This window comes from Oryx dammah, unplaced genomic scaffold (assembly GCF_014754425.2).
Source record: "Oryx dammah isolate SB20612 unplaced genomic scaffold, SCBI_Odam_1.1 HiC_scaffold_9, whole genome shotgun sequence".
NCBI lineage: Eukaryota > Metazoa > Chordata > Mammalia > Artiodactyla > Bovidae > Oryx > Oryx dammah.
The window spans coordinates 29,152,832-29,224,920 of NW_024070193.1; the positions used below are offsets into that span (position 1 = coordinate 29,152,832).

At 36.8% G+C, this 72,089-nt stretch overlaps 1 long non-coding RNA gene across 1 annotated transcript; it reads left to right on the top strand.

Moving 5' to 3' along the window:
- The first annotated feature begins 9,069 nt into the window (after positions 1 to 9,069).
- LOC120868423 lies at positions 9,070 to 60,627 on the top strand. Its single transcript, XR_005722222.1, has 2 exons — positions 9,070 to 9,119; positions 60,570 to 60,627. It is a non-coding gene; the product is annotated as an uncharacterized LOC120868423 (long non-coding RNA).
- The last annotated feature ends 11,462 nt before the right edge of the window (positions 60,628 to 72,089 follow it).

Below are 72,089 nucleotides of genomic sequence, written 5' to 3' on the forward strand. Positions count from 1 at the left end.
TTTTCTTCATAGGAAATGAAAATGATCTGAAGGTAGCCAGTGCACCTTTTAAAACCTCCTGAGAAGGGAAAATCAAGGAATATGAATGCATCAAAGTCTGTTTGCAGTTCTATATACATATTGTAATATAGAATCTTTGGTGTTTACCTCCTTAGAATCAGAGAGATAAATATGGGTCAGTCTAATGACATGGGGCCCACCTTTTGGTTGAGGTACCTTGACCTCGATCTCTGAGTAGATGAAATAGTTTTGTTCTTTTCTGGATATAAAACCAGTTGGTGAACTCTCAAATTGGAAGTCAAGGTCAAAGAGAAGAGCTTGAATACAAATTATTGTAAATCCCTTTCCACTATCACCAGCAAGGATGAGCACTCGGACCTCTGACTGAGTATGGGGCCAGTAACACATATAAACAAAAACGCAGCATTTTCATCGATGAGAATAAGCTTACTCTAAATTACCTTTCCTCTCTCATTTAAAGGTGGTAGAATTCAGATATTCTAGAGTCTTAGAAAATCCAAGTTTTTCTTGTAAGCCAGTGTTATCTGATTAAAGTTCCTGTGATGGAGAAAGTGACATATATCCCTGCTGTCCCAATAAGGGACTTGGCAGGCACTAGCCAGTGGTGGCTCTTGAACACTTCTGAAATTATTTTTATGTACTTTTTCTTAATTTTAATAGCCACATATGCTTAGTGGTCAATATATGTGATAACATAATCAAGGTATCAAGGTAAAGAGTTATTCAAAATAGTAGGCATCTCCAACCTAGAGTGTATCCATCTTTTCTAAGGAAAGGCTGAACACACATACTTTTACAGGCAGGATGATACAGAAGAAAAAAACAGGGGTTATGGAGTCTGATCATCAGGGTTCCAGTCCTGGCATTCTGCCCTTTGCACAAGTTTTCTTTAAGACTAACTTTCTATAAAATAAAAATAATAATATTTATTTGTTGTGGAGATGAACAGAGAAAATGTTCTTAGGACAACCAGCAAACGTCCTGCCCTGAAAGAGGTGCTCATCAAATATTAATCCTTCCTCTCAATCATTACAAATGTGTAGGCTATTGAGGACCCAGGCCTAAATTGGGCATAACCATTAGCTACAGAGTTTCAATTATTGTAGGTATGACTGGTTTCCTGAGAAACCAGTCAAAATGTGTAAACTCATTCAGAAGTTAGATGACTTCCACTCACTCATTCAATTTATATTTTAGTGCCAGGTTGTAAGACAACTCTTGTGTTCTTTGGGTGTGTAGTTCAGGACAGTCTGTGATTATGTGAATTGTGAGTGGTGAAAATTTTGACTCATGATGTGACCCATGCAGTGACCCGTGTCAAAAACAGAGCTACTTGATTAGCGACAGTAGCTCAGTATATCTCCTTTTTATCCACTCGCCCTTTATTGATTTTATGCCCTATGCTATGTTGTCCTCACTTGATTTACAGAGTGGGAGAATTCACATTCCTTTTTCAGAAAATTCCTCTGGATGATGGTAAAGATTAACCAGTGTCAAATGATGCTGGAAGAGCACTGTTGATAGTCCCTTTTCAGCTGTGCTTTTGAACTAGGCGTATGATGCCATGAGTTTGAACTAGCAGTGTAATGCCCAGGACAAATGCGGTCAACTTTTGAATATCCAAACTCAGGGTCACAAATCTGCAAAAGTTAGAATATGCGGTCACTGTAGGGAATCACACTGGTTGCTTGCCTCCGTGCATGCTTAGTGAGTACAGTGTACTCTTAGGAGCGTACAATACCATTGGCAAGAGAGTTTTGAAGCAGACTGGCAAATGTGAGAGAAAAATCCCAGCCTTCTGCTGGCAGGTCAACAATTTAAGTTCACATCAGACATACAGTGACAGAAGCTCTCCTGATGGCCAGGGTCCCTAGCACATCCTCTTCTCCCAGCTCAAAGTCAGCAGCTCTGCCTGACTCTGACTTCAAGAGGGAAGTTGATGAGTGACCACTGTTCCTCCCAAGCTGCTTTTCTTGGGGCCACTTAAAGTCAGAAAACATGTGCTGCAGAGATTATATTCCATTCATGAAGGGATGTAGTTTTATGGAATGAGAAAACTAAATCCACTTGAACATTAATGCTTGGAAGATTTGGTAAGTAAAGAACAAACCAGCGAAATCAAGATTGTGTGTTGCCCTCCCATATCAACTCTCTAAACGATAGGTGATGCAGGAACTGGACTGTGATTCATCTCATGTTACGTTTTTGGAAGATGGAGAATGAGGAGGTATTCATTAAGCTTAACGTATTGAGTTGGCCAATACATTAGTTCAGGAAAACCTGAACTAACATTTTGTCCAACACAAAATTTTTAAAAAGTAATTTTGAAATTCAGTGTAGCTATCAATTGATTCAAATGCTAAATTCTCAAAATCTTGGTGTGGATCCATGAGAGAAGTTTCATATAGTGGATCTTTTTTTTCTACCTTGTAACAGATAACAACTGTTCATACTGTTCAGTGTGTCTGCCCTTTGATGCCCTCTCGCAACACCTACCGTCTTACTTGGGTTTCTCTTACCTTGGATGTGTGGTCCCATCACTTCATGGCAGAGAGATGGGGAAACTGTGGAAACAGTGTCAGACTTTAATTTTTGGGCTCCAAAATCACTGCAGATTGTGATTGCAGCCATGAAATTAAAAGATACTTACTCCTTGGAAGGAAAGTTATGACCAACCTAGATAGGATATTGAAAAGCAGAGACATTACTTTGCCAACAAAGGTCCGTCTAGTCAAGGCTATGGTTTTTCCTGTGGTCATGTATGGATGTGAGAGTTGAACTATGAAGAAGGCTGAGTGCCAAAAAATTGATGCTTTTGAACTGTGGTGTTGGAGAAGACTCTTGAGAGCCCTTGGACTGCAAGGAGATCTAACCAGTCCGTCCTAAAGGAGATCAGTCCTGGGTGTTCATTGGAAGGACTAATGCTGAAGCTGAAACTCCAGTACTTTGGCCACCTCATGCGAAGAGTTGACTCCTTGGAAAAGACCCTGATGCTGGGAGGGATTGGGGGCAGGAGGAGAAGGGGACAACAGAGGATGAGATGGCTGGATGGCATCAAAAACTTGATGAACATGAGTTTGAGTGAATTCTGGGAGTTGGTGTTGGACAGGGAGGCCTGGTGTGCTGTGATTCATAGGGTAGCAAATAGTTGGACGTAACTGAGTGACTAAACTGAACTGAACTGAACAGATACAACAGGGTAAAGGGAGGTAGCCTAGAAGAAAATGTCCAATAGAGTTTTACAATTAATGATTTAAAAAAAAAAAGAAAAAAGACACAAAAAACCTAGGCACGAGGCAGTTGATTTCTCAGTTGGGATGTATTTCAGGAAAAGATGGCATCGTGCCTTCCCCATCAGGACTTGGTAATCATTCCACTATTCATGAACAGATGCCTTGGTCAGATCCCCAAGTGTAAGTGAATTCATTAAAAGATCTAGGGAATTGGGGTATTAATTCTAAATCATTACATATTATAGATTTTCTGGCAACATGTAGAGGTACATGGCAAGGAGAGGAAATAGTAGAGACTATATCTAAGTCTTGGCCAGAAGTTGGTCTCATGAGAACACCACAAGAGCTCTTTTTAGCATAAGAATTAAACTCTTAAAAGATTTAAGCAGTTATTGTCACAGTGTAGAAGGTTGATGTAAGACAAAGTAGAATCACGAACGCCACAAGACATATATGGAAACCTTTGGAAATAATCTATCAGATAAAGGAGAATGCACAAATTATTTTGTTCTTTGCATACTTTTTTTTAAAAAAGAACTTTTCTGAGATAGTTTTTGTGAAGGCAACTCTGTCCTGTAGAATGTTTTAAATAATGTTGTTTGTAATAGTAAGGAGTGCTAAATATATTGTGGCATATTTTTGAATTGGGGCTTAGTTGTGCTTATTCCAGATGTTCATTTGTTCACTCAGACAGTTTGGCACTGGTTGATGTGTGGGTGGATGTGTATTCTCACCTGCACAATTAACTTGAAGTTATTTTTGGAATCATTTTCATTTTCAGCTATTAGGATGATACCATACTTGGGAAAGATGCTGTTAAGTTAAGAGATGCTGAATAGCTAAGGGCAAAATGTAACCGCTGGGGCACAGGAAGACTTTAAAAACAGCACTGATACTGTTTTATTGAGGATAAAGATTTTGCTTATACAGGTCAAATAGGTATGCTCCTTTTGTTTGTATAAATCGCATCCTAGCCATCCTTCAGGAGCTCTATTCAACCATGCTGGCTACCTCTGAATATCATCAAGATACAGGAGTTACTTGAAATGCCTACATGAAATTTTATTGTAGAAGATGACTAAAATGCCTTATAAAAATGTTTTATCTCTAGAACGATATCCCAACTTAACATGTGCTACATTTAAGCCTATTTCTATTTATTTTGTTATTGCTTATTTGTTACCTTCTACCCCGCTAGAAGCAATGAAATGATGAATGTTTTCTGGTTCAAACAATAAGTGTGGTTCTTAGCAAAGAGCAAATCATTTGAGTAGAGGTGTGGGCCTCTAGGGATATAAGTGAGTTAGACAAATGTTTCTTCGAATTATCATTCTAAAGCAGGGGTGAGCAAATTATGACCAGTGTGGCCAACTGTAGCCCACCACTTCCACTTGTTTTGCAGATAAAGTTTTATTGGAACATATTCAGGACCCATTAATTTACATATTATCTATGCCTGCTTTTGCACTATAATGGCAGAATTGAGTAATTTTGACAGAGATATATGACCTTCAAAGCTTAAAATATTTACTATATGGTCCTTTACAGAAGAAGTTGTCCAACTCATGCTGTAAAAGATAGTTTTTGGTTTGTTTCTTCTGTTTTTTGTTTTTTTTTTTTTTTTTTTTTTTTCTTTTAAACGTAGTAATCACTAGAGATTCACCCAGGCAAGAATACTGGAGTGGGTTGCCAAGCCCTCCTCCAGGGTATCTTCCAAATCCAGGAATCAGCCCAGGTCTCCTGCATTACAGGCAGATTCTTTATCATCTGAGCCACCAGGGAAGTCCAAGAATACTGTAGTGGACAGCCTATCCCTTCTCCAGGGGATCTTTCCAACTCAGGAATCAAAGCGGGCTCTCCTGCATTGCAGGCGGATTCTTTACCAGCTGTTCTACCAGGGAAGCTGTTTTTACATTTTGCATTTACAGAAATTATCCAAATCATGCTGTAAAACATAGTTTTTGGTTTTGTTTCTTTTTGTTTTGTCTTTTTTTTTTTTTTCTTTTAAATGTAATAATCACTAGAGATTCATGAATACAAAAACCAGTCCAACCACTTCTCTGCTGCTGTGTCTAAAATATAGACTGGAAAAATCTACACATTCAGTTTCCAGTTTTCTTTATACTTAAAGGCAATCATATGCTTCAGTTCTAGTGCTTGATATAGAATGAAGGGTGGCTGTGGGATTCTGAGAACAACTGTGGCCAGTAGAACTTTCTGGCTTTGAATTTGAATACAAAACCTTGAGTTGGGGCAGCTATGTTGATCTCTGTGGGAAAGGTCAAGGAAAAAAGCAAAAGAACCAGTCGCTTTTTGTTAATCACAGTCATAAATTAGCCTATCTAATATGAAATAGTAATTTGAAATCGTACAAATCTCAAATTTGTGGTGATGTAGGGAGGGGGAGTAAATGGGAAAGGAGAGTCACCACAAATTAATCTAAAATAAAAATAGATGGTCTGATGAATTCTGAACATCCTGTGGTAAACTAAGACTGAACTCTATAAATGGAATATTGTTCTTTTTATCTTTTTACCCCTCCATCCACCTGTGTACTTCTGAGGTCTGTGCCATAGTCTCCAAAGCTGGCTATCAACAACTCCTTCCCTCCCTGTGTTCTCATACAGTGGTATCTGTTCAGTCAAGACTGCCCTTATGACTTGCTTTGACCAAATAAATACAGTATAAGTAGCATTCTCAGACATCTGAGCTTCAAGAAGACTGGCATTTCTGGAGGACAAGAAAAGAAAGTGTGATTCAAAGAGGAGGGTGTAATCAACTGTGTCAAATGCTGTTGACAGTTCAGATAGGAAGAGGACCGGGAAATGGTGATTGGATGTAGTAAAGTGGGTGTCATTTGTGACCAAGACTAGAGTGATCTCTGTGGTTTGCTTGGAGCAATGTCCTAACTGAATAGTATTTAAGAAAAAATTGGAAGAAAGAAAGAGTACTAGTAACTGAGCAACTGAAGGAGGGACAATGATACATGACAAGAACAATTTTTTGAAGACGGCAGAAGTGGTGTCAACTTATCTTAGTTCCTGTATTATAATTCTTGGGTTTAACCTGTAGTTTAAAGGCAGTATAGATTCATTATAAAAACAGAATATCTCAAAGCAAGGTTAATGCTTGGCACATAATTTCTTGGCAAATTATCTTCCTTATATTTCAGTTTCTGCATTTGTAACATGAATAAAAGTGATCATTTTATAGAGTAATTGCCCTGAGAAAACTTCTTCATTTGTGGTTTTAAATTTGATCATTCTCATTGTTCCAGATTATCCTGTTTGAACTTTGTATAAAACATAAAAACAGATGTCAAGAAACATTATTTTAATAAACACATACTTTTCTCTATTTAATGAAGGAAAGTACCAAATAAAAAATAATTCTTAATTCTTATGATTTCCTCATATTTTAGAGGAGCTATAATTTTAAAAGGGGGAGGAATATATGTGGGAGAGGAAAATATTAAAAATATTAAAAACTAAAGAAGTAATAGTCCAGTCTGACTCTTTGTGACCGCATGGACTGTAGCCCACCAGGCTCCTCTGTCCATGAAATTTCCCAGGCAAGAATATAGCGGTGGGTTGCCATTTCCTTCTCCAGGGGATCTTCCTGACCCAGGGATTGAACTCATGTCTCCTGCATTTTCTGCATTAGCAGGCAAATTCTTTACCACTGAGACATGTGGGAAGCCCATTGTTTGCTATATTCAGCAATACATTTATATTAGGTTAACCCTATCATAACATTACAATCCTTCAAAAATATGTTACCATATTTTATCACAGTCAGGCCATATCTTGGGTAGAGTGACTGGCAATAAAGGAGCCACTGCAAAAAAAGAATCCCCTTACCTCTGCAGTTGAAGCCATATATTTTAAATTACATCTACTTTTTCTATGTTTTCACTGGTGGCTCAGCAGTAAAGGGTCTTCCTGCAGTACGGGAAACACAGGTTCAAGCCCTGAGTTGGGAAGATCCCCTGGAGAAGGAAATGGTAACCCACTCCAGTATTCTTGCCTGGGCAATCCCATGGACAGAGAAGGCGGGCAGGTTACAGTCCCTGGGGTCATGAAGAGTCAGACATGACTGAGTGACTAAACAACAACAATCCTGTTTCTATTTTATTTGAGATCACCTCTTGAAAAACAGTAGTTTAGAAAGTAAATCCCTATTGCTCTTTTGACAAAAATGTAATTAAAGCAGGAATGGATAAATGAGTAGAATATTTTGAAGTTAAAAGATTCAAATTAACTGAATAAATATTTATAATCATTTTGATGCATTCTTTAGAAGTATGCCCTTTCTGGCATAATATTTTGTAATATTTTGTGTTCAATTTCAGGTTCATTTCATGTTGGCACCTGTTTTCTGGGTTCTCAATGGCACAACATGTGTTTTAGGCTAGTGCCAGTAATGTTTTTATATGATGTCTTTCATGGTATTTGTAGGGAAATTCTTCTTGTAATTGCAAGATGGAAGTTGTCTGTAATCCAATGATATGTGCATAATTGTCTGTGTTCATTATAGCCAAAGTTTGATTGTCAGCAGTATTGAGGGTTATGTTTTTGCTTCCTTTTAATTTTAATAATTAATTATATTTCCTTCTAATAAAAAGGGTTTGGAATGGAGTTTTATGTTTTCTTCCCCCCAAGCTCATTTATTTCAATTTCCTGGTGTTAAGCTAAAATATACCCCCTTAAAGAGAATGGGACTTTTAATTATACCAATTAAAATTGCTCTTTGCTTTTGTTACAAAGTCAACCTTATGGACCCATCGTGGCAAGTATCTTTGGCAACGATTTGATAAATTTTGTATGAAATAACAAAATTTTTTCACTTTCAAGTAGATCCATCAGACAATATTTGCAAGATTTATTGGTTCATTCTTATTAGATGCCAGATAGTCTCTTGTTGCATCAGCAGAGCCCTGCTATTAGTCTCCCTGAGTGATCAGTGCATCTGCTCACAAATATCAAGCTTCCTGGGCCAAGCAATGGAAAGAAGTGGGTGCATCTTAGGCTAGCCTGAGACAGATTGGAAGTTGATGTGATTTTGTCTTGGGGAATTTTTTCTTCTTTTGGAAAATATAAATAGAGCACTGAAAAATACTAAAGATCTTATTCACAATTATACTCTGATTTTTGAATATTTAAACTCTGTGACAAATACCATACAAAGTGTTTTTCATCAAGTAGCTCATTCAAAGTCTCACCATCCCGTGGAGGGTAAGTTCTATTTTATCTCCATAAATTTGAGGCTCAGAGAGGTTATGTAACTTAGCCAGGGTCACACAGGAAATTGCAGCAAACACCTAGGATTACTGACTTCAAATCCCTTGCAAGTAAATAATACACACATGACCTCCTGGGAGAAAGGATTCAGTAATGGCAGACACCTGGGCTTTGCAGCCTTATAAGACTCACTCTAGCCTATGCTGCTTTAGTAGACCATGGCTCTGGCCCCAGAGCAGTCCTGCAGAGCCACCCTGAAGTATGTTTGAAGGGAAGCCAAAGGGTTAAAATCATCACGCTGGTATTTGAATTTTGCCTCTACCACCAGCTTCGTGATTCTGACTAAAAAGATTTGATTCCTAGTATCTCCATTGTAGAGTAGAAATAATGGCCAGATTTGTCTCATAGGGCTGATAAGGGATGAAATGAGCAGGAACCAGTGATCATTTTGACTCAAGCCAGGTGATGACGGACAGTACAAGGTGAATTCAATATTTCACTAATTGAGCAGGTAGCAGAAGCTGCAGAGGATCATGGGATAGTCAGCAAATACAGGCTTTGCCGCCAGGCTGACTGCGAATTTTGCAAGTTTGGGACTCTTCACTGAAGATTTTGCTTAGAAAAGGTAATTCCTATCTCCTCCAAAGAAACGTGATTCAAGAAGGAAGGGAGGAGGGGCTGACGGAAATGTTTTTGATAAACCGCTTGAGTATCTGAGAATGCTTTTGATAGGCTCTCCCATATTATGCCCTTTTATAACTTGTACTGTTAATATTTGTGGTAAACTTTTACGTTCAGTCTTCACTGACAAGTTTTCTGGATTCTCAAAGACGGGTCCACCAGTTTTTAATTCACAGAGGCCAGCATGCAGTGTTTTTGGCTTAAGGCAAATCCATAGACCGTATAAACCTCCATTTTCTCACCTTAAATTGAGACATTAGTATTAGACAGTATATGGAAAGTGCAACGCTTAGCAGTCGGTTGATTGCAACTAGTGGTAGCCCTCTTGCTGTTTTTCCTAAAAGCTGTTTATTCATCCAGCACATTGTTCGAGCACCTACCATATGCCGTAAGCAACGCTTAAGGCTGTGGATATGGAGAGCATGGTCCCTTAATTAGTAGCACCTGCTTTCTAGAGGTGGAGAAAAGTAAATATAGAAGCCCATAAATAGAATGATATAATTACAGAAGGTTTATGATAGAAGCTCGAAAAAGTAATCTGTGAAAGAATAATTTAGTGCTCTTCTCTAAAGAAATGAGACAGCTGGAATTTTGAGGAGTGGAAAGGGGTCAGCAAAGAGCAGAGGGACCACCAAGTGCTCAGGTCTGGAGATGGGAGTGAGCTTCACTGTTCTGAGTCCAAGCAAAGCAAAAACGTAAGACCCAGGGGAGTCGCTGAACTCAGGGAAGTGTGCTGGGGCTGCAGTCCAAGGTTTGCTGAGGAGGTGGATTTATTCTACATAGAATTGTTACTTAGTTTTTAGCTGGAAAATGGTTTGACAGCAATGTTGTTTAAAGATGCCTTTGGTACCAATGTGGAGAATGGATTAGAGCGAGGCGTGTCCAAAGGTATTGAGGAGGCACTTGTAAGAGAGTGCAGATGAAGGATGTTGATGACTTGTGCTCAAGCAGTAGTCCTGGTCAGAAACCTTTGAGAATCATTAGGTTGAACCCACAGGACTCCCTGCTGGATTGTGCGTGTGACTGTGAAAGAGCAGCAGACACTGATACTTTGTTTATCCACGGTTTTCTGTATTAATTTTCTTTTTTAAAATTTTTATTAGAGTATACTTCATTTACAATGTTGCATTAGTTTCTGCTATATAATTTTCTTTTTTATATATACTTTTTTTTTCTTTCTTTCTCACTTACCTCTCTGTTTATGTTGAGACTGTCACCTAACTGCTTAGCATTCTTGCAATTGACTAAGCGACTCTCAGAAACATACCTGTTTTCAGGCTCATTCTGGAGAACAAGATACATTTTCCTATGTTGCTTTTGTGTGGGTGTATGCTCCGTCGCATCAGTCATGTCCAAACTCTTTGTGACCCTATCGACTGTAGCCTACCAGGCTCCTCTGTCCATGGGATTCTCCAGGCAGTAATTCTCCAGGGGTGGGTTGCCATGCCTCCCCCAGGAGATCTTCCCAATCTCTTAGGTCTCCTGCATTGGTAGGTGGATCCTTTACCACTAACTCCACCTGGGATGTTGCTCTTACTCCTCCTTAATCCTGCCAAAGGGATCTGTCTATCCCCTCCCCGCTCCTCTTCTCTCCCTAGCCAACAGGGGAGTAGGGTAGGAGCCCATCGCCTGCACTGGTTTCCCTCTCCAGCTCTCTCCCTTTTTGTCATTGCCCACTCTGGTACTGCCCAGTTGCCCAGTTGCCCAGTTGACTAGAGATAAAAAGACTTTTATCTCTAGTCTATGTGGCAAGAAAAGGGCTTCCTGTCTTCAGTCCCCAGTCTGTGGTTTGAATTCTACACTCTGTGACCTATAAAGTTGTGATACTGATATTCAAACCAGGGTTTAGAAATGCCAGCAAAACTCTTTAATTTTATCCCCAAAGTCCCTAGTTTTTGCATGTTAAAAGCACCTAGGCATTCAGATTATTACCTCTGCTATAGTTAAACAGAATCCATTCAGAAATGTATTAAATGCCTTTATTGTAGGCTTTATGTGACCTTCTCTGAGGCAGCTAAATGGTTAGAAGTGTAATGGGTTCAAGGAGCCTGGAGTGGCAGAGACAACCATGTAATAAGCCCAGTGTCATCATCCCACTAAGTAAGATTAAATAAGCTTAAGGGGAAGTATCGAGTGCCTAAGGCCAGGACTCAGGTCTTCACTAAGATGTTGCATTGTGTGGAATTTAAAGGCATAAGTTAGGGAATCAAGTGACCTGAGTCTGACCCTCACTTGGTTCATCCCACCCCTCCTATCAGACACTGGGTGTTACTTCATCTCTCTAAGCCTGTTTTCCCTTTTACACTTCCTAATAATTATAATCTCCAGTTTATAAGCATCTAGTTCACCAGAATACTAAGCTCCTCCAAGCCCATTTCCTCATCTTTAAAATGTGATTTTAACTCTGAGGGTTATACATGATCATACTTGCAAAGCGCTAGGCATTGGTGTTTCATATATAATAAGTCAATAAATTATAGGGATGATTATTGTCTCAATTGATAACAGGAGAAAAGAGTACCATGTATGGTATATGGTATAAACAGTTAGGCCAATATAAAGGGTTCCTTTGTGATGATTTCCAAGTACCATTCAGTGACCAATAACCATAATTGTAGAGTACTCAAGAAATCCGAGCCTTTAATGATCCTTAGCCATGTTGAGTTGTTCTGTGATTGCAGATACCCATGGGCCCTCTGGGCAATAATTCATGTATATAGTCATCCAGAATATATTTAGTGAGCATCTACTATGTACAAGACATGATTCTAGCTTTGTTCTAGGCGTATGGGTCAGTGAGTAAACCAAGCCCAGACTGTTTTAGGCCTTGGATAATAAAACTGTGAAAAGCCTATAAGATAACCAAATCAAGATTTCAAGTGGACAGCTAAATGTGGGATTCTTATTGTTCAGTTGCTGAGTAAGTTCCAATTCTTTGCTACCCCATGGACTGCAGCACCCAGGCTCTTCTGTCCTCCTCTATCTTCTGGAGTTTGCTCAAGTTCATGTCCATTGATTAGGATTCTAGGGTTGGTCATTGCTAAGTTGTGTCTGACTGTGACACCCAGTAGACTATAGCCTGCCAGGTTCCACTGTCCATGCTGTACTTCTCCAGGGCTGTAGAAATATAAATTCAGGACTATTCAGAGTACAGAATATCTTGCAAAGTCAAATTGGGCATCATCTTAAACTTTAATTCTGACTTGTAAATTAAAAAACTTTTTTCTTAAAAGGACCAAGAAAGCAAGGGATCATCTCCTGTTTTTGTCATTAAGTGTTTCTGGGGTGAGAGTTTGCAAAAGGAAGAAAAAAATCATTGAGAACAAGTTAAAGGAAAATCATACTTGCTTGTCATTCTAATTTTTAACTTGGCTTTGAGTGAAAAAAGAAAATATAATAACCTTAGTTAATGCTTAATGAATCCTTTATTTGGACTATGATCCACTACATAAAATCATAAAACAATGAAAAAGTATTTCAAATTGTTATATGTACGTGTGTATGTTGTTTAGTAGAAAACATGATAATCTCCACAAATCTCACCACTATAAAATTGTCACCACTACAACATTGAAAGATTTTCTCATAGTTCCTTTTTAATAAGCAAATACATAATTTTTATTTGAGATTTGAGTATTGTTATATTTTGTTTAGTATTTTTAGCTTACTGTTATATCAGAAGGTTCTCTAATTTTTCAGCATTTATTTTTTTAATAGTCTTCAGATTTTTAATAATCTTTAGAAAAAAATTTTAATGTTGGTTAAATGTTTGATGGGGACGATGTACAGTGAACTATTAGCAATTCCTCAGCTGCTGAAAACTATGTTTATCTCCACTTTACAATTAATTCTATGCATGTATATGTGAATATATATATATATAAATGTATAAGTATATGTACACTAGGTAAGGAAGGTGAAATCATATATATGTATATAACTTCATCTTATTTTTTTAGAAGAAATCCTAAAAGTGAAATAACTGTATCCAAAGGTATAAATATCTTAATATTTTTGTTTGAGAAGGATGTTTGAGATGTTTGAGAAGGATATTAGTTACACATTCAACATTGGAGAAAAGAGAGTTCAATTCCCAGTTCCACATGACAGTATTTGGTTATTACTTTGCTCATATATTAGATAAAATATAACAATCTTGTCTTTACATTCTTTATTATGAATAATGTTGAATGTGATTGTGAATTCTGATTTTTTTTAGCTTTTCTGATATCTTAGAAAGTATTCATAATTCTGTATTCTTATTTCTAATCATTATATAATTTTCCTTACTGAATCAATTATAATTTCCAAAAAAATGTTAAGTAGCAATGGTCATAGTGGTCAATGTCTAGAAGCACAATCTCTGCAAGGAAATCAGTGGTACAGAACAATTACACCAGAGCAGCTTGGGAACCAATTATATAAGTTACAGAGCAGATGTTAAAAGAAGAATATAAAATTACACATGCCTATGGGTGGCTTAAATATGTTTGTCCTTTGAGAAGAGAGATATTTACTCATATTGACTTTAACCTGTGATCATTCTTACTGATCTCAGTAGGCAATGAATGAGGTTTCCTGTATATTTCGGACTAAGTCAAAGTCTTTTCATCCAAAATGAATTCAAAATTATATATTAAGACGTATATGTTGCTGCTGCCATAATTTTCAAAACCTGGTTCCTACCACAGATCAACAGAGAAATTTCTAAAGTCACATATTCTTTTTTAACGATCCAAATAAACATAGCACAATCTTGTTACTAGTTTCCTTCTCAACAGCACATGTCCTTGTGATCCTTACACAAATGATTTAAGTAGATAGATGTTTATGAAGCACTTTTTCACATTAAAAGAATACATTACAAAATAGCACTTATATGACCTAAAATTTTTCTTCATAATTTTTGGCATCCTAAAAAGATCCTGTAAATTTGATAACCATCTCTTCAAATTTGACTTTTCATTTCATGAACAACACAGGGAGTGTGTGGTAAAAAATGTAAATGCTAGGGCTCTGCTGAGACACACATAAATATAGATTTGTTGGAATTACTACAGCTATCTGTCAGCCTTGTGGCTTTTTGAGCCAAAATTTCCTAATTCCAAAATTATGAGCATCTGACAAAATCCGATTTATATTGCTTTGTGAAACTAGGGCCTCCGTATACACAGGGTAATAGACTGAAAAAATGGACTTGGGCAAATGAGAAGTGCATCTTAATTTGTTGTTTAGAGATCATTTGAAAACGTATCTTAGACTCATTCTGTTTTAGAATGAGAAAAAATCTGAAAGACAATGGATGAATCTTGCAGTTTTAGTCTCCGAGATATTTACAATGGAAATACAGACAGAGATGTTTTTACTTGGAGTCAGCAACTGGCCCACTTTGACTCCCCCTCTCTCTCCTCCTCTTGCTGGTTGGCAAGCCCACCCCTTCATATTCCACAACATTCCTGTTGTTTTAGTTCTTAGAGGGAGACTATTTAACAGGACAGCCTAGCAGGCAAAGTCTGGTTAGTTACTGCTAAGTGAATTGTTCAAATTCTCTGAACAAGCTTTCCCGTCTGTAATGGAGTGGGGTAGGGAAGAGGGTGACAAAAGTACCAGATTCATTGGGTTATCATGTGCATGAACTGTATTTAAGTCAAGAGCCTGCTATGATGCCAGTAAATGCGATAGTAGTTAATTAAGTTGAGTATCCCTTAAGGCTAGAGGCCAACTAGAGCTTCATGCAATTAAAAGAAAACCTCAACAAATATATCTGTTGATAATATTTTACTAAAATGTTCACAGTTATAAAAACACTTTTGTGGATATGGTTTTCTCATTAATGTGAGGTACACATTTTTAATACAGGGTAGTAAGTAGAGTATATGATAGTTTTATGTTAAAAAATGTTACAACATTTTTTAATAATATGGTTTTTAATTTAAAATAACTTCAAAATATAGCTGGAAAACCAAACCCTTGATTTCAGGGTAATAGGAAGTTTTCTTTGTAAATGCATTTAATCAAGAAAAAAATCAGATTGATTAAAAACAATTCAACATTGCATACAAATATGGCAAGATTTTGATTTTGATACATGAGTCCCTGTGACTTGGAAACCATTAACCTAGGAGAATTTGAAGGGAGTTAGAGACAGTTGTCCAGAGAAGGCAATGGCAACCCACTCCAGTACTCTTGCCTGGAAAATCCCATGGATGGAGGAGCTTGGTAGGCTACAGTCCATGGGGTCGCTAAGAGTAGGACATGACTAAGCGGCTTCACTTTGACTTTTCACTTTCATGCATTGGAGAAGGAAATGGTAACTCACTCCAGTGTTTTTGCCTGGAGAATCCCAGGGACAGCGGAGCCTGGTGGGCTGCCGTCTATGGGGTCGCACAGAGTTGGACACGAATGAAGCGACTTAGCAGCAGCAGCAGCAGCAGAGATAGTTGTCACTGGGAGTCTCCAAAAAGAATATATAATAATTTTATATTATAGTTAAGGATTAAAGTCAAAATAGGCCCACTGGTGTTTTAAACTGTTTTATTAGTCTTATTCTTTTTAACTTTCTTGTTTCTTTCATTTCTGAAGCTGAATTCTTTTCCACTTCATACTGGCAAGTTATAAAATAGGTGTTTTCTTTCTCCCCACAGGGAAAAGATTGTATCTCCCATTACAAGTTAGTGGAGTCCAAAAGAACATAGATTTTTCTGGATAGTCTTCATATTTTTATATAATCCAAGGTAGGAAAGTAAAAATGAAAAACTATAACTCATTTTCTAGATTAGGCAATAACTTGTGTGAATAATGAAGTTGGCAATGCTAAAGAAATTCTAGGCAATCCCAGACTGCAAGTTTCAATGTAGACTCTTGCCTTACTTTCACATAAATCAGTCTCCAGTATTAATACTTTGGGTTAAAGAATTCTCATTAATATATTCTCTGGATAAATATAATCCCTAGTAATTTGGACAGAATAATTCAGTCATAATCTTTATTGTTTTCTTAAAATAGTATGAAAGTGAAGTACAAATTATTTTTTTAAGAAAAATTCTTTTTGCTAATGCTGAATTTTAGTTTTTCAAGACTTTGTTCTAATTCTTTTTGAAATTTTTTTTCCTATTTTCACTTTCTGCAATTCAAAAACATTGTTGAAAATGTGGTTAAGATTTAGTCTGAGAATCTATTTCTTGCTGAAAGAAATACAGCTTTTAGCTTAGGTTTCCTTTTTGAAAAAGCTCAAAAGCAGATTCATTGGCAAAAATCTCCCTTTTGCCTAAGGCAAAAACAAGTGAAATTATGCCATATGAAAAAGATTATTAAATATTTATTTTGCTTTTTTGAAAAAAATGCACAAGCAAACATTTACAAGGTTCTTCTTTATACTGAAATTTATAAATCTTGGCAAAAGCATTTTTTGTTCTTCTCTTCCTAATAATATTTCTTTAGTATGTCTTTAGTATTCACTAAATTTCAACAGATTTTAACCAGCCCCATTTTTCCAGGTTACGTAAAGTGTGACCCTGTACACTTCACTAAAATATCTCTTATGTCCTTTTCTTTCAATATTATTCATAATTTCAAATCTGTTCTGCAGAAGTGATATGCATATTTACACTGAGTTCCTTCTAGGGGAATATGTGGCTATTGGCAGAATTGTGGTTCCTTTTATAATTTCAGTTTTTACTCATTATGGAGTAATAGAACTAGACTTAAGGAATTTCTTAGTGAAACATTACCTGGAAATACACATTGACTTCATAAATTGAATTGGCCCTGTTGGTATTTTCTCCTATATTTGATATGTTAGAGTAAAGAAATTCATGTTTGAATGCCTACCATATGCCATGTAGTTGAGTTCAGTTCAGTCGCTCAGTCGTGTCTGACTCTTTGCGACCCCATGGACTGCAGCATGCCAGGCTTCCCTGTCCATCACCAGCTCTTGGAGCTTGCTCAAACTCATGTAGTATCATGGGCATTTTCTGTATGTTCTCCTAATTAAAATCTCACAACAACTCAATGTTTTATGAGGCTCATCACACATGGGTTAATTTGACATATTTTCCTGAAAACTTTAAAAAATACTTTAACAAAACTGGTGGAATACAGTCTCTTAGAATTTATTTCAAAATTAGAAACAGTGTGTATGCTGGGCATTTTTTCTGAATCATCCTGATATTGTCCAAGACTACTAATTTACAGTCACAGATGTCCAGTTCATAAATCATTTCCATTTTGTTACTGAAGTTAGTTTAGGGAGGTGCATGAAAAAAAAAAAAAGGATAATTTGGAAAACATTCTGCATAATCTGTGAAATTCAAATGATGGTCTTAAGAGGTCACATGCTTGTCCCTCATCTTGATCAGGATAGACCCTTCTAAGGTTTGGGACATACAGACAAAATTATGTTTGATTATTTTGCCTGAAGCAATCAAAGCAGGAAAAAGCTGGAGACAAGAGGCCTGGTTAATTTTTTTTTTTTTTTCCTAAAGAATTGCTAAAGAGGCCAAATACCCAAAACCAGGAGTAGGGCCAAAAATGAAGATGAAGACAAGCACAAAAATGGATTGAAATGGGTATAGATAGAGAAGTGTCTGAGTCGATTTCTAGCCCTTGAGTGTTACTGATACCCTCTTGTTGGCGCTTATACAAGGGATGGGCGCCAAGGTTTGTCTGAATTCTTGAAAGCTGGCCTAAGATAATGCCTAGATAATTTTAAAATGACTTGAGGATTTACATGCTATACGTCATGTATTAGCAAATTATGACTCCCAGGCCAAATCTGGCTCCTCACCTTTTTTGTGAGTAAAGTATTATTTGAACACAATCCCATGTATTCATTAACTGATGTTTTATGGCTGCTTTCATGCTGCACATTCAAGCACATGTGACAGATATTTTGACCACAAAGTCTAAAATATTCTAGGTAAAGTTCTTTACATAAATGTTTGCTGACTCCTGCTGTAAATAAATCTCATAAAAGAATACCAAATGTTTTCATTTTGCTAATCTGATCATAGATATAAATAGATAGATGCACACATATGTGTTTATGTATATAATATTTAAGTGTCTGTGTGTGTGCATGTAGTATATGTGTGTGCATATATATAGAGAGAGAAACTTATATTTGCTAACACCTAATGTTCTTGACATAGAACAGGTATGTCTTCTATCACATTTCACTTTCAGGATCTACATAACTTTTCTGTATTTGACAATAGCTTATAGTTTTCAAAACACAAGATCTATGTTTGGAAGCAGTCTCAATTTTTTTCATCTACTTTCAAAATAATGATTGTATTGAAACATTCAGATGAGTTGTGCATGAATTTTTGACTGTCTAATATGAGTGGTTAAACTTTTACTGCTATTACATTTACTCTAATTTAGCATACTAAATTGTATATTACATAATCATAGATGTTACATAGTTTATTTTCCTGGTCTCATTACCATCACTATAACAATGTTTTCTCATATTCTTTTGGAGAATTTGTTGATGTTTAAGGTCATGCAGTTGAGAAATGACTCATTAACTGTGACTTTGAGACCAAGGAAAGTTGTGCATCAAATTTAACCCATATAAGACATTCTTGAACCTCATCTTGACCTGAACCTGTGTAGGTATCCCTCCATATGGCATATTTGATCTTGTCAAGATTCCGAGATACCCGATAGACATAGAAGACCAGATGGGAAGGAGCTATGCTGACTTGATATAATTAATCTTCTTGGGATTCAAGCATAAGAATAAAAACCATAATAAGGAGTGTGTATAGTTTGAATTATGTGAGATGCTATCTTATTAAGTAATTATGATTCTATTTTCCTTCTGAATATGGTGGCGGGGTGGTACCAGATTTATGCTTCTGTCATTAACAACCAGAATCTGAACAAAATAGAAGAAATCAGGTAAAATGCTGCACAAGCCTACAATCTGGAGGAGGAGAGAAACAGAAAACAAATCCTGTGCTTACCTTTGATTTCTATATGAAGACATTTCTAGACAACAGTGTAAAGTGGAGCACAACAGTTTACCTTGGTTGAGGGTACAGAGTTCAGAGTTGGTGAACCTGAAGCAGCTGTAGTTTGATGGGCAAAGCACAGACAAAAAGGAAAGACACCCAGAAGTCTATAAAGGATTACCTTGAGTCTTTGGCATAATGCTGAACTTCATGTATAGGGTGAGACTCTATGAGACCATCAAACAGAAAATAGTAGTGAAAAGCTAATGGCTAGGTAGGTCTAAGTGGAACAATTCCCAGAGCTCTCACAAACCTAGGAGACATTGAAGTTCCAACCAACTAAAGTGACACAGCCTTATTAAACAATGGAATGTTTGGTAGATACCAAAGAAGAATCACACCATAGTAGCAGGCAACATACACAGAGTCCTAAATTATTCTAGACTTGCCTTAGCAAAGTTTTAAAATAAGACCCAAAGGATAAAGCTTAACTATTGTCCAGGAAAAAAAAAATTCTTCACAGTTTTTACAGAAATGAAAATACACTCAGCAGTATTTAAAATTATCAGAACCTGATAAAAAAGAATTAATGCACATAGTCTGATAGAGGAAGCAGGGAAATGTGACCCATGACCCGAAGAAAAAAAATTTCCAATAAAAAGAGACAGAAATGACAGAGATGATAGCACTTGGAGATAGTTATTATGAACATGTTAAATAATTTAAAACCTAAAAATGGAGAAATGAAAATCATCAAAGGACAACCAAATATAAATTCTAGTGAGGAAAATACAATAGCAAATATAAAAAGTTCACTGAATAAGTTTAATAGCAGATTGGAAACTGCAGAAAAAAAAGTTTGAAAACATAGCAGTAGAACAGAAGCTATTCATACTTAAGCACAAAGAAAAATAAAATAATGGTGACTCAGTGACTTGTAGGACAATTCAAGTAGTCTAACATGCGTGCAGTTGGAGTTCAGAAGGAAAGGGAGTAGTAATAGGAGTCATAAAAAATGTTTGAAGAAATAATGGCCAAAATTTGCCCATGTTCTCTTCAAAGTTTAAACACAAAGAGCCAAGAAACTCAAGGAACTGCAAGCCGGGATTAACACAAACTATACCCAGGCACATCATAACCAAATTTTATAAATGAATGATAAAGAAAAAAATCTTTGAAGAAGGAAAAAGTCATCTTAAATACAGAGAAGCAAAAATAAGAATCACTGCTAACTTCTCATCAGAAGCAATTCTAACCAGAAGGCAATGAAAAACATCACTGAAGTGATGAAAGAAAAATATACAGTTAACCTAGAATTCTGTATCCAATGAAGATATTCTTTAAAAGTAAAAGTAACTTTTAGACAGATGAAATCTGAGAGAATTTGTTGCCAACAGACTTGTATTTCAAAATATGTTGAAGGAGTCCAGAAATGGTATATATGGAGCAAATTAAAGACTTTACTTTCTTGGTTTTTAAAATTCCTTGAAGATAATTGACCACTTAAAAATAGCAATAATGTATTGAGAGAATATTTAGAATATGTAGAAGTAAAACTTATGATAACAAGAGCACAAAAGATGATAGAAGAGAAATGGAAGATTTTACATGGTACATGGTATACAATATTATTTGAAGATTAGATGGTGACAAGTTAAAGATGCTACTGTAACCCTAGGCCAGCTATTCAGAAACAAAGCCAATAAGGACAGCAGAGAAAGCTGATAGAGAAGATTAATTGGATTCTAAAAGAATTTAATCCAAAAAGGAGGCAGGAAAGGAGTAAAAAGAGAACAAAGAACAGAAGTGACAAGCAGAAAACCATCAGTGAAATGACAGAGTGCAGCATTGTATCATCAAATGGTCATACAGTGGAGGATGGTACTGTGAGTCTATTTTGATGACCCAACATGCTGATTGGTACCTTTATTTTATTTTGTGACAGTTTCCCTAAGATATATTTTGTTGTAAATAAATGAATAGAATCATATAAGGGCACAATAATTGGGTAATGGAGTTTTCATTTTCTTGGAGAGTAATTTTATGAAGTATGATTTCATTTTTAAAATACGAGGAGCCAAATTTTACAAAACTGAAATCACTTAATAAAAGTCTCAAAAAACTAAAATGCTTTTCCTATAAGAAAAGAAGAAAAAAATATTTAGTTGCTGACCACAGAAGATATTCTGGTTGGAACATCGTCCTCAAGTGACTGTGTGACTTAGCCATGTCATTTAACCTTTCTGATATCTGGTATCCTTTTCTATAAAATGAGAGTAGGGTGCGTATTATTAAGGTGCTTTGGGACCAGAAATCAAATTAAGGCACAGTTAATATATCAGTAATTATCTAATATTTAAAAAAAAAATGTTCCCCTGCTTTCATTATCCTTTGTGGCTTCAGGAATTAGAAGAGGAAAGTCTCATAGGATATATTTAACCCTGGTGTCATTCAGAGACTTGGCCTTTGATACTCAGGACTCAGACTTTTGAACTTAAAAATCTTTTCTCCCTGAACCATTTTTCATCGGATTTTCCTGTGTCCTTTTACCTCTGCATCTGCCTTGTGCTGTTGGCATCCATATTTGACCTCCTCCCTAGATTCTGCTTGTAATCTTTCGTACAGCCTGTTTTCTACCAAGCTGATTGCAGTATTCTGCTAAACCAGGTCCCTTGTTCCTTCTGTCACTATAGAAATGAAGATGACATCACCCTTGGTCCCGAAGTTTTGACTGTCACTCACTCACCCCGCCCCACCACCCCACTCTCTAATCATTCCTCTGGGCTTGTCCTCTGTTAGGATATTAAAAAAACATATAAAGCATTGATAGTCAATGGTAGGAACCTAGAGACTTTATGGTTGTTTCTGTCTGAGAAGAAAGAAAAGGGATTCAGAAGCAAAGAAGTCAGAGAGACATTGGGGTGATTAAGACAAAACAGACTTTCTGACTGGAGAACTTTTTAGAATTTTCCACATGGTAATAAAGATTGTGGAAGGGTAATAAAGTGGAGGCTTCACCGTTGTACAGCTTGCTGTCACTTAAGTTGTTGAGGTTCTAGCCTCTCTGTATTAGTATAACCACTTCCTAGACTGTATACTTCCTGAGGACCAGAATGCTGTCTCATACATCATTATATCTAAGGAGTGGTGGGGAGGGGGGTGTTGAGACTGTGTACTACCTTTGAATTTCCCTCTCTTACATCTTCCCAGTGGAATTTTGGTTCCTCTGAAGGTCACTGCTGACTTACCTAAAGTTGCATAGGTGTTAACCAGAAAGCTGGTCCAGTGGCAGTACTGTAAAGTCAACAGATGCCAGAATTTTGTAGAATTGTTTAGGCTAAAAGGGAGACAGACATATTGAGATTCAGAGTTCATTTCCAGAAGAGATTTTTGCATTTTGTTTGTCAGATTCAATCTGTCTTAGGTGGCTGAGCTTTGAGTCTTTCTGGAGAGAGATTTTAAATCAGTAAGCTAGTTCTTGCTTGGTAGATAGGAATTTGATTTTATGAAAGAATCTTTCTTGAATAGTTCAAAGCTTTCCCCTACCTCTTAGTTAGATGAGAAATGTTTGATGTATCCATTCATAATAACAGAATCTACAGCTATTTTCTTCACTGTTTATTTCTAGACATTGAAGTTTTCGGTTCTGGCGCTAAGTGGATCCGACAGTATATGTGTAATGATGAGAATGATTTTGCTCGTGTTTTATAATAAAGGAAAATGTATGTACCTGTGGAATATGTAACAGAAAGTACTTTGAGTGTGTGGAAGTAAGAAGGACATTTCCTCCTGGTTTTGAATAATTTTAATGATCTCATGACCCATTCTTTTCACTCTTCCTTTCAATTTCCTTTCACGTTAATGAGGGGAAGCTTTTAAAGGACTAATTCAACACTGATGAAATTAAAAGAAGCAGTTAAACTTCATGAATTGAATATGTAAAAACATATTAACCATGATGTACTTTTCTTACCAAAGTGATCAGACAGACTTCTTTAAATGTGATGTATTGTGGGAGTCAGATCCACCTCACATCACAGGTCCATGCGGTTTAAACATATCAGACTGTCAACTGTCCTGTAATTGCATTTAATAGTTTCTCAAGGCTTGGTACATTTTATGGAAAATTTGATTGTTAAAATTGTTTTTGAAACAAATAACAAGAGTGCAATATCTAGATTTGCACCTTTTCTTTAAACTTTGGGGAAAGTTTTGATGTATGCAAAGTGATAGAGCCAAAAGCCCATTTAAAATGTATAAAGACTTGTCATTTTACTGAGGGGTTGCTCTGTTTGTAGAATAACGAATGTGCAGAGATGTGTGTTGTAAGGTACAAGTAGGTTTGCTTGCTGGGTTCTGACTAGGACTTGAATAACAAGCTCAACAGCATGTTCACAGTGTTTAAATGCAGGATCTCCTTTGCCTGCGTTGATGTCAGAGTAATGCACCTGCTGTGACATAGCAGAGATTAAACAGAATATAGTTGGTAGGTTCGAGTTGTCTTAGAAGCCCAGGGGAACTCATTTAAACACCTAGAATCAAGCGACTGGTGACATCCTGACTGAAGTAAGGGCCTTAAATTACTATGCTGAATAAAGGTGCTCTTAACATATCACCAATATTCCAGTGTCTTACTCCTAGAGATTGTAAAAAACAATTTTTTAAAAAATTTGCCCAACCACAAGATGACATTTCATCTCAGAACTGAGGCCTAGAAAGCCAGCTTGGAGAATGACAGTGTCCTCAGCTTGACAGTTTTGTTTTTTATTTTAATTATTATTTTTTTTATTAAAGGATAATTGCTTTACAGAATTTTGTTGTTTTCTGTCAAACCTCAACATGAATCAGCCATAGGTATACTTATATCCCCTCCCTTTTGCACCTCCTTCCCATCTCCCTCCCCACCCCACCCCTCTAGGTTGATACAGAGCCCCTGTTTGAGTTTCCTGAGCCACACAGCATATTCCTGTTGGCTATCATTTTATATATGGTAATGTAAGTTTCCATGTTACTCTTTCCATACATCTCACCCTCTCCTCCCCTCTCCCCATGTCCATAAGTCTATTTTCTATGTCTGTTTCTCCACTGCTGCCCTGTAAGTAAATTCTTCAGTATTGTTTTTTGTTTTAAACATAGAATCTTCAGTTCCTAAGAAAATATCCTAAAAATAAGTCTTTTCAAACCTGTTTGAAACTGAGAAAAAGGAAATCATTATTAAGCAAATGGAGGTAATGTCAGCTATTTAGTGTGTCCTGAAGCTTCTCCCCTAAAAACTCTCTTTAAACGCTGAAATTGTAGATATCCACATGTGGAAGTTTGTTCTTCTTCTTTAGTTATCTGTTCTAGTCTTCCAATTTCTTTCTTTCTTTCCAGCAAGCTGAACTCTATTCCTTCAAAAGACTTAGGCTACACTTCATTCGGGCTGGGCAAATATCCCTGTATCATTTGTTCTCTGTAACTGTGCTTTCTAAAAACTCTCCTTCTGTGTGTGATAGCACCAGTGGGCTTCTGCAAAGTCACCTGAAAGGGACCTGGAAAAGATCAACTTCCAGCTGAAGTGCTTATTGTAAGCTTGTCCTACTCAAGCCAAATTAATCGTTAGAAGCGGAAAATATATGCAGAGTAATCAAAATACAACCTCAAATATATTGAAATTACATGAAAAGCAGCTGAAAGCTAAAATACCCCCATCCCACCCCAGAGGGCACAACCACAAATTTGTCCTCGAGACATTCCTGAGACAAAAGGGACCCAAATACTTCTGACAAAACATTTTGTGGAGATTCTGCTTGCCATGCATATTCTGTGTGTTTTCACAAATGGTGTGTATAAATAGCATGACAAAAGAGGGCACTATTTAGGGAAAATAATAGGCATTAATTAAAATATGGACAATAGGGAATGAAGGTTCTTCGGTTTCTAAAATTAGAGGAAGATGATTCAATAATAAATAGCTCTGCCATTATTAGTTGGCGGTCGCTTCTGTTAATTGTACCTTTTGTTACCTTTACAGTCTGTCTAAACATACTGCACTTGAAAGCTCGATATTGTTTTCCAGCTAGTCCTTTATAGAAGCTGTTCTGCAGCTTATCAGGCAAAGAAGAAGTGGGAGAAGGGGGAATCCAGTCTTTTGTAGCAAAGAGCTTAATAAATGGAATACCAGAGTAATTTTTGTTATCTGTCCTACATTTGTCTTAGATAGTTTTGTTCTATTGAGAGGTCTCTGAAAATCTCTAGTTTCTGATCATTAGTTTGTAAAGGCTTGTGTGAGGGGCATACATTTTGTCAAGTAATAAAACAGATTTGCCCTGGTCTAGAACAGGTAAAATCCCATTATCATGGGGTTATTTCAGCTCATCCCAGGAACAATCTCTAGCCCATTTCTAACTGGATTTATTGACAAGTACAATGAGATGAGGGTCTTTATCAAAGTGATCATATATTTTAGAGGTGGGGGAAATGACTGAAAATGAAAGTAAAAACACTGCTGCTGCTGCTGCTAAGTCACTTTAGTTGTGTCCAGCTCTGTTGGACTGCAGCCTACCAGGCTCCTCCGTCCATGGGATTTTCCAGGCAAGAGTACTGGAGTGGGGTGCCATTGCATTCTCCAGTAAAAACACTGGTATGAAATATAAAAATGGAAATTTATATTTTTATGAATAATTTAACTATTATGATATTAAAGGGAAACTCATGGGGAGTTGTCCATACTTGCAGTCAGTAAGGCTGTCACTGTATGACCTTGGGTGAATGAATTATCTTCTCTGAACTTGAATTTCTTTTTGTATAAAGTGGCAATAGCTAATACCTGGTTTTCCCATGGGGTTTTGAGATCATCAAAATTAGAGAGTAAAATACAACGGAAAACAGTTCACTAAACAATATTTGAGGATCTTAATTGCCTCATTTATATTTCTCATTCATGAGATGAACTCTAATACCTTTTAGTGTCAAAAAAATAATCATTTGAGTTCTGTGAAAAGTAGTATATTTTTGAAGAAAGAAATTTTAAAATTAAACATTATTTTAGGTACGAGTATTTCAAATCAGTCAAAAAAATTTATGGTCCCAGTGGCAGAAACTTGACAATTGCAACTTTATAATAGAGCAGGAGAGGAGAGGGGAAAATATCCATGAATATAGAGGGGGGAAAATGAGGAGAATGGGAATGGGGGTGGGGGACAGACTCTAACAATTACTGTCAGCTGTAAGTGGGAGGGATCACAAGGGGGAAGTGGAGGAAATTACATCTCTGTTGACTTCTGCCAACACAGCCCTTTTCCATTCTGTAGAACAAAGGTGAGTGGAGCGAGGCTGATAATATTTAAGATATTATGAATTCATTTTGTAGACAAAATTTAGACTGAGAATGAGGACTCATCTGTCATCATTGCATCTCTGTCAAATGCATGTTGCCCTTGGCAATGGGTCTGCTGTTACTAATTTCGTTTTTTGTTTAGAAGCTTGCCTCTCTTTGGTTCTCCGAGTTGCTATGAATTTAAAAAAGAAAAAAAAAAAACACAAAAGAAAAATGTCTTTGATTGATTTCTGATGGTGGCTCTGACACGATTGTACTTAATGTCAGTGCCAACCTGATTGTTTGATGTTTATTACATAGGTGAGTGGGAGGAGATCCCCCTCCTTTTTGGTGGCTGCTATTGTTATGACTGGATCCCATTTTTAGTTAAGATTTCAAGGAGAAAAGCAGTAGCTATTAGCCTGTGACAATTGGAAAGACCCAGTTTTGTGTTCAGCCTTTCACTATGGTAATATTTGGTCAAAGTTATCAGGAGAGGTCAATGTCCTGATCAAATTTCACTGTGTTTAGCCCTGAAAAAATTTCTGATCCTTCTTCTAAAATATGGGACACTATCTTCTAAGAACTAAATCACAGAGAACCCCAATTCTACCTAAACTCCTTTAAGCTAATTATCAAATATACTGAACAAGTCATATTGCTAAATGTTGCATACAGAGCTGCCCTTTAATTACATAGCCCTATAAATAGCCTTTTGAAACAATCTTCCAGTATATATTCACTTCTTTTATTTTTTGCTGTTGAGCTTGAATTCTGTGTACAGCAGAATGCCTATCTTGTTCTTCTATCTATGATTATTTTGCTGTAAAGACAGCAGAAGTTCTACTTTAAATTATTCATAAGCTTTAGATAGAAACCTAAGCAAATTAAAATGTAGGCCAATATAGAGGAAAATGATAATGGGCATATAAGTATTTGTAGCTACTGTAGCTTCCATTGGGACAATCATAAAATTAATTTCATACCTTGCACAGTAATTTCAATGGGAACAGTTTCTTAGTTCATGGTCAAACTTGTTTCCAACACTGATGGAGATGAACACTAGAGAAAGTATTGAATTTTCTTTCTAATTAGCTTTTTCTTGTGAAATAGCTTCTTAATAATTTCCTTTCGTGTCCAGTGCATAAAGGTATCTATTCCTTTTAAACTGTATGTGAATTTAATTTATATGCCAATGATGTTTAATGCATTGTCTTGTCTGCATCTCATTACTGTCATTAATAAGCACTGGAGTACATCTAGTTACAAGGTTAATTGGGACAAATCTGGCTGCCTTCTTTCTACTGTAAATATGCTGTATCTTAGCAGTGTGTTACCCACAGATGGGTGGTAAAAGTTACAGTGTTTTGCATTACATTTCTCCTTCTATTGTCATCCAGATCAGTCTAAATACAATATGAGATGATTTTACTCTATGTATTGTGCAGACCTTGGTCAGTTTCTTTTTTAAAAAAAACTGGCCAGATGATTTTATGGCTGATTTAAATAAAATTGCTTCTTATCTATGTAGTATATAACCATTCCTCTATCCGCTTCCTGAATCCTCTCTCATTTTAAGTTGTTAGAAATCACCCCTTTCAATTTAGTGAATTTCGTAAGAATTTTCCAGGAGAAAGTTACAGGCCAAAGATTAAATCTTTTTTAGTTGTAATGTTTGATATTGCAGATTTACATAGCAGAAGCTATTGAGTTTATTCACTGACCCAGGAAATTCGTGTTGGAATAAGTCATTGCTCAAGGGCTCTCCTTTTGAAAAATAAGACTCTATAGGCAGACAGAAATAGCAAAAACTCCCAGCTTAGTTCTTACATTTTTCCCTCTAACTCCTATGACAATAATCAGCTGAGACTTCTTCTGTTGAGCTCAGATCCAGCTTCAGAAGCTTTTCTACACACTGTTCTAGGCAGCCACCTGGAACAAGTAGCTTGGCCCAAGAGTAAAACCCAGCATCTTTTTCAGAATAGGGAGACTTTACCCCTCAGAGCATTTTGCCCCTTTGCCCATGTCAGTCATCAGGGGGCTTAGTCAGCCCACTTTTCAGAATCAGAATATCAGTCAGGTGCAATTGATTTAGGATACAGTTTAAATGAATATCATTTATTAGCATAAGCCCTTAGCAGAACAAAGTATAAAATCATTCTATGCAAGTGTCCTTTACTCAGGGGCCCCCAACTTCTAGGATCTAATGCCTGATGATCTGAGATGGAGTTGGGGTAATAAAAATAGAAACAAAGTTCTCAATAAATGTAATGCGCTTGAGTCACCCCAAAGCCATCCTTCCCTCACCCCTGCTGCTGCTGCTGTTAAGTCACTACAGTCGTGTCCAACTCTGTGCGACCCTCTTACCCCAGTCTGTGGGCAAATTGTTTTCCACGAAACCGGTCCCCGGTGCAAAAAAAGATTGGGGACTGCTGTCTAGTCTTCCCCAGGGCAATTATCAATTTGAAGCCACCTTATTTTTCTCTTTATAATAGTGCCTTGAATCCTTCTTTAATTTGGTGTTTTAGGAATACTATTAGTCAGAACTTTTGGTCCCAGATGACAAATAAAAAAACTCCAACTGACTCAACTAAATAATGGGAATTTTTTCAGGGACTCAACTAAGAGTAACCTTCTCTCCTCCTCGTGGTGGTATTCCCTTTGACTTTCTTTTCTTTTTTAGGAATCTGTTCTCTCCATGATAGTAAAGACCAGTAACTGAGGGTCTTTATGATTATAAAGACTTTGAGGGCTTTATTTTCTTCACACTCTCTGCAGCAATTATTATTTGTAGACATTTTAATGATGGCCCTTCTGACCCGTGTGAGGTGACAACTCATTGTAATTTTGGTATGTGTGTTTCTCTAATAGTTAGTGATGTTCAGTATATATTTGTGTGCCTATTGGCCATCTGTCCATCTTCTTTGGAGAATTTCTATTTAAGTCTTCTACCTATTTTTTGATTGGGCTGTTTGTTTTTTGTTATTGAGTTATATGAGATATTTGCATATATTAGAAATTAAGCCCTTGTCAGTTGCATTGTTTTCAAATATTTTCTCCCAGTCCAGGGGTTGTCGTTTTGTTTTTGGTTTGCTGTGGAAAAGCTTACGAGTTTGTTTAGGTCCCATTTGTTTATTTTTGCTTTTATTTTTATTGCCTTGGGAAACTGATCTAAGAAAGCTTTGCTGTGCTTTATGTCAGAGATCATTTTACCTGTGTTCTCTTCTAGGAGTTTTAAGGGATCTTGTCTTAAATTTAAGTCTTTCAGCCATTTTTATTTTAATTCTGTGAATGGCGAGAGGGAGTGTACTAACTTCACTGATTTACATGCACCATGGCCAACTCTTACAAGTAAAATGATATTTTGATATTCTTTTGAATATCAAAAAATTACAGTGGATCTTAAAACCCAAAAGTTGAACTCTGTTTTCTTTGTCCTATTAATATTTACCTTCTTCATTGAGTCAATGAGGTGATGCATGGAAGTAACAAGGCCTACTTAAGATCTCCAGATTTCATCCCGCTACATTATACCCCCACATAGTTCCTTTCTGTTTGATCAGTCCATCAGGTTAGTTCTGTGACTAGGTGTTTTCATATTTGCCAATCTGGTAAACTGATGGGAAGAAGCATTTGAGAAAGTCTATTTCAGGATATAGGTTAAGTAGGAAATGGAAACGGATTCCCCAACATGTGGAAACCCAACCACAATTACACTCTGTAAAATGGTATTACGCATTAATAGAGCTGCTTCTCTCATCTTGGTTTACTGTCAGATAGCTAAGAAAGGGCCTAAGAATTTTCCAAATATCTTTGAGAGAGAAGCAAAAGAGAGTGAAGAGAGGCATGTGCCCTGTATGAAGCAGCTTTCTGGTGAAAGGCCTCCAAATTTTATGACTTATTGGCCGTGTCCTAGGTAGCACAGGCTAACTGGCTTGTAGCAAACTGGTAATAGAATGATTTGTTGCCTCCCATGTCCTGCTTCCCTGCTGACTCAGTGGGTAAAGAGTCTGCCTGCAGTGCAGGAGAACCGTGTTCGATCCCTGGCTTGGGAAGATCCCCTGGAGAAAGAAATGGCAACCCACTCCAGTATTCTTGCCTGGAAAATTCCATGGACAAAGGAGCCTGGTGGGCTACAGTCCATGGGGTCACAAAGATTCGGACACAACTGAGTGACAAACACTTTGTGACACTAATAATGTCCTCTCATATACCTGGTGGCTTATAGTGCACTTTCAAAGTTGTTTCCACTATGTCACAGAACTCACGAACCCCAAACCAGAAAAAACACACACGTAGACCTTTCTAACCTCAATGCAAGGTCAAAGGAATTTCAAAGGATTTTATTGCATGTTTTTAGGAAAAAACCATTTGTTTTCAGAAGTACACAGGCAGTTGGTGGGTCCACAATTTGAGTTTGCTTTCATCAAAGTGGAGAGAGCAACTGTCCCTTAGTGTATGTTTTCCAAAAATCAAAGTACAATAAGAACAACAATTCCCTAAGTTGTTATTAATAATAAATACAGTTGAATGTAATATTTAGTTATTTCCAGTGACAGGTGATCATAATGATTGATTAGGAAAAACAGCCTTCCTAAAGGCTGTTTGAACATCTCTGATATGGTAGTATTATCATCAAATTTCTTTAAGTTTTATTTTTAAAAGTTTATTATAGAAATATTAAGTGGATACAAACCAGATTTTTGCTGTATAAAAAAAAATCATCCTAAAATATCCACCTCTGTCTCAAGAGAGACTCATAGCAGTATAATCTCTTTTTGCTTACACTGAGGACAATTTAAAATGGTTTAGTTTCAGAAATAATGATTGTGGGATCTTAGATATTGTTGCTTTATTGTCCTTATTGAGTAGGGTTAATAGTATTTTTCCAAAAGTGTTTGAGCTGGAAACCAGCAAGGCTGAATGGACATATATGCTGGTGGTGGAGAACCCAGAGCAAGGATCATGAACTCAGTCTGCAGATCATTTAAAAGCATGAACAGAGCCACACATAAAACAACAATTTAAATTTAATTTTATTCTGTGCAAGCTAGTTCATTGTTGTCTGGAAGACAAAAGGTGTTTAAACATTTAGATAAAGAGTAATTACAACATTTATTTATGTCTAAAAGACTCCAGGTTTTTTATGAGATAATCTGTTTATCTCATTTAACTCTTGAAATCTCCCCTCCCCCAAACAAGGAAAGATTTTACAAAGAAACAGGCAAAGTAACTTGCTCAATTTCGATTAGCAAAGGCATTTTTACTGTAATGTGTCTTCTATGCTACTTATACTAGCTGGCTACAGGTGTAGAGAAAAACAATAAAAGGCGAAATGCTGCATATGCTAAAATTAAAAAGACATGTATTCATCTGAGAAACAGCTTTAGATCTAGAAATATATCTTCATGACTAACTTATACATAGGCTATAATTATTTGGTAATTAATACTCCCAAATTAATCCCTTTCCTAAAGAACCTCTAGTGGTTCTTATGCTCCAGTTGACATGGAAAGCTAGATCTTAGGAGGATTTCCCTCTAAACTCAGAGAATGTTCATCCATGCAAGTTTCCAAGGGCCTACAAATAAAATCTCATCAGGTCTGAAAGCAATCAGGTCCAGCCAATCAGAAATCAAGCTGTGGGGCAGAAAATCAGAATTTAAATAAAAGTTGCAATTAGAACCCCCAGAACTGGCATGACACTCGTTTGAGTTCTTAGCGCTCAGAGACAGTATGGAAATTACCTCCACAGTAGGAATAAGAAGGGCTGGTGAAGATTTTTGCCTCCTGATAGAATATTGAAAATTATCTTCATCAGTGGGTTAATTGGCTTAATTTTCCTTCAGATGGTAACTTTCAAATGCTTGGTCTTAATTAGCATGGGTAAATGAGAAATGTAGGTGATTCACACTTTTCAGTTTTCTTCTTCTCTAGAGATTTCCATTCCCTTCCCTTAAGAACCTGAAATGGCTGAGGGCTACATTGATTAAAATAAATTACACCGGTATTTTACACCAGTAAAAAATGTAGATGGAATTGACTCATGCCTGGTCCACTGAAACAATAAAACCCACAGATATCATAAAGGAGAAAATCAGGGTATGGTACTAAAGAACATTGTATTTAGTATGTTAAAAATTATAAAACTGTAATTTAAAAATATTGTGTTAGACAAGGTATGATGTTCAACTGAGAAAGTTTAAAAAAAATAGAGGCACTTTGTGTATTTAATGAAGAATGTGTGAGGGAAAGCTCACAGAGGAAAGAAGAACTAAATGGGAAATAGATAGATGGTTTATCTTTGGTCGTTTTGTTTAATTCCCCTTTACCTCAGACCTAACCCCCAAAACTTCAGATTTACCTCTAACAAAGAGATAATCAGCACTAAATATTGCTTTTAGAATCTGCAAATAGTTTTTATCTATTAACTATCACACATTATAATTGCTTTCCTTTTTCATATTAATCAATATTTTATTCTAAACATGTTATCTCTGATTTACAACAATCTGAGATTATGAAATCTGAACTAGAAGAATACAAAGGAACGGTTTCAGTTATTTGGCCCAAATACATTGTGTAATAGTATCTGAATTTAGAAAATTAAATAGCTACATTGTAATGTGATACTTACATAACAATTTCTATAAGTTATCTATCAAACTTAAGGCTTTCTCATTTCATTTCTGTTTGATTCATGTATGGAAAATAATCAGGGTGATAATAAAGCCAAGAATTCATTTCATAAAGTTTATACAAAATGGTTTTAAAATGTAATATAGTTGTACTTTTTCTTCTGTTAGTACCTACGTAAATAATAATTAAAATTAAACTTCTTTTGGACTCTGAGGGAGAGGGAGAGGGTGGGATGATTTGGGAGAATGGCATTGAAACATGTATACTATCATGTAAGAAACGAATCGCCAGTCTATGTTCGATGCAGGATGCAGGATGCTTGGGGCTGGTGCACGGGGATGATCCGGAGGGATGATGTGGGGTGGGAGGTGGGAGGGGGGTTCATGTTTGGGAGCTCATGTACACCTGTGGCAGATTCATGTCAATGTATGCCAAAATCAATACAGTATTGTAAAGTAAAATAAAGTAAAAAAAAATTTTTTTTAAATAAATAAAAAAATAAAATTAAACCTCTAATTTTATTTTCATGTATCATAAAATTTGACATAAAAGCAAGCAGTTGTGCATTTTTATAATTTTGTTATATAATTAATGAAATTCATGTTTATGTGTTTATAATAAAATTCACATATTTATGATGGAGTTGCCAAAGTTTTTAGTGATATGGGAAGGATATATCATATGAAAAAGCAAGTTACTAAAAACAATGTATATAAGGGGTACTAAAATGTAAGTTTGTTTAAATAAATATGTGAATATTAAAAGAGAAGAAAGACAAACTGAGAGAGAAACATAGATCAGTTATCTAAGAGAGAGAAGGAAAGATGTGCATATATATATGTATATTAGCAGTGTTTACCTGCGGGTCTGGAGATTTTTACAGATATATTTTGTGTTATTCTTTGTTCTTTTCTGTATTTTACAAATTTTCTAGAACAAATCTATTTCTCTTTTAATTAGATAAAGTTTTATAGAAGTTCTCCATGCCTTTTCTTGGAAAAATAGGACCAAGATGCTTTCTGACCTGTAAGGATTTCAGTTCTAGAAATACTGCTGTATCCTTAGAGGCAGGCATGCAGAGCACTCAACATGGAGATCACATTTTATCTTTCTGTCTAATAGCATCTTCGTTTCCAGATTGCTCCCCAAATAAAAACAAGCACTGAACTTCCAATCAGTGATGATAATTTAATTTCCCTCTCAGCTGTAAGTATCATAAAACAGTCAGGCAATCAGTGAGAAAAACGTGTTCTCCTGGTTTATTTTTACATTAAGTAATTAACATTTTCCTTTCTAGCTCACATGAGGTCTGAAAAGTATAGGCTTAGCTGACCTAATTGTGTCAGAGAAGGCAATGGTAACCCATTCCAGTACTCTTGCCTGGAAAATCCCAGGGACGGGGGAGCCTGGTGGGCTGCCGTCTATGGGGTCGCACAGAGTCGGACACGACTGAAGCGACTTAGCAGCAGCAGCAGCAGCAGACCTAATTGTGTAGGGCTTCTTAGAAACAGAACTTTGTGTGTTTTGTTGTTAGGAGGAGATAGACCTGGAATAAAACTTAATGTCTCTGAATACTTCTAAGGATTCTTCATAATACTGAAACTTCCAGACTGAACTTGTGAGGAGAAACAGTCAGTGACTTGGAAATGGACAAAAAGATTACTGTGTGTCTTTCTGTGGACTATTAGACATTGTTTAGCAGACATTCCTGGTGTGGGACTATGAGATTCTACAGGCATGTGCACAGAAGTCATGTGCTAGGTGTGTTTTTTTTTTTTTAATTGGGTCTTAATACTTGGAATATTTTATTTGGGGGGTATGACAAGCAGTTCAGAGCAAAAGGGGGTCCATTTAGGAATCTTCAAAATGTTTGATTTGGATCTCACTTTTAAACACATTTTTACATATTTATTTCAAGTAATGATGAAAAACAACAAATGGACTAAATGTGTTAAACACTAAGTTTCCCCCCCGCCCCCACACTGAATGTCACTGACAGAGTAACTATGGGTTTCCATTGAATGACTGCATAAGATGTAAAAATTAGAGATCTGTGCTCATAAAACCTATATAAATAAAAAAACTGCTTTAATTTATATACTGGAGTTATGTGTAAGAGATTACTAAGAATATAAAAAATTCTGCCCTAAAAGAATACTATTTTAAATTATACCCTCCTTTAATCACTGAAGAAGGGAACTAGAGCAGGCTTTATCAATTTCAGCACTATCAACATTTTGATCTCCCAGAGCGATCCTTTTTGTTGCTGTTTGGGTGGAGGAAGGCTGTCCTGTACATTATGGGATATTGAACAGCATCCCTCGGTTCTACACTGTAGATGCTGGTAGCACTTCCTCCACAGTTGTGACAGCCCAGAAGATCTGCAGACATTGCCCCGCACTGGACAGAATTGCCCTCATTGGAGAACTAGTGAAGAAGAGTACATCATGAGAAACGCTGGACTGGAAGAAGCACAAGCTGGAATCAAGATTGCCGTGAGAAATATCACTAACCTCAGATATGCAGAGGATACCACCCTTATGGCAGAAAGTGAAGAAGAACTAAAGAGCCTCTTGATGAAAGTGAAAGAGGAGAGTGAAAAAGTTGGCTTAAAGCTCAACATTCAGAAAACAAAGATCATGGCATCTGGTCCCATCACTTCATGGGAAATAGATGAGGAAACAGTGGAAACAGTGGCTGACTTTATTTTGGGGGGCTCCAAAATCACTGCAGATGGTGACTGCAGCCATGAAATTAAAAGACGCTTACTCCTTGCAAGGAAAGTTATGACCAACCTAGATAGCATATTCAAAAGCAGAGACATTACTTTGCCAACAAAGGTCCATCTAGTCAAGGCTATGGTTTTTCCAGTGGTCATGTATGGATGTGAGAGTTGGACTGTGAAGAAAGCTGAGCACTGAAGAATTGATGCTTTTGAACCGTGGTGTTGGAGAAGACTCTTGAGAGTCCCTTGGACTGCAAGGAGGTCCAACCAGTCCATTCTGAAGGAGATCAGCTCTGGAGTTCATTGGAAGGACTGCTGCTAAAGCTGAAACTCCAGTACTTTGGCCACCTCATGCGAAGAGTTGACTCATTGGAAAAGACTGTGATGCTGGGAGGGATTGAGGGCAGGAGGAGAAGGGGACGAAAGAGGATGAGATGGCTGGATGGCATCACTGACTCGATGGACATGAGTTTGAGTGAACTCCGGGAGTTGGTGATGGACAGGGAGGCCTGCGTGCTACGATTCATGGGGTCGCAAAGAGTCGGACACGACTGAATGACTGAACTGAATTGAAGAAGGAAAGGGATGGTACTGGGGGGAAATAGAGAAATGGGAGGAGGAGAGGAACAAGGAACATTTGTAGGAAGCAGATTGACCCCGTATGCGCTAAATCATGTGTCAGGAGATGAGTGTTGTAATCACTGCCCTGTTTAGAATCAGCAATAGAGCATGGTCACATCATTTAATTTTCTTGGTTCTCAGCTTCTTCATTTTTCAAGCAAGAATGTTGGACTTACTGATCTCCAACCTCACGCTGTTACCACTACCTTTCTTTATTGGGCGAATCAAAGAAACTGAACCAAGAAGTTCCCTGTCACACTGTCAAATTTTTCTTGTGTGCACTGTTAACCAGTGGACAAATGGCCTAGTCAGCACTGTCTATTTTCTGTATTAACTGGTGACAATATCTAGGAATACTAATTTAGCAATTACTGTAAACTAATAATAATTCTTATTTGAGCCCTGTGTGAGGACTCAGGATGATTAACCTTTAAAATTTAGTTGTATGTTATTTAAAAGAAAATATTTCTAATAATTCTCTTGCAGTCCAGTTCAACAGGGAGTAATATTTTGGAAGCTACTTTTGGGTGAGCTGCATCCATGGCTCCTTAAACTCAGTGATATTGTCAAGAACTTACATTGAGCTTAATTTATAGTTTCCACTGAAAATTTAACAGAAGCGATATTGATTGGGAAAAAAGTACGTTTTCGAAATGTAGCATCTGGGATAGTTTATTTACTAACTGTTTCCTTAAACCTTGATGAATCACTCAGTAATTCAGTAGCATTGGGTCCTTTTACTGAACATGGAAAAACATGACAAATATTAAGAAACTTGGCAAGCCTGTTGTCCTCTGTCATCCAGCAGACTGTTTCTCCAGGCAGAGTCCTTTGATCCTGACCATTTGCCTGGCAGTGAAGAGACCAAATGTGACAGCTTGGATGAGGTTCCTTTCCCCAAATTCCTAAAACTCAACAGAGCAGATCTTCTGTGAGAAGCAAGAGTATATTTCCTATGACCACTGTAATAACAGAAGCAGAGATTCAAAAAGGAGCTACAAATACTAAAGCATTTTGAGGAGATGACCTACCTTGATCAAGGAAGTCTCCCCTGTGAAGTATTTCATAATCCTCAACCCATTATCCTTCTCCTCTGCTCCTTCTCTTTCTCCCTCTAGTAAATGTGACAAAAGACATAGGTCTAAATTCCTCTCCCCCCAATCATTTTTTTTTTTTTAATAGCAGAATCACCTCTATGCCACTCTCATGACTAAAGTTTTTATAAGAAAGGGGGTTATTTGTATGCCTTGAAGAACACAAGTCTATTTTGGACTCTTGGCATCTTTGAGAACTGAAATGCAGTAAGGCTGAGTGTGGAACTATGAAGAAGAAAATTTAATCTGCCTCACTAACCGGATCACCCAGAAGAATGCTTAAACGATTAGCTGAGCAACTGATCCTTCAACCAGATCACCTTCACATTCAAAATTTCCCCAAAAGACTATATTCATATTGTCCAAGGCAGTTATGGAATAAAGCTGCAACTTTTGCTTAGAAGTTATGTACGATAACTTCATAACTCATAGTTGGGGAGCAGTATACATTCTTAAAGTTATTCCACTGACTCCTCAATCTCCGTATATTTTAAGACAAAGACAAATCATGTAACACATGTTTAATCATAAAAGGTGATCAGACTGAAGGGATGAGTAAGGCGAGCATTCTAATATCTGAATTTCTACTAAGGTGGCACAGAATATTCTAAAATCTGTGGTGGCAGCTCAAATTTCCTGTATTCAGAATTGATCTTCCCAACATTCATTGTTTATTAATCTATGCATTTCATTTGTTCAAATATGATTAGTTAGTAGTGTGTACTAGATGACGTTTCTGTAAAGTTTTGAAGTTTACAGTGTGGATGTCTTCCACGTTTTCTCATTTAGGCAAAAGGACTGAACAGAATGTGCTAATGATAGAGCTATAGTAATACCTAGAAATACCTATCCTTGTAAAAACGAGTCAATATATGTACACTCTGCTGTGTTTAGAATGGGTAACCAACAAGGACCTACTGTAGAGCACAGGGAACTTTTCTCAAATGTTGTGTGGCAGCCTGGATGGAAAGAGAGTTTAGGGGAGAATGGATTCATGTATGTGTATGGCTGAGTCCCTTTGCTGTCCATCTGAAACTATCACAATATTGTTAATCAGCTATACTCCAATACAGAATGATAATTTTTTTAAAAAATGTGTCACTCATCCCTATTATTCATGCTAATTGTAAAGTTCTTACATTTGTGAAATGTCTTGCTATCATTGATAACCTCAAGGATATTTTCATCAATCAATGTAGAATGCTTTTAAGATTGAAGGATATAATATCAGTATTTAAAATCAATTGTGTTTCTAATAAACTACCAACTGATAATCAGAAAATAAAATTTAAAATAGAAATTATATGCCATTTAAAATAGTATAAAAATATATGAATCACTGAGGGGTACATCTGACAAAATACGAAAGAAACCATGGCCTTAAATTGCTATAAAATAATGCTGAGAGAAGTTAATGAAAATCTAAAAGAATGGAGTTATATATTTTGCTTATGTTCTGAAGGTTCAATATTACCAAGGTTACTTCTTCCTAAATTCATCTATATATTGTACATAATCTACTCAAAATTTCAGCAGGCCTGTGTACAGATTGACACCTGATTCTAAGTTTCATATGGAAATACAAAGGGCCTAGAATGTTCAAAAAATTTTAAAGAATAAAAAGTTGGAGGCCTGAAACTACCTGATTTCAGGAATCAGTGATCAAAATGGTATAGAATTGGCTTCAAGGCAGATAAATGAATCATCGGAAAGAATTAAGTTCAGAAATAAACCCACATGCAGATAAACCACTGACTTTTGACAAAGATACAAAGGCAATGAAGTAGAAAGTGCTCTTAATAAATGGTACTGGAACAACTGGATCACTGTGTGCAAAAAATTGAACTTGAAATCTAATGGATATCATTACTGAGGATGTTATGGTCTACAAATGAATTTCTCTCTTCTTACGTGAATATCTGAATAGGTCACTAGTGTAGGGTCTTGAAAAGGCTCTTATATGTCATCTTCTATCTCATTGTGATGATTCATCCATTCACCAAAGAGATTGGACCTACATAGATCAACACTGTAAGCATTGTCCCTGTCCTGCTGGAACTTTGAAGATAGTAAGTGATGGAGAAACACTAAATGAATCATCACAGTGCTAGTTACATAAAAATCAAAATATGTTTGATTGCAAATTCTAAGTTGTTATGATAGCATGTGATTTGAGAATAACCTAGAAGAAAGACTGAGAGTGGGGAGCATTTAGGAATGATTTCTTAAAAAAAGAAATGAGTTTGAGACCTGAATGGTTCTTAGCCATTAGTATTTGCCTTAGCCAGGCAAAGAGTGTGCAAAAAATCATAATTGGAATCCTTGAGTGGACGAAATCAGAGTTAACCACCCAAGTCCTAAACTGTAACCTTCTCACCTTGAAATCATTAAAGGCCATTATTTTTATTGTTCATAGTAGCACGAATGGCTGTCACTAGGCACAAACTCAGATAAAGTCAGGTTTTAAAATACCCTTCACTTAATCAGATTCATCACGAATATGGTCTTAAATATTTCAGATATGGTTTTGCATTTGTGCCTTATCATTGCATAGTTATAATTTCTACTCAACCTTTTTTATGTTTTCATTTTAGTTTTGAGATAATTCCACCAGGATTTGAGCAAAGAGGGTACTTCATTTAATTTGATACCTGGGCTCTCATTCCATTTTTTTCTCTTGAGAAATTAATACATTTCAACTGTCTAGTGGTAGGATATGGATGAGTGATCACTAAACTTTTATTTGAGCTCTGATTTCTTAGAGAATAGTTTGGACAACCTATTGAGATATTTGTTGAAAAGAGTAGAAACTCACTGAAAGAACTCAAATGAAAACAAAGAAGCATTTACAAAAATAGATGTAGTCCTCAGAAATGCTCGAAATGCTTTAAATTTTGAAGCAGTGTTCCTCTTCAGTTAAAGAAAGCATCACTAAAGTGTTGATTCTTGTGAGCTTTAAATTTCAGATGTTAAGGTGATGATGTTCAGAAATATAGCGTCAGTAGTTACAAAAGTTCATAAGCATGTCTGTCTGAAGTGAAACAAAATTCTGAGACACCTCATTAGGGAAAACATACCTTCATGTCTCACACTTAAGAACACTGCATGATTCTCTTTGAGGACATTCAGTTTTGCTTATTTCGTATAGAATGAAACTCTCTAAGGGTAAGAATCCCTGAGAGTAATAAGAATATAATAAAATATTTCAATCTGTCTCCAATATGATTAGCTTGGGAAAAGGGTCTGCCCAAATTCTATAGTAGGAAACATTTTAATTCATATGTGTATATTTTATTGTGCTGGCATCTGGACATTTATATTTAGCTATAATTAACATACTGTAAAGTACATAGGTCTTGAATGTTCAGTTCTGTGAGTTCTGTCAATTGTATACACCCAAACAGTGATCACCTCAAACAAGACAAATAATATTTTCCAGAAACTTACCTGATGTCCCTTTCCAGGCAATTTCCCTGCAACTATTTATCTGATTTCTGTCACAGTGGCTAAGTCTCACTTGTTTTTAGATTTCACATAAATGGATCACACAGTATGTGTTCTTTAGGTTCTGGCTTCTTTTGCTTAACAGAATGTTTTTTATATTTTTGCATATTTTTGCATATACAAGTAGTTCATTCATCCTTTATTTCTGAGTGCTTATATATTGTATAGATATACCACAATGTATTCCACTTTTCCACTCTTATGAATAATGCTGCCTGGAAGATTCGGATGTAAATCTTTGTGAACATAATAAGTTTTTATTTCTTTTGTATGGATACCAAGAGAACTACTTGGCCATAATGGCCATAGGGTAGGATATTTATAAGAAGCAGCCAAATAGTGTGCCAATGAGGTTGTATCTTTTTACATCCCTACCATCAATGTTTGAAGGTTCCATTCATTTCACATTGTTAACAATTGGTTTTGTCAGTCCTGTCTATTTTAGTCTTTCTGGTAGATGTGAAGTGTTAACTCATCGTAGAGTTTTTCATATACCCATTGTCTCATTATATATATATGCATATATATTTTTTAATGAAGTATCTGTTAAAGTATTTGCTCATTGTTTTTGAGATTCTTTTTTTTACTAGTGATCATTAGGGGTCCTTTATCTGGATACAATTTCTTTGTCAAAAGTATGTACTGTGAATATATATATTTGCCATATTATATATATATGAATTCACAAAGAATTTTTAATATATTTATACATATGTACATATATGAAGTCATACATACATGCATATATATGTGTGTATATATATATATTCACAATATGTTTATTTGATAAAGAATTGTATCTGGATGTAGAGAGAACTCTGAAACATCAGCAATAAATGAGGAATAGCCTAATGAACAAATAAAAAATCTTAACAGATAACTCATAAAAGAAAATATATTGAGGTATATATGCACATATATAATATCTTCTGAATATATGTGTACATTTATAGGTATTGCCAAATCTTTAACAAAGGAATATGTGTGATGTGTATATATATATTCTAATGTGTAGCTTGCTTACTCATTTTTCTTAAGCTTTCTTTTTTGATTAATAGCCTTTATTTTTTTAGAGCAGTTTTAGATTTACAGAAAAATTGAGTAGAAAGTACAAAGAGTTCCCATATAACCCCTCAGCCTTTCAAATACAGTTTTCTCTTTTATTAATATCTTGGATGAGTGTGGTACAATTGTTAAAAGTGCTGAGCCAGTATTGATAGATTATTATAAAAGTGTAGTAGTTTACATTAGAGTTTGTTTATGCTTTGTGTTGTATACTCTTCGGATTTTGACAAAAGAATAATTACCTCTGTCAATTGTTGCAGAATAGAGTGCTTTCAGTTCAGTTCAGTTGCTCAGTCATGTCCGACTCTTTGAAACCCCATGCATCGCAGCACGCCAGGCCTCCTTGTCCATCAACAACTCCTGGAGTCCACCCAAACCCATCATCGAGTTGATGATGCCATCCAAACATCTCATCCTCTGTCGTCCTCTTTTCCTCCTGCCCTCAATCTTTCCCAGCATCAGGGTCTTTTCAAATGAGTCAGCTCTTCACAGCAGGTGGCCAAAGGATTGGAGTTTCAGCTTCAACATCAGTCCTACCAATGAACACCCAGGACTGATCTCCTTTAGGATGGACTGGTTGGATCTCCTTGCAGTCCAAGGGACTCTCAAGAGTCTTCTCCAACACCACAGTTCAAAAGCATCTATTTTTCGATGCTCAGCTTTCTTTATAGTCCAACTGTCACATCCATACATGACCACTGGAAAAACCATAGCCTTGACTAAATGGACCTTTGTTGGCAAAGTAATGTGTCTGCTTTTTAATAAGCTGTCTAGGTTGGTCATAACATTCCTTCCAAGAAGTAAGCTTCTTTTAATTTCATGGCTGCAATCACCATCTGCAGTGATTTTGGAGCTCAGAAAAATAAAGTCAGCCACTGTTTCCACTGTTTCCCCATCTATTTCCCATGAAGTGATGGGACTGGATGCCATGATCCTAGATTTCTGAATGTTGAGCTTTAAGCCAACTTTTTCCCTCTCCTCTTTCATTTTCATCAAGAGGCTCTTTAGTTCTTCTTCACTTTCTGCCATAAGGGTGGTGTCATCTGCATATCTGCTTCACTTCCTTAAAAATTCTTTGTGCTTTTCATCTATAGTAGTACTCCTTATTCAATGGGATCTGTTCCAAGAACCCTAGTGAATGCTGTAAACTGGGAGAACCAAGTCCTGTAAGTACCATCATTTTTACTGTACTTAAATACCTGTGATAAAGTTTAATTTATAAATTAGGCACAGTAAGAGATTAATGACAATAATGAATAATAATATAGACTGTTTATAACAATACCCTGTCCTAAAAGTCATGTGACCATGGTCTCTCTCAAAATACCGTATTATATTGTACTCACCTTTCTTCTTGTGATGATATGAGATGATAAAATGCCCACATGATGAGATGAGAAGTGAATGATAAAACATAACATTAGTCTATTATTGACCTTCTAAAATATATCATTATAGTGTCAGCTCCTTTGGGTGATCCTGGATCTTCCAGTCATGATGTTGTCAGTGTTGGATGTCAGGAGTAGGTGATGTATATGGTTGGAGATTCTGGGCAGGATGGAGTGCACAGTTCAAGAGTTTATCACACTACTCAGAACAGTGAGAAATTTAAAACTTAATAGTTCTTTATTTCTGGAATTTTCCATATTCATACCACAACTGATTGCATGTAACTGAAACCACAAAAAATGGATCTGATGCTGAGGAGAGAATATCACATTTATTTTTCCCGCACTCAGATCCCTGTCAACCATTGATCTTTTTACTGTCTCCATAATTTTGCCTTGCTCAGAAAGTCAAAAACTTGGAATTATGCAGTATGTAGCCTTTTTCATATCGGCCTCTTTGACTTAGCAATATGCATTTAAGGTTACTCTGTCTTTTGGTGACTTGATAGCTCATTTCTTTTTACCACTGAATATTATTCTATTGTATATATGTACCAGTTTATTCATGCATCTGTTGAAGGACATTTAGATTGGTTTCAGTTGTGAGTAAAGCTGGTGTAAACATCTGTGTGTGAGTTTGTGTGTGGACAGAAGTTTGCAACTCCTTTGGGTAAATACAAGAGAGTAAAATTGCTGAAACATATGGCAAGAGCATGCTTAGTTTCATAAGAAACTGCTGAGCTGTCTTCAAAGTGGTTATTCTCTTTTGCTTTCCCACCAGCAAGGAGAATTCCTCTTGTTCCACATCCTTGCCAACACTTGGTGTTGTCAGTGTTTTGGATTTCAGCTATTTTAATAGGTATGTTGCAGCATCTTGTTATTTTAACTTGCACATCTCTGATGACATATGATGGGGAGCATATTTTCATTTGCTTGTTTGCCGTCTATACTTGCATCTCTGTTGAGCTGTCTGTTCAGATCTTTTGCCCATTTTTAATAGGGTTGCTTTTTTCATATTGTTGAGTTTTAAGAGGTTTTTTATTTAGTACATTTTTGATACCAGTCCTGTATCAAATGTATGTTTAGCAAAGTTTTTTTTTTTTTTAATTTCATGTCTGTGGCTTGTTTCTTTATTCTCTTACCTGTGTCTTTTGCAGAGATGTTTTTAATTTTAATGAAGTCCAACTTTTTTGTTTCATGGCTCTTGCTTTTGGTATCATATCTAAAAGGTTATTACCAACTCCCAGGTCACCTAGGTGTGTATGGTTGAGCAAGTATCTCTCACCATTCTGTCTCATGGGAGAAGGAAAGAGAAAGTTATCTCTATCTCACCTTTGCTTCTTGAGTCCTCCTCATCCTTAAACACCTGCCACTGTGCTGTTTCTGGATTATGCTCATGGCTTGATTTTGGCATTTAACCCTCTACTTTGTATGGATGGTGAGATATGTGTGTCGTTCCTGTACTGCAGGCCAAGGCAGGAACTGTCTTCATTTGCTGTTGCAACCTGTTTTAAAGTGTGAATCCTAAGAAATGCTTTGTATATAATTAGAATTCTTGCTACAAATAATGGGTCTCAGAGATCATCTTAGGTGACCTAGGATGAAAGTTCTTGTTTTATACCTAACTGCCAAACACAATGGTTGGATGATATCAAAATATTTAATAAAAGAAAGAATGAATAGCTATGAAGGTAATTAGTAGCCCATAGATCTGTTGAAATAATCAGTTAACATGGAAGTTCTGAGATAAGCATGTATTTAATCAGTAATTATATTGTGATTATATCACTTATAAATAGTAAAACAAGAATGATATGAAAACAATTAATTTGGCTAGGAGGGTGAAAAGGAACCTATAAGAATCTTGTATACACTTTGCTTTTTAAGAAGGTGCTGTCTCTTGCATTTGATATTAATCTGAAAATGAAAGTGTGACATAAGTAGTTCTGATTTTCAACTACGTCTACCTGCAGTGTGGGAGACCTGGGTTCGGTCTCTGGGTCGGGAAGATCCCCTGGAGAAGGAAATGGCAACCCACTCCAGTATTCTTGCCTGGAGAATCCCATGGACGGAGGAGCCTGGTAGGCTGCAGTCCATGGGGTCGCAAAGAGTTGGGCATGACTGAGCGACTTCACTTACCTACCAAAGGCATTTGGGTAGGTTTAACCAATTAGGAGTGATATTAAATTAAGCCTACCCTGTGTTTCCATCACATTGTTACTGCTTATACCTGGGTTTGAATCTTCCCCCTCTCTTCTTCTGGATTCCTGCCATCCTGTCCCCACTTCATGCATATTTCCTGACAGCCAGCACTCAAGACAGCCCCTTCTTTAAATGATCCTCTTAAAATGTGAGATAGATGACCTTGGGCTTCTTACTGAAGGGCACCCAGCCATAGCCTGCCATCTTGCTCAGAGCAGGAAGCCAATGACCTTTCCTTACATGCTCTGTGTCCTTTTTACCTCTCTGACCTGGCTCCACATGTCCTGCTTATCTCTCTCTCACCTCTACCTCTCACCTGTGCTTCAGCCCCAACACTTGCTGACCCTTACCTATCAGAACAACTCCTGTCTTTTCTGTGCCCTCAGCTTGGACCATCATCCTGCAGATACTGAATGGCCCCCTCCCTCCCCTCCTTGGACTCTTCTTGCAGATGACACCTTATTAGTAATACCTATCCAGACCACACTATTAACAGTTTCATTACCCCCACTCCCCTGCCTCATTCCTTTTTCTTTGCCCACCTCACTCTCACTTTCTAACCTACTTTGTAGTTAACTGTAGTTAATGCACATCTTTCCTGTTCTAATGCTTTAAAACAGTAGAGATCTAGATGTGTTTTCTTCACTGATGTGTTGCCTTGGCTTAGAACAATGCCAAGAATATAGTGGGTGCCCAGTAAATATTGAATGAATAAGACCGTTCAACAACTTTTCACAAATCGTTCTACTACTGCAGCGGTATATTTTTAATGATTTTAAAGGTCACTTTCACGCAACCCACTCCAGGGTTCTTGCCTGGAGAATCCCAGGGATGGGGGAGCCTGGCGAGCTGCCATCTATGGGGTCGCACAGAGTCGGACACAACTGAAGCGACTCAGCAGCAGCAGCAGCAGCAGCAACACAGCAGTTTTAAAACTAGAAGGATAATGATGAAATGGAAAACAGAGCTTCAAGTAAAGTCAGCCCTAACACTAAAGCTACATTTATTTTGTGATGAAAATGGTCAGATAAGGACCACTTGCATAAAAGCGAAAGTTAAAAATGTATTAAATTAAGGTGACGTGTGGCAGGAACATACATAAGTTGTCTTTTAAATTTTGAATTACTAGGAAATACTTATTTTTATTTGTGATGTTTTTCTGTCACCATTCTGTTAAAGGTAATGATATATTGACTATAGTAATATTGATTCAGTTCTTTCAAAGACAGAAGAAAAACTGTTAGTCTGTGTTTTTCCACTGGGATTGTGCTATTTAAAGAAGTGTGGCAGAAAAGCAAGTGAGCGTAACTGTTTAATTACAGTTAGAACATGCTACCAATTCAACTATTGATTTTGCTTCATTTGCCATCTTATAATATATTATATGCTTTTTCATTCATTCTACATAATGTTAGGTAGAGAATTTCATATTTATAAATTATTTTAATATTTAATGCCTTCCCATTTAGGTTCTTAAATCAAGTATTTTCTAATAGGCTAAAATATTTAATCAGCATCATACTGAAAATTTAGAGAAAAGATATAGAGATAGATCAAACCTTATGATACATATAATGATTTTGAGTATTTTTTAAAAATGCAAAATCATCTATTTCATTATTAAATGTATCAAATTATATGTATTAATTAGAATTTATAGATTCATATAATAGAAACTGTGTAATGGTACAGATACAGGACAGCAGTATATAATGAAATGTAATTCATATATGTAGGTAATATGGAAAATGAAATGTAAATTTATGTGATTTAATAAGGTTGTTATTGAGCAACATATAAAAATTGAGCAAGAAAAAGCTTGGCTTTATTAGCACAGGATACCAATTATTTTAAAAATTTCATTTGAAACATAAATTGTACTGCTATGTGTATAAGTGTTCTAATTCTCTTGTATAATAGAACCGTGGTATTTTAGGAGAATGATGAGATCATTAACAATAAAGATCAATATAAATATTACATACATACTTGTGTGTGTATGTTATAGGTAGAGCTTACAACTACTCATGTATAACAGTAAATATTAAATGAACAAAACTGCCATATATAGCCAAGCAAGTTGGCAACGGCATTTTACCATTTGTTACAACTTGTAAACTAGGAAAAAAATATCTGAAGTATATATGACTGCTGTTATTCAGCACCATTTTGGCCTTGTCTGCAGATTGTTTTCTTGATCTATGAAGGCATTAGGGAATGACCACTAATTAGTATTATAAGATCAAACGATGGTAAGATTTGGTGCCACCCAGGCTATCTGAGTTGCTAATGTACAATCCCATTCCAGAAGAACTGTCACTATAAAACCAGGTCAGCATGGCAGCAGAAATCTATAAATATAGTTCCTATGTCACATCCTATCATCTCTGGAAGGAGCACGCACCCTGTCTTTTTAAAAGAGGTTTCCATATGCTGTAGGAGACATGTGTGATAAATTAAGCACTTCTTTCTAGACACTGAAAACATAATAGTGATATAATTAATTACAGTCATATTCTTGTTAAAATTGTGCAGAAAAATTACACCTTTTTCGATTAGCATGAAATATAAGTGTCAAATCCGTAATAAAACCCTGATCAATAAAACAATAATAATTGTGTTGTTAAAAGCGGACATCGAAAGGTGTTCATGGCAACATATTTTAAAGGTTAGAAACCCTTTTAAAATAAACGGATTTCATCTTTACACTATGTCATCTAAATCATTACTGTGTTTGTGTATACAATTATAATCAGACGATAAATTGCAGCTATTGAATGGATTAAGTCTGCACTTCTTGACCTCATAAATCTGAGATTGTCATAGCTTTAGAAAATGCTTGTGTAACAATCAGTTGATTACATGGCATGAGCAGCTGCGTGCATGTTAAATATGAAAGGGAAAGGGTAATGCAGAGTTCAGTGGTAGGACTTTATAACATATCTGACACTTTCTTTAACACTTTCAAACCCTTCCTTTGGAATATGCCTTTTATGTTAGTAGGTTTATACATTTCATAAAAGGATGTTAAGAAAGTTGAAACTAACAAAATGAGCACCAACTGAAATGTCAGTACTGTGTAAGATTCCCTGAAAATATCCATCCATGTTAAATCATCATATTTTTAACAGAATATCATGAAGAATGTAGTGGTGAGAAATGCCTCAGAGTACTCTCTAGTTAGTGATTTGGCGGGGGGTGACAGGGCGGGAAACTTAACCAATCCAAAATGACATTCTATGTGTACCATTTGTATCGGATGTGGGCCTCTTGGATCCAACCTCAATTTACTTAAAAAAAAAAATCATCACAGTGTGTGTGATGTTTTACATCATCAAAAAATTCAAAATTGTTAAAAGTGGTTATCTCCCCTCTAATGAAAATAAAATATTTAAAGTAGCAATTTGCTACTGGTTTTTGTAGGAGTCTGTCTTTGGATCTGCTATTTTATGCTTAATTCACGAAGTATTATGTCCATTTTAAATCTTCTTAGGAGAATTAATTTTAACTCAAATTTATCTATTTGTATATTGCTTCCACCTTCAAAAATTTATATAGAATATGACCCAATCTTGAAAAGCTCATATATTGAAATGGTATTAATCAAAGATTCAAAGAGAATTAGATTATTAATAATGAAATATTTTCATTTACTTTAATTTTCTCAGTTGAAAGGAACTAAAGTGTGCTCTAAGTGTTAGGAATTTACTGCCTGCCCATAAAAGTGGCATTTTTCTCATTTTGCATAAAAAGTTAGAGTATAGAATAGCTAAATAACTAATCCCAAGGTCACAACAAAAAGGAGAACTGGAGCAACTCAAAGGAGAATCCTGAATTTCCAGGCCCTGAGAAACATTTAATGATTAAATTACCATGAAAATAAAACATCTTGTTCAAAAAGCAGTCTAGTGTGAAAAAACAGAAGACTGTGATCTATTTTATGTGCTCAGTTTCCCTAAAACAATCTTATCACAGATGTGCCCTAGAGTATCCCCACCCTGCCTGGAGAGCCCCCTACTTTCAGAGAGTTGTGTAAAGGAGTGTCGACATACTAGAAGAGATGGGATTTTTTGTTTTGCCTCCATGGATTTTGACCCAGATAGTTGACGATCACAAACAATTGCTCAGATGTCTCAATCTGAGACGTACAGATTGCAACCTCATTGAATGTTGACATTGACAGTTTTGTTAGAAAATGCCAAGGAGTCTGAGACTGCAGTCTTTGGTAACTATGTAAAGGTACTTAATATAACCTACGAATAATGATTAAGACTTGAGTGTCAGTCTTTACATTGGATAATGTCTTTATGTTATTGTCTTTCAAGTAACCTGTGATGGAATTATCATTTTCCTCAATATCTAGATTAGAAAATTAAGGGACTAAGTGTGTTGTCTAAAGTCCCAGAGCTGGAGGATGTCTGAGCCGATGTAGAACCAGATCTTTATACATCTAGAATTTAAATTCTTAACCACTGGGCAATACTGCCTCCAGGCTTGGCTTTTCCCAGGTCACATTGATGAACGTCAATAGGAAGCCTTTCAACAGGCTGTTTTAAAAGATCCTCTGCTTTAAAAGTAAAGTTTCAGTCCCAAAGTTTGGTCTAATTATGACTGTAGACCAGTATGGCTGGTTTTATTTCATTGACTTGACTAGCTATATGATAAAGTACACCTTCTCCAGTTATCAGTGTTTATGGGTATTCCATTTAGGTGAAAAATAATGCAGTCAGTTAAAGTTTACCATTTCCGGCAAAGACAGAATGTTTTTCAGGTAAGAAGTTAAAGCAATCAAACAACTGCTGTGAGAAACATTTCCTTTAAATAGAGTGCTTGTGTGCCATGGTACGAATTGAAAGGGACTTACTCAAAATTTGTCAAATTGGTTTGTTGTTTTCTTTGGCATCATTGATAGAAATATTCAGTGGATTAATTCCATCATTTAGCTACTTTAGGTAAATATGCCAAATGAAAATAATGACATTTAGGGTTCTTTGAGTTCTACAATTCTGTAGTATCAACACAACTTTACTTTTTTTTTTTTTTCTTAACTGACTTCAGAGAAGTTTTTTCACCATGTCACCCTTCATTCTCTGGGTTTCTTCTACCTCATTATCTTTCTGACCTTTGAAAGTACCTGTTTCCACCAGCATATGTTCCTCCCGTGTGGATGCTTCCCTACTCCCTTACCCCATCCTATCCCAGTTTCAATATATCTTCAGATTTAAATTCAGTGCTCCCTTCTCTAAGGAAGAGACCCTGACCTCTCTGTGTGGCTAGGATGGAAACTTCTACTACATGGTACTGGGGCACACAGTACTCTTTGTAGCAGTTGTCAGCATAGTTGAGTCATGCATCTGTTGTCATTCTTTTACTAATGCCTATTTGGCAACAGCCTGTAAGCTCCATGAAGGCAGGCACCATATCTACTTTTGCTCATCTTTTTCTCTTAGTACCTGTGACAGTCCCTAGTATGTATGTTGAACGAAGGGATAATGACCATGATACTGACTAATCCAGAAACATAATACACCTGTGAGTACAAAGGTGAAAACACTGACTTCAACTTTATTGAGATATGATATATATTAAATAAAAATGCACCCATTTTAAGATGATTTTGAATTAAGTCGTTTTGAATATATTGTTTTTTCAGAGGTTGCCATTTTCCAGTACAAAGCTGTGACGCAATAGGCAAGTCTTTGGATGCCCTTGGATTTCAGACTTTAGGCAATTCCTAAAGTCCTTGCTGATTCTGAGTATGTGGTTCAGTACCTTTGTCAATATTTCCGTATCCTAAAAAATCCTTTCACTATATATAGATAATCAGACCATCATACTATGCACTTTAAATATATTACAATTTTACTTGTCAAGTTATACCTCAGTAAAAGTGAGAAAAATTCCATATCTTGGTATTAAAAACAGAATACTTAGACTATACTTCAACTGGAATTGTGATAGTTCTTTTCCATCAGGGCCCCTGAAGCACAAAAAGAAAAATTAAATAAGGACTACTTTAGTAAAACACATAAAAATAAAGGTGTTTCTCTTCTTTATACCTGTTTTTGGATCTTCTTGTCCCCAAACTCCCTCCTTCCCTCCCATCTCCTTTCTCTTCCTCATCCCTTCTTCTTTCCTTCCTTCCTGTTTGCCGCCTTTTACTATTTTTATAACAGAAATAAATAGTCAATTGATCAACTTTTTAAATTGAGAGTAAGGAATAACAAATTGTTCACTAAATTGTGTAACGTAATTTAAAACATACTCAGACCCAGATACACGAATGGCAAATATAGATTAATTAAATAAGAAAAGGAAATAAAAAGAGAACAAGAACAGACAAGCAGTGAGAGCAAAAATGCCCAACAGATTAAAACTCCACATGGAGAAAGAAAAGAGGAAACACAGAAGGAGACCCACACAGCCACTACCTACAGGGGCATCTATTTTGATAAAATAGAGGCGCTCTATTTTTAGGTGAGAGGTACCCAGCTGTGAATATTTAGGACATTGATTCTCAAATGATGCCCTTGCACTAGACATTTGAAGCAAAATATTTTTAAATGATCTAATTCACATTTTTAAAAAAAATCAATAAAGCAGTCTCCCTCTGAAGATTGTTCTCCCATTATTTCTTAATTAAACCTTTATATCTGAATTCACTTATCTCTGTTAGCATCTAGATTTAGCATGAAAATATGTTCAGTTACGTTAAGAATAAAAAGCTCTGCAGTTTAGGAGAAGACCTTTCAACCAAAAATTTATTTAAAAAAACCATTCATTCAAGTAATTGGTGTTAAAAGTATTTCTCCAGTATATTGTTTTCTTTGTGAAATTTTAGTAAATGAATCCATGTACCTAGTTTGGAAAACCCAAATAGGACAAAGGACTTATAATTAAAGTAGTGGTTGGCCACCTCCATCCTTATATCTCTAGTCTTACTTAGGAAATCACTTTTAAGGGTTTCCTGTGTAGTTTTTGCTGGGAATCACTCCATAGTGAGTGAAAGTTGCTCAGACGTGTCCTTCTCTTTGCGACCCCATGGACTGTTGACCCCTAGGCTACCCATGAAATTTCCAGGCAAGAATATTGGAGTGAGTAGCCATTCCCTTCTCCAGGGAATCTTCCCAACCCAGGAATCGAAACTGGGTATATCCTGCATTGCAGGCAGATTCTTTACCATAAGAGACACTTCTCGTAGTGACTATTTCTAAAACTTAAATAATATGATTAATAGTTCTCAGTTTATCAAATTTGAGTGTAAAATATTGGACATAAAAGATGATAGGCTTATGCTACCACATTTTTACTACCCTCTCCCTGCTGCTGCTGCTGCTAAGTCGCTTCAGTTGTGTCCGACTGTGCGACCCCATAGACAGGAGCCCACCAGGCTCCCCCATCCCTGGGATTCTCCAGGCAGGAACACCAAGATTTTGATGCGTTTTTTGCCCTTTTAAAGAATTTTATACTTGGAAATAGTGTATTTAAACTGCTATTTCATGTTGAGCAACCACCCTTCGACACCCTATTGTTAATATATATGATGAAGATATTAGAACCCATTTTTCTCTCCACCTATTCTATAACACTTTTCTTCCTAATTTATACTCCTATTTATAATACCATATCTCAACTTGAATCTTTATATAATTTGCATTCTGTTCTACGATAATTTAGTCTTCTATTTTTATCTATAGAGAAGGGGCTTAGATAGCCAATGAAAGATATTTTATAAGAAGAATGATAGTTCACAGTGGCTAGTATGGTTCTCCAGGGTGGTGGGTAATGTAAATCCTATTTCCTCTCTCTAACATCTTTAATGAAATACGGGTTAATTATTAATGTAGTTTGGAGTAGAATATGCTTTTTAAAGGTGTCTTCATATGCTGAATCTTGTTCAAAGGTGAGGATGGATTGAAAAGATTTTCAAAGATGCAATCACACTTCAGTTAAGAGTATATACCTAAGTCTAGAATCATTTTTAAAATTTTTATTTTATATATGACTGTAGTTGATTTACAACATTATGTTACTTTCAGGTGTACAGCAGTGATTCATTATGTGTATACATGCAACTACTATTTTTCAAATTCTTTTCCCATTTAGGTTATTACAGAATATTGAGCAGTGTTCCCTGTGCTATATAGTAGGTCCTTGCTGGTTATCTGTTTTAAATATAATAGTGTGTATATGCGGAGAAGGCAATGGCACCCCACTCCAGTACTTTTGCCTGGGGGTCGCTAAGAGTTGGACATGACTGAGCAACTTCACTTTCACTTTTCACTTTCATGCATTGGAGAAGGAAATGGCAACTCACTCTAGTATTCTTGCCTGGAGAATCCCAGGGATGGGGGAGCCTGGTGGGCTGCTGTCTATGGGGTCGCACAGAGTCAGGCACGACTGACACGACTTAGCAGGAGCAACAGCAGTGTGTATACGTCAGTCCCAGACTCCCAGTTTATCCCTTCCTTTTCCCCTTTGGCATATCTTGGAACAGATCTTCCAGGGCTGCATACAGTGGTAAATCCTTGACACTAATCATGAAATCACAAAGCAGTTCCCATTAGCGTGTCTGGCCTGGGTCAAAGAAAGAAGAAACCTGGGATATTGCTATGTTAGAGATATTAAGAGCAAATTTTTTTTTTCCTTTAGAAAGGTGTTTATTAGTTTTTTAATCTGTTTTCAAGGTATGGATTTTGACTGTAAAAGTGTGACAGGTATTCTTTGAAAGGTCAATTTTGAAGATGGACTAAAAGGAGAAGGAAGATGAACCAGGAAGTGAAGGAGTGATGAGGAAAGGGATCTACAGAGCTTGCTTGAGGAATTTTTTAGTGAAATGGATGGGAGAAATTAGAAGGGAAAGCAAATCTTTATCTCAAAGGCCTATCTCAAGGCCCATCTTTCCATGAGACTCTGGCTGCACTGTCCGTCTTCTGCCTAATTGAATGTCCTCTTCCCTTCATGTCCACTGTCACGGCCACTTAGCTCTGCCTCTCTTAGGGAACTTGTCCACCTTTTGCTTTGTGTTAGTTTATTTACAGCTGTTTGATGTCTGCTCTATTAGGTGATGATTTTCATGTCTAACTTTACTTTCCCACCACCTAGCCCAAAGCCTTACATGGAGCAGGCACTTAATTAAAAAAAAAAAAAAAGTAGTAATGTATTCATGCTTGACTAAACCATAAAGTGAAAGTGAAGTCGCTCAGTCATGTCGCTTTGTGACCCTATGGACGGTAGCCTACCAGGCTTCTCCGTCCATGGGATTTTCCAGGCAAGAGTCCCAGAGTGGGTTGCCATGCCCTTCTCCAGGGGATCTTCCCAACCCAGGGATCGAACCTAGGTCTCCCACATTGCGGGCAGATGCTTTACCCTCTGAGCCACTAGGGAAGACCCCCACCTAGCGCAAAGCCTTACATGGAGCAGACATTTAATTAAAAAAAAAAAGTAGTAATGTATTCACGCTTGACTAAACCATAAATGTATCTAATTGTTTTCCTTACTTGCTTCCGTTCTTTTTTCCCTTTCACTTTTCCCACCTTCCTCTTTTGCTTTATTTTCTTTCCTTTCTAACAAACAAGAAGCCTGTATATGCCTGAATAAGGAAAGATGTGCCTGTAGAGGAGTAGAGTTTGAAGAACCTAGAAAGAGAATGAAAATAGAAATGATAAAGAAGAAATGTGATCCAGATATAACATAAGGAAAGAAGTGAGAAAAAGGAAAGAGAAAAGAAAGAAAAAGAGAATGTATAATCTTCCCTCTGATTCCAGAAGGGTCAGGCCAGTATATCAACATAAAATCTTAACTGAACTTGAACGGATATTGTTTCAGTGATGTTTGCCTAGATGTAAAAGTAGAGGAGTGTTTAAATTCCTGCCATTCCTCTATACTAAAAATAGACGGAAAAACAAACAGGAATCAAATTACCATAAACACGTTTCAATTATCAGTGAACAAGGGATTATAGCCAAAGAAGAAAAAGAAGACAGGAGGTTTGTATAGACTGTGTTTTGGAAATCAGCTAGCTGTCCATGAAATGACTATCTGCATTCAAAGTAGTTGTCAGAACTGATGAACATTTTTCTATAGACTATTATTACTTTTTGAGTTCTATAGGCATCCTGCAGGTTTAATTAAAGGGAATCTCAAGAACCTAAAGAAAATTATGGCATTTAATACATTTCCGTTTAGTTCAGTTCGTCGCTCAGTTGTATCCGACTCTTTGTGATCCCATGGACTGCAGCATGCCAGGCCTTCCTGTCCATCGCCAACTCCTGAAGTTTGCTCAAACTCATGTCCATCGTGTCAGTGATGCCATCCAACCATCTAATCCTCTGTTGTCCCCTTCTCCTCCCACCTACAATCTTTCCTAGCATCAGGGTCTTTTCCCATGAGTACATTCTTTGCATCAGGTGGCCAAAGTATTGGAGTTTCAGCTTCAGCATCAGTCCTTTCAATGAGTACTCAGGACTGATTTCCTTTAGGATGGAGTGGTTGGATCTCCTTGCTGTTCAAGGGACTCTCAAGTCTTCTCCAACACCACAGTTCAAAAGCATCAATTCTTCAGCTCTCAGCTTTCTTTATAGTCCAACTCTCACATCCATACACGACTATTGGAAAAACCATAGCCTTGACTAGATGGGCTTTTGTTGGCAAAGTAATATCTCTGCTTTTGAATAAGCTGTCTAGGTTGGTCATAACTTTCCTTCCAAGGAGTAAGCATCTTTTAATTTCATGGCTGCAATCACCATCTGCAGTGATTTTGGAGCCCAAGAAAATAGTCTGCCACTGTTTCTACTGTTTCCCCATCTATCTGCCATGAAGTGATGGGACCAGATGCCATGATCTTAGTTTTCTGAATGCTAAGTTTTAAGCCAGCTTTTTCACTCTCTTCTTTCACTTTCATCAAGAGGCTCTTTAGTTCTTTGCTGTCTACCATAAGGGTGGTGTCATTTGCATATCTGAGGTTATTGATATTTCTCCCAGCAATCTTGATTCCACCTTGTGCTTCTTCCAGCCCAGCATTTCTCATGATGTACTCTGCATATAAGTTAAATAGGCAGGATGACAACATACAGCCTTGACGTACTCCTTTTCCTATTTGGAACCAGTCTGTTGTTCCATGTTCATTTCTAACTGTTGCTTCTTGACTTGCATACAGATTTATCAGGAGGCAGTTCAGGTAGTCTGGTATTCCCATTTCTTGAGGAATTTTCCACAGTTTGTTGTGATCCACATAATCAAAGGCTTTGGCATAGTTAATACAGAGAATAGAAATTTCAAGGAAGAAGATACCAGCTATTTGCCAGCCAAGACTTAGGGTATCTTGGTGAACTGAAAAAGTTTCAGGGTATGGTTATCACTTTGAAGGCTCACAAACTTTATGTCCTAAGAGTATTGGGAGCACTTAAGCCAGACTTACTGTAACCAAACTGATAACATACAGACTTATTCACTAGATTACCGTCTTTTCAAAGTACACTTAGAAATTGTCAAGGTCTCAGACATTCCTGTTCTCGGATTAGTACTTTATTGCTTTGTAGGCAAGCTGTGTGGGAAGATAAATTGTAACTAGTATTTTGCTTGATGTATTTAAAATTAGAAGCAGCAGAATAATATGTATGGTTCAAGGGTTTTCTAGAATCCATTGACAATTGTCCAGTGTATCTGCATCTTTGAGAGGAATCTACCTGGTACTATGATGCCACAGATCACATGGACTTGATATTTTTTGCACTTGTAATTCCTGTGGGACTTTCTATTTATACCCTATTTTGATGTGTTTCTCAATATCATTGTATACATATATCTAATGATATATGTATACAATGATATACATATACACTCTTATATTCACCAAAACTATTTACATAAGTTATATAATGATCTCCTTTGCAGTTCGTATTAACACTACATTTCACAGGAAGGAAAACTGAGGCTCAGAAATGTTAAGTGACTTGACCAAAGATCCTATGGATATTAGCATATGAACTCATAAAAGCAGGAAGCATAATCTCAAGAGTAGTGGTCTATAACTGCAAGGCATTTGTAACATATTTGTTCATAATAGTAGGATTATCGATGTATATAATAGCAAAACTGATATGCTTGAATAAACATAGACCATAAACTGAGGAATAGACCTCAGTTTACTCAGGGTTCCACAAGTTTTTCTATGAGTATTGAGTTTTCCTTAATGCATTTAAAACATGATTTGCTTTTTACAGTTTAGAATTTCCCACAACATTTTAGGAACCCATTTATGTTTGTTTGTTTAAAGAATTTTTACTAACTTTAAAAAAAAATTGTATTGGAGTATAGTTGTTATACTCTAATGTAAAGCCAAATGAACGAGCCATAAATATATGCTCTCCCTTTTAAACTTCCTTCAGGTCATCATAGTACATTAAGTAGAGTTTCGTATATTATACAGTTTGGAAGCCATTTATGTTTGTAAAGGTGAATGACTTTGACCTATCATTGTAGTTTTAAAAAAGATAGATGGTTTTCCTCTCTTGGGTGGCATATCCGTTATTGTTCTTAGTTGAAAACTTCAGACTCCACTATAAAATTTGAGCAGACAATAAATGTTTTACTAATGGGTATTGTAAATGCAACCTGTGCTTTTCCCAAATGCTCCTAAATTCCTTTTACTGTGTCTGTGTATTTCATACCCAGTTCAGTTCAGTCGCTCAGTCGTGTCCAACTCTTTGCGACCCCATGGACTGCAGCACGCCAGGCCTCCCTGTCCATCACCAACTCCCGGAGTCTACTCAAACACATGTCCATTTCTTTGATGATGTCATCCAGCCATGTCATCCTCTGTCATCCCTTCTTTCCTGCCTTCAATCTTTTCCAGCATCAGAGTCATTTCAAATGAGTCAGTTCTTCACAACAGGTGGCTGAAGTATTAGAGCTTCAGCTTCAGCATCAGTCCTTCCAATGAATATTCAGGACTGATCTCCTTTAGGATGGACTGGTTGGATCTCCTTGCAGTCCAAGTCATCCCAGATTCCCTAGTAATTGTGTTCCTAGGTTAGTGCCTGCAACTGCTTCAGGTACTTGCCCAATGGCAACTACTGCTGCTTTGCCAGCCTACAGGGGGTGGGTTGGTTCTGGTGGGACAGCCAATGACTGCCTGGCTTTCCTGACAGGAAGCATGAAATTAGCTCCTGTGCTTTCAGCGAGGATAAGGTCCTTATAAGATGGGGCTGAGGTTGGAACTTTGCCTAAGATCTCATGCATACTTTGTTCTGAAACTCTTCCCTGTCCTGCTTTCTCTACTTTCTTACTGGTTTCTAGTGGTAGCACTTTCTTAAAAAGACATTTGTACTAAGTCCTTGTCTCCAGGTCTCCTTCTGAGGAGCCCCCCTGTATTCGGTTGCTGTAATGAAATACCATGACCTCAGGTGGCTTAACAGAAATTTATTCTCTTATATTTTTGGAGGCTGAAGTCTAACATCAAGGTGCCAGCCAGAGCATGCTCCCTCTGAGACTGTGGGTAGAATCTTTTCTTGGCTCTTCCCAGCTTTGGTGATAGCCATCAATCCTTGGCACTTCCTGGCTTATAGCTGCCTCATTCCAGTCTCTGTGTCTATTGCCACATGGCATTTTCTGTATGTCTTTCGTTTTCCACTTGTTAGAAGAATACCTATCATATTGGGTTATAACCCATGATATTATCTTAACCTGATTACATCTGCAAAGACACTATTTCACAAATACAGTCATATTTTCACAGATGCCAGGAGTTAGGATTTCCCTACATATCTTTTTTTTTTTGGGGGGGGGCCCATAATTTAACCCATGACAGGAACCTAAGACAAAGTTTGGCAGCTCATGGGAAGGGCCAGAGTCTAAGCCTTGGAGACTGCAAAGTAAGGAACACCACACAAACACAAGTTGCTGGTTAGCAAGTCTCATGTGGGCATAGTTTTCTAACAGGAAGAATTAGAAACTTGACACATGAAATTTCTTTGGTCAAAATGGAGGTGATTTTTGAACGGTGTCATCTAGTCATGAAAGTGAAAGCCACTCAGTTGTGTCCGATTCTTTGTGACCCCATGGACTATACAGTCCATGGAATTCTCCAGGCCAGAAAACTAGAGTGGGTAGCCTTTCCGTTCTCCAGGGGATCTTCCCAACCCAGGAATCAACTGGGTCCTTTACCAACTGAGCTATTTTCTCATACAAAGGGAAATGACTAAGTTTCAGGTTTTGATGGATGACCAGACAACTGTGACCTGATTTTTATTCAGTGGTCAGTACTCTGTAGCAGGCGTCACCAAACAAAGGCCAAGTCTGGTCCACCACCTGTTTTTGTATGGTGTGTGAGCCAAGTATGGTTTAACATATTTAAATCTAGAATGTAAAAAAGACAGTGAGTATTTCAGGGAGGATAGTTCCTAAAAGAGTTGAGGACATTTCTTCTTAGCCACCAAACCAAAGTTACAGCAAAAGTTGGCTGATCTTTTATAAGAATCTATCCAGTAAGACTTCTGTGTTGAAAGTATTCTGTTATTCCAATAAATTAGAATCTACTGAATAAGTTACTACATTTTTCATGAAGAAAATTAGACATAAAAGGAAAATAATTGTATCTTGGAAAAATAAACAAAATGAAGTAAATACAATCAGAGGATTATAAATTAAGACTATAGAATGCTACTTTCCTATCTCTTTTCTAGAAATGCACAGATAGAATAATGCTGTCTACCTTAAGGCAATCAAATACATACAAATTTATGCTTCTTTATGTTTGTGTAATGCCTATGGCTTTTCAGAGCTCTCTGATAGTGTTTAATGTCTTATATGTCTGGATTATATCAGTAACTCACATTTTTTATTGTTTAGCAGTATGAAATTCAATTGTGTGTACATTCTTTTTATCTTTCCTGATGACAGGTACTCTAATTCTTGACCAAGAGATTTACTTGGAAAATGGGAAATTCCTGGACTACACTACTTGCCTAAAGCTTCTTCTGGTTGGAGTCAGTCCTTAAGGCTCTAAGGTACTAGAACAATCTTAAAGTTATCTTTATTTTCTTAATTTAGTAAAATGATGATATGGTTTTGAAAAAAAACTCCACACTCAAAAAATGTATTTCTGTGTAGATAATGTGTACAGTGTGAATATAAATCTCAGCCCAAATTTTTCAATTCTTGATGCAGAGAGGAGTTTAAAACACGGTTGTTGTGGTTCTCTAGAAGATATCTTTAAATTGTATTCTAAACAATGCCATTTGAGACCATTACTTTAGTCCTACTGAATTAGCATAAAGATCCAAAGGCATGCTAATTAATTATTAAATGAGTTGAAGTTGGGAGATATACACTACAATCTAACAGGTATGGCTTAACATTAAGCCATACCAAGGTATGGCTTAATAGCAACTGGTATGCAGAGGTTGAGGTATTCAGGTATGCAGAGGTATTCAACTTCAAGGTTTTAGCTGCTTGTTAGCTGAATGCTTGTCAGTGGCATGATGAAGCTGAAAAATCTTTGTGACCATAAGCTGCAACAGTTGAGGTTAAGGAAGGTTATGGCTCTTCTCTATCTGTGTCCAAAGTACTGAATCAAATTCTGGGTAATGTACTCTAAGGGTATAGAAGATCAGAGATGGCAAATAGGTCTTATGTCTTCTGTCGATTCTAGTTGTTTGTGGCTGCATTGAGAAGTGGGTTGAGAAGGATTCTGAGGGCATATACAGGCCCAGTGGGAAATAGTGCTGGGTTTGTCTGGCAAGGGGGTAATACATTATCTTTATATGTGTTCAAGATTGGATGACAAAGGTGATGTAAAAGGTAATGTTGACAGAAGAGTTCAGCTGTCTCATCTCCTGCATGTTTTTAATTTTTGCTCATTGGATGTTATCACCTATTAAAATTTTCATATGCCTCAACACCCTCTTAGAACAGGGGTAGGCAAATTATGGGTAGCAGTTAAATCAGGTCTTTTACGTGTTTTTACATTTTAAATGTGAAATGTTATGTTTTGAATTTGTTCCTCAACTTACATCTGGTGGAGTCTCACAAAATGAGGTCTCAGTTTTATTATCTACAAAAAATGTTTATAATTATTTATTTGGTTTTGTTTTATTCCACTGGTTTGGGGAAGTGAGGGAGGAGATTGCTCTTTAATATCTAGATTTTACAATGTTGATAAATTTTTAATATTAATCTTACTTTGTTTATCATCCTTAGAGCCTATATTCTGTATCATTTATTGTGTACAGGGTGTATTCAATATTTCTTAATCTGTTATTCTTTTGAATAGAGTTCATGCTTAAAAAGGATGGTTTTAGATAGCCTATGAATGTATATAGTTTTTAACTCATCATTATATGCCATTTACGTCCTTTAATGCTTATTAATTTTAAAATAACTGGTCTATCCTAGACTGATAGTAATGTTTGGGAACATCCCACAAGTTGATATATCTGTCCGTTTATCTTTGTAGATCTAACTTTTTTTTTTCCTATGGCCTTGTAATGAATTTATGAAGTGGGACTGCTTAAAGCAGAAGGATTCTGGTTCTACATGACTCTGAAAAGAGTTGAGAGATGGGATCCTATTTATCAGGTCAGCACAGCTTCTGTCTCTGATATAAGATACTGATAGTGAAGACCTTGTTCTAGATGAGTTTAAGAAGTTGCTTTAGCTACCTTAGCTTGCCTCCCTAAAAGATGGAATTATTGGATATTCTCTTTGGGCTTTGGATAGCTTTGTCTTCATGGTTATTGGACATTTTTATGAGTGGATGGATGAAGCAGATTTCTTTGGCTACCTTGTCACACCATATATTTCCATTATGTCTCATTATAATTGAAAACTAGTCCAGCAATAGAATACTCAGTTTACTCAGTTTAGTTAGACATAGATACCAGATAGTTGGTCTTCAACTATCACTAGTCACAATGGCAACCCACTCCAGTACTCTTGTCTGGAAAATCCCGTGGATGGAGGAGCCTGGTAGGCTGCAGTCCCTAGGGTCGCACAGAGTCGGACACGACTGAAGCGGCTTAGCAGCAGCAGCAGTCATAAAACAACAACAAATGCCATTCAAAGCAGGAACCATCGTGTAGAACAAACAGATCAAAAACTCCTTGCTGGTCTAGAGGGAGAATAGAGAGTGGGACAAAGAATGGAGGGCCACAGAGGTGAGAGGGCTCCAGGACCAAGGAGGATTTAGGGAAATAGATAAGACAGATGCTTGACATTTTAAAAATAAAGATGTGCAAATAAAGATAGTTGGCTGATTGCACCCTAGTGTTCACAGCAGCACTGTTGACAACAGCCAAGACAGGGGAGCGACCTAAGTGTCCACTGAGAGCAGAACTCATCCATAAAAAAGATTTAAGTATTGCCATTTGGAGCAACATGGGTAGACCCAGAGATTATCACACTAAGTGAACTAAATCAAAGACAAATACTATATGATATTACTTACATGTGAAATGTGAAAAATGATATAAATGAAGTTATTTACAAAACAGAGACTTACAGAAAACAAACTTACAGGTACCAAAAGGCAAAGCTCAGGGGAGGAAGTATGGGATTAACCGATACACACCACTATATGTAAAATAGATAAACAACAAGTATTCACTGTAGAGCACATGGAACTATATTCAATATCTTGTAATAACCAATAATGGAAAATATCTTTAAAAATAGATATATTCAGCAGGCGGACATTTAGGAAAGTTCTCCATTGTTTCCCATTCTCAAATTGCATGGGGTCTGCATGTGACAGGATTTAGCCTGGTGAGTTTTTTTGTTTGTTTTTGTTTCTAATAAAGTGATGAAGACATTTATTAACACAAAAATTCCTGCCGAATAACTCCACTTTATGAAATTAACAGTCAATTTCAAATGTATACTAAATACACAGAAGAGAGGCATCATTCAGCATACGCAATACTGCTTCCTGCTTTCTTCTTCTCTCTGGCAGTTAGCAGGACCACATCTTTCTCCTGGGTCTTCAGCAGTCTGATCAGTCCGTATATTGTTGTTATTTAGTCGCTGAGTCATGTCCAACTCTTTGCGACCCTGTGGACTATAGCCCGCCAGGCTCCTCTGTCCATGGGATTTCCAAGGCAAGAATACTGGAATAGGTAGCCATTTCCTTCTCCAGGGGATCTTCTCAACCCATGGATTGAATCTTCTGCACTGTAGGTGGATTCTTTACCTCTGAGCCACCAGGGAAGCCAAAAGTGAATCATTTTGCTGTATACCTGTAACTAACACAATATTATAGATAAACTATTACAAAGATAGATAGATAATAAAATATCTGTGAATTATTATGATAGTTTAAATATTTTATGTAATAGTATTAGAATGCCAAAAACTAGCATAATAGTCCCCACAGATGCACATAAATCTCACTTTGTCTCAAATGATTCTATCAAAGGGGGTAAGTAACCTTTTATAGGAGCATCATAGTCTACTGAGACTACCTACTTTTTTAAAATTGGGGTATAGCTGCTTTACAGTGTTGTACAACAAACTGAATTAGTTATATGTATGCATGTATCTCCTCTCCCTATAGGACCTCCCTCCCCGCCCCCACCCCCCAATCTGATCCCCACGGAACATTGACTTAAACTCGCTGTACTATCCAGTAGCTTCCCACTAGCTATCTGGTTTACACATAGCAGTACACTTATATCAATCTGAATCATCTCCCAGTTCATCCCATCTCCCCTCCCTCCCTTCCTCACACTTCGTTCTCTACATCTGTGCTTCTATTCCTGCCCTGCAAAGAAGTTCATCTGTGCCATTTTTCTAGATTCCACATTTATGTGTTAATATTTGATACTTGTGTTTCTCTGTCACTCTGTATGACAAACTCTAGGTTCATTCACATCTCTACAAAGTGAAAGTGAAAGTTGCTCCATTGTGTCCAACTCTTTGTGACCCCATGGACTCTACAGTCCTTGGAATTCTCCAGGCCAGAGTATTGGAGTAGGTAGCCATTCCCTTCTCTTTCATTCTTTTTATGGCTAACACTCCACTGTATTTATCTACTGCATCTTCATTAGCATCCATCTATTGATAGACATTTTAAAAATGGCAGTCCCTAATGACATTTTAAAATTTGGGAGAATTTCTATTATTTCAGTTTTTTGCATAAAGTGAGAGTTTATTCGACCTTTTTTGTTGTGCAACTTCAATTTCGGTTTTTCAAGTCCTCACAAAATGAAATCACACAATATAGGTATTAAAACTGCGTGTATATTTTACTTAAACACAGATACCAAATTAAGGGAAACAAGGTACTGTTTGCTAGACATCATCCTGTTTCCTACTCTGTAGCAATTGACTGTTTTCTTCACAAATTCTACGGGGGCATTGTAAAAACCATAGACCTAAACCACAGTAATGTTTAAGTTTGCTGGAAATGATGCATAAAATTCCATGGCCAGGGACTGTAGGAAAAAAAGGTGACTCCAAGAATGGAGTCTTATAAATGGCTCTTATAAATTAAATTCTTGCAAGATACTTAGTTATGTATCTGTAAACAAACAAACACACAAAAAGACCTGCAATGAGCTGGTAATGGGAAAAATAAAGATCTTGAACAAATGGTGACATGAATCAGAAAAGCAGTTTATAACAGGCCAATGTCTAAAATGATATGCAGCTTTTGAAATGCTCTAAAAATAACTTTTAAAAAGAAAGTTTTTGCGGGGTTTTTTGGAGGCATTGGGAAGAGATGGAGCTGATGGTATATTGATAACTGACGACTGTGAGAAAGCCAGCTGGATGCTGGCTCTCCTTCTGCCTCCTTCACTGGAAATAATTTTCAAACTGATGTGGAAGGAAGAAACAGGAGGCCCAGAAGAGGAGTAAACAGCTATATGGGATTCTTTAGAGTCGGTTGTCCTAAAGCTTATAAAGATTTTTGTCCAGGGTACCACTTGCAGTTATAAAACTAGAACATGCCTCAGTTACCTACAAGGCATTCTAGAGGATGGGAGGAGTGTGAGAAAACTAGAAATGACTAAATCCTCATATAATTTTTGAAAATGCAGAAAAAGTAGAAGTCTAGATGAGACAACCTAATGAGGCTACATTGCTTCCTACCCCAGACTGGGCATCCTGTTCTTTAAGTGGCAGCTTGGGAGGCTCGGAAAGTAAAAATTCACAATAAGGGTTACGTAAAAGTCATACCAATCAGATCCCTTTTCTTCACCTGGAAAAGAGAAAAAGTTAATGTAATAAAGGCTTTGTGGTTTTGTTGTTATCTTACTGTTTGAAATCTCTAACTACTTTTCTGGAAAGTGGTGAAAGGATATAGTAATATCTATATCTGTAAATATCTGTATTTACTGTATAGTAAAAAGCATATTAACTTTTGAAAGACAACATCTAGAAAGTTGATTATTGATCAGTGCTAAACAGATGTGATAGCTCATTTCACAAGCCGCTTTTCTGGGCCAAGGGATGTTCAGATGGCTGATAAAACTTTTATTTCTAGGTAGGTCTGTGAGGGTGTTTCTGGAAGAGATTTAGCTTTTGATTCAGTAGGTGAATCTGTAGACTGAGTAAAGATTTGCCCACACTCCTAGGGATGGCATCAGCCAATCCCCTGAAGGCCTCAACAGAACAGAAAGGCAGAGAAAGGGTGACGCCCTCACCATTGAAGTTCAAGGTTCTTGGGACATCGGAATATGGTACTTCGGCCTCATGCTAGGAGTTATACCACTGGCTTTCCTAGTTCTCCAGCTTGTAGATGGCAGAGTGTGGAACTTACCAGCTTCCATAACTGTGTGAGCCTATTTCTGTAATAAATATTGTCATATATATGTGTACATTTGTATATGTACACATACAATATGTCATAAGAGAACTATATATATGCGTGTGTGTATGTTCTTGGTCTCTCAGGTGTGTCCAGCTCTGAAACTCCATGGATGGTAGCCCTCCAGGGTCCTCTGTCCATGAGAGCCTCTGGGCAAGAATACTGGAGTTGGGTTCCCATTTACTTCTCCAGGGGATCTTCCTGACCCAGGAATAAAACCTGAGTCTCTTGTATTGCAGGTGAATTTTTTTGTTTTTAACTGTCTGAGCCCCAAGGGAAGCGTGTGTGTGTGTGTGTGTCTGTGTGTGTGTGTGTCTGTGTGTCTGTGTGTGTGTCTGTGTGTGTCTGTGTGTGTGTGTCTGTGTGTTTGTCTGTGTGTCTGTGTGTGTGTGTGTCTGTGTCTGTGTGTCTGTGTGTGTGTGTGTATCTCCTATCATCCTATCAGTTCTGTTTCTCTAGAGAACTTTGGCTAATATAATGGGAAAGTGTTCTCTCTAGATATCCATTTATGAGCCAATCCCTCGTCATAGAATAATTTGTAATTTTATTAACTACTTAACTGAAGACAGTAATTGCTCTGTGCACTTGACAGAAAGTTGGGAAAGATAGTTTGTTCCTTGGACAGCAGGATTAAGGCTGAAGCAGAACAGTCCTGGGCTTTTCCAATTGCTGATTACATGACTCTGGCAAATGACTTACCTTCTCTGAGCATCCATTTCATCACCTTTAAATAGGAATAGTGATTGATGCATAAGATAGTTCTCTCTAGCTCAGTTGCTCAGTCATGTCTGACTCTTTGAGACCCCATGGACTGTAACCTGCCAGGCTCCTCTATCTGAAGGATTTTCCAGTCAGGAATACTGAGGTGGGTAGCCATTTCTTTCTGCAGGGGATCATCCCAACCCAGGGATCGAACCCACGTCTCCTGCATTGGCAGGCAGACTCTTTACCACTGGGTCACCTGGGAAGCTCCATAAGATAGTGATAAATAATAGGTATAAAGTACAAGTAACAGGGCTTGGCACATATTAAATATTCAATAGGTGGGGGCTGATGATTGTGTTAGGAATATGGACTAGACAAGGAGCTGAAGCAGTGGGCATAAAATATACACAAAGAAGGTGAAGTTCCAGAACTGTGTTTAAAAGAAATTGATTGTATAAATATAGGATGAGAAATCCCATGTGAAGAAGCCTTAAGAGCTTTAACTCTTTATAAATTCAACATCAGCCTACCATTTAACAGTGTGAGCAAGCTGACCTAGACTTTATTTTTGTCTTGGGCAAGAGGAATAGTATCCCACTTGTGTTGCGTTAGAGAGAATGTTATAAGAGAATTGTTCAGTACGAGGTATAATACTTTGAGAATGACATCAGTAAATTGGTTTGTGACCAGAAGAGATCATTAAGTGATTCAACTTTTGTGATTCAATAAGTAATAATAAAAAAAAAACAGATATGCGAGCTGAAGAAATGGCAAAACTGGTTTGGACCAGTGGATCATTTACATAAAGTGGAATACCACATAACCATACAAAGGAATGAGAGGGCTCTCTGTGCACTCATGTTGAGAGATGTCTGAGATACATTAAGTGAAAAAATGGTGCAGGAATAGTGTAGTCTAGGTGTATTTTATTTTAAAAGAAAGGGCTAGACATCTGTATTTGCTTGGAGATTCATGGAATTAAAACCTGGAAAGAATATAACTTACCTATTGGGGGTGAGAACTGGGTTGTGGGAAGAAAAGAATGAGGACTGGAGGGAAACTTTATACTTTGTAACTGACTTCATTTAGTTCCCCCGGAAGCTGATGTTGAGTTTCATCCAAGCAGCTTTTTAGCATGTGATCCTGGGAAGTCATAACTGATGAATGATTAAACAGGTCACCACTGTGAGCAAATGTAACTCCGCCCCACTGGCAGCCTCGAAGACAGTGTGAAATGCACATTAGAGCGACCCCAGCAGTGGGTGGAAACTTCACCAACGGATGATGACTTGGAGGTGGGGAGCCCTTGGGCAGAGCTGCAGCTGCTTTTAGTCACAGCCATGGAGTAATAAATCCACTACCAAGGGCATCTATTTCAATACCTCCTGATCCTTTTTTGATTTTTCAACCAGGTGAAGATACTCTGTTCTGGAAAAAAAAAAATTGAAAATCAAAATTTTAATGAAAAGAAAATAACCACATGTCATAAAATGTTAATGATTCTGATATGCAGAAAAGGATTAGGCTTATTTTTGGTCAGTTCCAAAACAACTAAGAGCAATATTTCTTATTATAGTATAGCAGATAGCAGATGCATCAGCTGAAGTTGGAAGTACATTCTAATCAGTAGATCGGCTGCCTTATAAGATCTTGATAATTGCCTATCACTGGGCTCACTCAGTCAGAGATTAGAGCTCACACAAGAATTTGCTTAAAGCTAACGTTTATTGGGTGTTAAACCCAGTGAATCAACATGGTAGATAATCTCCAAAAGTGGCAGCAAAAGATGGAGTCCTTGGTTATGCTAAAAGCCCTTTGCATGAGTTACTCGTTTGATTCTATCAGTACAGCATCCTGGTTAGTACTAGAAAACCGAGTTCCTCAGAGTGGCAAATCACAAAGTAGCTGGTAGTTGTTTGGTTGTCCATAGTTATCCTCTGATAGTCAGAGGTCAGCTTCTTCCAGGAGCTGGTGAGAAATGCAGAATTTCAGGCCCTGCCCCAGCTTTCCTGAATTAGATTCTGCTTGGGAGCAGGATGCCCAGGAAATGCTGCATTCATGGGCAGTTGTGTAATGTTTAGATTTTGTAACCGCCTAGTACAATTTATTTTATTCTTAATGGACATATATTGGCCTATATTTAAATCTCATTCATTTTAATTCAATTGAACATTTTAATTTACAGTTTGAATACACCACAGTGGCCATAATACTTGATGATTATATGCAGCTTTAAAAATACCATCTTAAACACATTGTGCTTATGTGATTGAAGTAGATCTTTTGGAACTGAAAATTTGTATTTTCTCTAGTTTGAACCCAGTGCCAAGGAATGAAATAATTCTAGTGCCCAGGGGTCATCAGAACCAACTAGGTGACCTATTAAAATAGTGCAGTGAGGTAGTTTTCTTCAGTTCATTATAAGCTTCACTCATAATTGTGAGATACTCTATTATGAGCTGAAACAATGGTACCTGAAAACATGAATAATACATAGTGCTAACAATGCTTTTGGAACCATTATGGTGTAGAATATTGTATTAATCCATAATTTGAAGATGGGACTAAATGGATCTTTCATCTAAAAGAGCTGCTATGATGTGCCATTTTACACATGATGTTAATAAGAATATACTATCACCTAAAATCCATATTAAAATATTTTATATAAGACGTACTTACATTAATAGATATCTGTCATTTGTTACTAAATACAGCTGTTAAAAGGACCTCGTAAGTGCTTTCAAAATTTGTTTTTAAGACCTTGACATTGGATGGAATAAAGTATTATAAAACCCATCCTTCACTGTGAAAATGGACATAATGGGTGAAATACTGTATGTTGCTTACTTCATTTTTGCCAGGTCAAATTGAAGTTCTCATCAGCTTTTGACACCCCTTACATGACCACATAATACATGATGGAGGACCTAAATATGGACATTCAATATTTCATTTTCGCTTGACATTATTATCATATGGTTCAACTTTTGAGAATATCTTTCACATTTCTTCCTTGAACATTATTATCTTTCATTGTAAAGCTCTCCGGTAATAGGGGAGTAAAATAAGGTAGCTCACTCAATTATGAATCATTCTGGATTATAAATTCATGTATCACTCACCATGAATTCAACAAGTACACAGTGATCTGTTTGATCTGAAATTGCATCAGAGTATGAAGTAGTACTTTAGAAAGATTAAATTAATAAAATAAATTGAGCAAGTGTTCAATAGAAGTGAAATATGGCACCTTCACCTAAGGGTAAATAAATAAATCCACTGTTTACATTGTTCGCCTTTGACTTCATTTTCTCCATCATCTTCTTGCTGACACTAACTGTTCCTCCATTTGATGGAATCAATATTTTAAATATGAATCAAAATGCAAAGTAGAGGGGGAGCTCAGGCACACATAAGTTGGCAATAATTTTTTTCTAATGGCTTCGAGTCATTTATCTTAGTCTGAAAGGTTTTTGACTAGTGGTGAGGGAATCAGAGTCATTTTCATTTTTATGAAAGTTGCTTTTCATCTTCAAAAATACCCTCTTTGTTATTGCATTTAAATAAAAGGTGCTAAGAGGAAACTGAATGGAATGGCACCACCCTTTGTCATTATTATTGTTATTGTATAGAATGAATATGAAACATGATTACTATGCTGCCTTGGTATTGTAATTAGTAAAATACAATTTATTTTCTAAGAGGTTTTCAGTGTTTGATCTCCTCCTCTGTTTTTGGAAGGATTCACCTGTGAGAAGCATGCTAAATGTCATGGCAGCCTTACAGAGGGAATTTCAAGGAACCATTTAAAATGACTAGCTAGTTCTTTGAGGAACAAATCAGACTTGAAATGGAGAATTAAGAAGTTTTATTTCTCAATTTTCCTGCTGATTTCCAACTATTTCCATGTATGGTAACGTGTTTCCCAAAATGTAAGCAGACGATGAGCATTGCCTTGGCATGCTCCACAAAGTCTAGAAGTCCTGGAATAATTCAGCACTCAAAACTGTCTAGAACCTGAGTTGCTATTTAGAGAAATAGGTTAAAACTTATTTGTTAACAAGAAGTAAATTACTTTCTGCCATCTGTGGAATTTAAATTCTACATAATCTTGACATATCACGTGCTGGTTTCCACCAGCGTAATTGAGTTGGAGGATGTTCTTTCTTCCACTGACCACTTTCTTTCAGAACTTCTGTATCTTTGATAGCTTCAGTTACAAAATGCACAATTTAAATTAGAGATGTGGATGTAAAACTTTATTTACTAAGGGAAGAAAAGAAATAGTGCCTTAGAACCACAACATCAAAAGCATCTCCACAAACTTGGGTATCTGCAAGAAAAATAAAACATAACGTGAGCCAGATTTCACCTGTTCGTGCGACCCCTTCTTGTTACTTCCTCGCTCAGTTTGTCAACAGAGCCTTTGCCCTACCTGCTGGTCTTTCCCTTCCAGTTGATACCATGCAACCTCTAGATGGATTCCTATTCTGTCACTCAGCAGACAAACCCCATTCTTTGCATCCCCCTCCTGCCCCTCCTGTGCTAACGCATTCTGCCACTGCTTTCAGGCCACACCATGTCATCGTCAGGCTTTTCCTCGCACTCTCCCAGCTGATGTCCGACATCCTTCATTTTGCAGCATCTGAGCAGAACCACAAGATGACAACTTTAGGATCATAATGCGAATTAGTTATGCTCTCACCATTTCCCATTCTCATTAAATCATTGTCAGGACAATGGATTCATGGGGAACCATTTCCTGTTCTCATTACAATTTTTGTCAGAGGAATGAGGTATCAGAGTTTCAATGCTTCACGTAGTCTTTGAAAAATAATAGTTACCTCTGCAGCTTTGACCTTTTGTGTGTGTGTGTGTGTGTGTGTGTGTGTGTGTGTGTTCTGCAT